We start from the raw sequence: 61,306 nt of genomic DNA on the forward strand, positions 1-61,306 counted from the left end.
ACTAGTATAAAATCTTTTTTATTCTCCCATTAAAAATATGGAGACAAGTTCTACACAAATATAAAAGTACCCACTTGAAAGAAAAGAGCATCCTAAAACGTCATTTTCTCTGAAAAAGAAATAATCTACTTTTACACCTGTCAAAAATGATCTAAATTTAGTCATGAAGTGAATTTGTAAACATAAGATACTCCTCAATGGAAGAGCTAATGCTCCGTATCATGGGCCCATCAAGCACTGCAGTTGTAGATAAACCTGGAGGTATCAGAAGACAGAAAAGATCTATTTCCTTTATTTTTTTTCAAAGTGAGATAAGTGTATCTGATTGTTTCTGAGGAGATCAGGAGCACAGTGAAATCTGATATACCTTTTTTTATTTAGACGAATGAATCTACTTAAATTCCAAGAGGGTGCTCTAAAACGTAATGGTGAAGCACGTAGCTAGGCAACACCGCCTGTTTGTCCTCTCAGAGTGAAGGCACTTCTGGAAAGTGAATGATCCATGACAGCAAATGAAAGTATAAGAAAGACATCAAGCAAGTGGAAAACACATTTTTTAAAAAATAACTGCCTGAGAAAATGCTGAGGATGGAAGTAACATGTATCATTGAAATCAGACGTGCTGAAGGGCCAGAATAAAATTGCCCTGCATCCCTAAGTTCCTTGAATATATGCAATTCTCAAAGGAAAACAAAAACAACAGCTATGTAAGGGAACTCAGTAGTGTTAGGAGTCTATGTACCAACAAACAAATAAAAGGGAATTTTGAAAGAAAAGGAAAAGGCAATAAACACAATATAAAAAAGGATTTTCCATTGGCAGCTGAAGCATTTCACAGAGCAGCCACAATTTTTATTAAATGACTGCTGTCTGCTAGATCCTATATCATTTTTAAGTGTGCTATTACTGCTAAGATTGTATTTTTTTCTTCTGTTCAAAATGACATTTCTTGTCTTGTTACCATCTGTGAGTGTATATGGCTCAGACAAAGAAGTCTTATGTTAAAGAATTAAACTTGTAGCTCTCATTATTTCCTAGACTTCAATACTAACCAGGAATGCAATAAAACATTGTTCTGACATTTATAAAATTACAAAGGGCCAAAAGGAAAAGAAGTGGTAAAAGTAGTAAAATGGTAAACATAATTTCCTAGAAACAAGCATATATATATATATATATATATTTCTTTTATGTTGACTTTATTGTCTAAAACAGAGCTCTTTGTTTAACTGATAATAACTAAGGTGATGGATAATGCTATGGGAATAAAATTCAAATTATAAAGTGTGATTTAAATACAAGGTAATGATATCTACCAGCCTGTAAGTAACTTGATTTGGAAAAGTAGCCTATGTTTTTCTGAACTATATAATAAATATTTAATCAATTTTAAGTGCTAAATATATAGAGAGGCCTATTGAGCCTATTTTGAAGGGGTTTTCTGCAAATCATCACACAGAAGAGTGACCAGCTCCTAGTATGTATATCAAAAAGAACCAAGTGTATCACTTGAAATGCCCAGTTCTTTTTTGTTGAAGTACATTAAGAGCAAACTGTCAGTTGCAATGCTGTTGTTCAGAATGCTAACATCTAAATCTGTTGAATCATGTAGTATGCAGGACAGAAAGGAGAAAGTCTGAATTTAACATAGTCAATGTCAGAAGCATGGAAGATCAGAATCAGGAGGGCCAAAGGAAAAAATTCAAGATAAAGCACTGATTCTGAATACCATTGAAAGTTTTGGCAATACAAGACCAAGGCTTGGATGTGCAAAAAGAAGCTACCAAAGGCATTACAAAAAGAATGCTTTGTAGGTTGATTTACAAAGGAACTCACTCTTGGGGAATGTGGAATGGAAGGGAGAGTGTGTAGAAGTGGGAAGCAAAGAGGCTGTTGCAGTAATCCAGATGAAATGGATAATGGTCCTTCCATTCCACTGGGTATTCATTCTCATTTCCTTTTCCTAGTGCCTCCTCTTTACTCTGCCTTGCCTCTTAATTTTAGAGGATCTTAGGGTCAGAATCCTTCTCTTTTTTATCTCTGCACACTGTTTTGGTGAGCTCATCAAATCCTCAGGCTTTAACGATCAAATATTTTCTGGTAATTCCCAAAGGTATACCTCCAACTCAACCTTTCATCCAAAGTACAGGCTCATATATATCCAAATGCCTACCCGATATTTTTGCCTGGAAATGTAACAAATGCCTCAAACTCAAACTGTTTAAATAAACCCCTGGACTCTTTTTCACATGATTTCAACTTACATCTCAATAGATGGTAACTCGAAATGTTCAGCTGCTCAGGTGAAACTGTGAAACCATTTTGATTCTTCTCTTTTTTTCCTCAACCCATATTGAATTTATCAGAAAATACTGTTGGTTCTACTTTAAAATATATCCAAAATACAAACATTTTTCACAACACTCACTGTTAACACTTTATTCTGAGACACAATCATCTTCACCCAGATTACTGCAATATTTTCTTAACATGTCTCTCTGCTTTAGCCTTCTATAGCCTATTTTCAACTTAGCAACTAGAGTGGTACTTTTAAATATATATTAGGGCATGTCACTATTCTGCTTAAAGCCTTCTAATAGCTGTCTAATTTAATCCAAGTCAAAGCAGATGCTCTTTCAGTTGTTCACAAGATCCTCCTGTGTAATCTGATCTTCCACTGAGCTGTGTACATAATGAGATCAAATGCCACAAAGTTCCAACCCCTGGTGAATGTAGGTCAGGTCAACTTTAATGTTGGTTAGTTTTAGTTATCTGAAGCTACATAATAAATTATGCCAAAACTTAGCAGATTTAAACAACAATTTATTATCTTACAGTTTCTGTGGGTCAGAGATCTAGAGGCTGATTAGCTGGAACATTCTGGCTGAAAGTCTTTCCTGAGGTTGCTGTTAAACTGTCAAGTATGGCTACCGTCTCATCTGAAGAGCCAATTAAGGAAGGATCCACTTCCAAGTTCATACATATCTTGGTTGGGAGGCCTTAATTCTTGCTGGACTTGATCCAAGTCTTCAGTTCTTCACCACATGGGTCTTTTCATAGGCTTCCATAAGTGTCCCTGTGAGATGACATCTGGCTTCCAAAGAGCAAGTGATCAAAGAGAGATGGAACATGCAAGAGAATCCAAGACAAAAGCTTCAATCGTTTTATAACTTTATCTTGGAAGTGACATAATATCACTTCTGTTGTATTCTATAGACTAGATGCAAATCACTAAATCCAGCTCACATTAAAGGGGAAAGGAAGTAAGCTTCATCTCTGAAAGGGAAGAGTACCAATTGGCCAGTGGCAGCCTCAACCTCAAGAAAATTACAATCGGGTCCCCTAGTGGAAGTATTCTCCCTTTTGGAAGCATGATTTCTAGACTAAAATAACCTAAATTAGTAGGGATAGGAAACCAAATTGTTACTGGAGAATCACTAAAGGTAACCGTGAGAGAAGTCAGTCCCATTGTCATTGTTTGATTTTGAACCCATGAATGCTAGCTGATTATGAAGATGGTGTTGGGTAGACACAGAATGCTTGACTGAAAGCCAGAAAATTGCCATGAAAGGTTTACATTGTGGGCTTGATGTTATTTGTTTCACCAAACTGTAAAATTGATTTTGAGTGGCAGCACTCCTTCATCAAATGGAAGTGATATCCATAAGACCTGTTCAAAAAGGTCTACAAGGTATAAGTTGCGTGAGAAAGTAGGTGAGTCAAATACCCTTCGCCTCTACTCCTGCTAGATACACTACCTTATCTCTCCCAACCGTCTCCTATCACCTCATGAGAACCAATGACTGAGGAAAGAACAGCTTTGGCTTGGTTTAAAGATGATTTTTTTTTTTTTTAAGAGGGAGTCTTACCCTGACACACCCAGGCTGGAGTGCAATGGCGCGATCTTGGCTTACTGCAACCTCCGCCTCCTGGGTTCAAGCAATTCTTCTGCCTCAGCCTCCTGAGTAGCTGGGATTACAGGCACAAGCCACCACGCCTGGCTTACTTTTTGTATCTTTAGTAGAGACAGGGTTTCACCGTGGTGGCCAGGCTGGTCTTGAACTCCTGACCTCATGATCCACCCACCTTGGCCTCCCAAAGTGCTGGGATTACAGGCATGAGCCACCGCACCCAGCCTAGGGATGATTCTATACAATATCATAAAACATCCAAAAGTGAATAACTGCAGCACTACATTCCCTCTCTGAGTTGGTCCTGAAGGGTGGAATGGAAGGGAAAACTTCACTAGAAAAAACTTTGAGCAGAACATCTGGTTGCTTATTTCACTAGCCAGATATGAGTCCACACTGACTTAGGGGCTGTAGTTAATGATATTGCTGAATAGTTTAGAATATGGAAGGAACATGATTGTAAAATTAGTTACAAGGAGACATAGGGAATAGACATGTGGTTAAACTTCTCAGAATGTTCACAGAGTGTAAAGATTTTACGTCCCTTATGAATATCACTAAAGGGTGGCCTCAGAAACAAAAGATTTAAATCAAATGGCTAGGATGGTTCATTCTACGAACATCAATTAGCCAATTTCACCAGCTACTCCTGTCACTGGTCAACAGGCTCATGAATGAAACAGCCAGCATGGCAGAGATGGAGGTTACACATAGTCTCAGCAACCTAGACTTTCACTCAACAAGGCTGGTCTAGTGACAGCCACTACTGAATACCCAATGTGCTAGCAGCAGAAACTATCACTGAATTCCCAATATGGCACCATTATCCAAATGGATCAGCCAGCTACCTAATGGCAGGATGATTAAAATGGATCGTTTTCATGATGGAGGAGAAAATACTGTTTTTCTTACTAGAACAAACACTTACCCAGGATCTGGATTATCTTCCCTGACTACAACGCCTTCTAGGCATAGGCTTACAGAATGTCTTAACCTGGCAGGGGAGATACCATGATCACCAAACATAGTTTCTAAGGGAGGAACTAATTTCACAGTAAGTGAAGTGTTGTGTTGGGCCCATATTCATGGAATTCACTGGTCTTACCATGCCTCACCATCCTGAAGCAGCTGGATTGATAAAATGGTGGATGGCCTTTTGAAGACTCAGTTATAATACCAACTGGGTGGCAACACCTTACAGAGCTAAAGCAATGTATTTTAGGATGTGGTTTGTATATGCTGTAAGTAAGCGTTGAATATATGATTCTCCCCTAGCCAGCATTCATGGGTTCTGGAATCAAAGTTTAGAAATAAGAGAGACTCCTCTCACTATTACTGCTAGAAATTCACAAGCAACAGTTTCTTTCCCTATTACTTAGGCTCTGATGGTCTAGAAGTCTTCGTTCTAAAGGGAGGAATGCTTCCATCAGGGGACACAACACTGAATTCATTGAACTAAAAGTTGAAACCACCAACTCTTCAATATGGATTCTTTATGCCACTGAATCAAAGACATAAAAAGAGGTTTTACTGTACTGCCTGAGAATACTAATCTTGAATTTTATGAAAAATTTAGAGAAAAGAGAGATATGTTTGAAGTAAAGGAGATACTTCCTGGGGATACTAATCCTGAATTTTATGGGAAATTTAGAGAAGGGAGAGGTATGTTTGACATAATGGAAGTACTTCTTGGTACTTCCCATGCCTTATACTTACAGTCAATGGAAAATTACACCCCTGTTTGGGCAGGACTGATAATGACTCAGACCACTCAGGAATAAAAATGCGGGTCACCTCACCAGGTAAAAAACCATGATAAGCTGGAATGTCTTCTAAGGGCAGAAGGAAAATGGATTGGGTAGTTTATTCGGTACTGCTGACCCTTATGTGAGAGTATTCATAGCTTCAGAATGAGACAGTGTGTCTCTCCACCAGGACCCGGTAGTACATGAGTCATCATTGCTGAAAACGCATTCCTAAATAATTCCAAGGAATATATGATACAGACATCCTTGAAGATTTAAAATTATGTGATATAATCTGCTATATATAAAGTGCACCCACCTTTGTGAGGCTAGTGACAACATTCCATCTAATAAGCATTTCATGATCTGAAATATAGTACTTGTTTAAATATTTGATGTTTCCTAAAGTCTGACGTGTTTTAGTCCTCATTTAAATTGTTTTCCTCTTTAGAAACTATAAGAGAGATAGATCGATTAGGTAGATGATATAGACAGATAGATATAGATAGATCGATCGATAGATAGATGATAGATAAGATAGATAATTTCCCAATAAAGCTTACAGCTTTCTAAGTCCTATGGAGGGAAGGGAGTGATTTCTATTAGCTATAAGTATACTAGATCTAGAATATTTTACATGTACCTTATTCACTCTCTTTCAACGTACACAGTGTACTTATTGTATACTGTACAGACTAAATAGGGATTTTTCAGTTTTGTTTGAGCTTTGCATTTTCTGGGGTTAATTTTTCAGCCAGAATTATTGAGATGGGTCATTTCTATATCCAGAGTCTAGTATATTTTTATTAATCCCTAGAAGTAGGATATTATTATGATAATATGCTATGTCTGATCAGAGCCCGGTGTCTTCTTTTAAGACTTAACACATAACGTTATGGCAGCTACAAAGAATGAGTTAATAGGCCCTTGAGGTAATAACATGAATGTGTATTCAGTATCTTCTTGGTTAACTCATTTTGTTCCTGGCTCATTACATTCATATTTATCAGGGTAGAGAAGGATGCACTGGCTCACTCAATTACTCTGTGGTACTCCTGGGTGTAGTGATGTCTAAGATTGTGACATTAGCAAGGGCAGCCTTGGTTGATTTCCTGTTTTATCTTTTTCTACATTCAGGGAATTTGCCTACAGATAAAAGATTCCTTCACTTGGGCCCCTCCTTTTTGATTATATATTTGCAAGCACAGTTTCTAAGCACAGTTTTCAATTTTTCCCATTAGTTGTGTTTCCTTGTCTTTCCTTGTTCAATCCTCTTAGCCTGACACTGTTTCTGGGGGTAGTTATTACTCTGCCCTTTTAAATTCCTTCTGCCTTCAGACAATCCAGCTGCTTGAACTACCCAGCAGGGCCTTAGGATTGTTGCCATCAGTGGGTGCCTGACATTAGGCCACTCTAGGGATTCACAACCACATACTTATACTTTTTAGTATGAGGCCCCTTATATCAATTTTTAAAACAAATTTTTGTCAATGTCTCATTTCTGACACTATGTGAGTGAAATTCACATATGACTGTGTGAATATTGAACATAATGAACACTATACCACACAAATCTCACTGAACTTACATTAGTATGTTTGCAATATGTTCAAAGGAACCAGGTTTAAACAAGGATGCAAGATTGGCTAACAGAGCTTAGTGAATAAAATTTTTGAGTCTCCCCCATTTTCCTCAAAGGAAAGTGTTTTTAACCCACTGTGTTATTCTATTTTGCATTGCTATAATGGAATACCTGAGGCTGCGTAATTTATAAAGAAAAGAGGTTTATTTTGGCTCAAGATTCTGCAGACAGTGTATAGTGTCAGTGCCAGCATCTGCTTCTGGTGAGGCCTCAGGAAGCCTACAATCATGGCAGAAGGTGAAGGGGGAGCACATGGTGAGAGAGGGGGGAGATGCCAGGCTCTTTTTATCAATTAGACCTTGTGTGAACTAATACAGCAAAAACTCACTCATCAACAGGGGGATGGTACCAAGCCATTCATGAGGGATCTGCCCTCATGACCCAGACACCTCCCACTAGATCCCATGTCCAACATTGAGGATCACATTTCAACATGAGATTTGAAGGGGACAAATGTTCAAACCATATCATCCACCCATACCATTCATAAATTCCAGCGTATTCAATTACCTTGTATAGTTGTGAATATTGCTTTTGTTGAGCCATATTACCCAGGTCTAACTTCCTGGTTCTGGGTAATTTTTTTTTTTGCTTCATTGTTAATATCATACTACTGATTATCTATAAGTCATGTATCAGTTTCTGGATATCACAAATAGCTTCTAGGTTGAACTATGAAATAATGGGTGATCTTTGGACAGTCATCTGTCTACTGAGCCTAGGACAAAGTGTAGCTTCCCTGGTTGAAGAGGATGAATTCATGTATACATTAATATCCACATACTGATTTGATTATAATCATATATATATATATATACAGACTTAATCTCTGTCTATAGACAGATTGATATCACCAAAATATTAATAGAGTTTATTTTGGGAATATTAGATAGAGTTATTTCCTTTCCTAAAGAAAAGTATTTGTGTCACTTTTTTGTTTTCGTTCAACAAATAGGTAATGAGTGCCTTCCAAGTACCAAGCACTGTGTTAGAGGTAGTAGAGATGTGAGGGGCAGGGAAATGATGGATGAGATAGCCCCTGTCCATCTTCATGAACCTTAGTTTAGCTGGGAAGAACGGAAGCATGCTAGGGTGAAGTATGACTAATAATGATTACAAAGTTTCAGCTTTGTGCCACCAAGAACAGCACATCTGTAACCACAACTTCCTGTCTCCCTTGAAAATAATAATCTCATAGAAAAATAGCTCATGTTTTCAAGATGTATAAAAATAGGACATATTTCAGATAATACTAAAAGAAATCAGTGTGGCTTAATGGATTAGACATCAGGAGACCTGTGTTCCAGGAAAAGTTTTCTCTTTTAATGTCATTCAGCTTTTAAAAAATCTTTAAAATGATAAAACTTGGTCTTAACTCTTTGAGATTTCCTTCCTAATAAAATGGTATGGCTATAGAAGCATGAAGAAATGAATTAGCAATGAATTGAATTGATGTTACACTAGTTTTCTATTGCTGCCATAACAAATTATCACAGATTTAGTGACTTCAAATGGAACAAACATATTTTCGATTTCTCTAAGACAGAATTCTAACATAGGTCTCACTGGGCTAAAATCAAGGTATTAGCTGAGCTAAATTCCTTTTTAAAAGCTCTAGGGGATAATCTGCCTGTTCTAGGGGATTTGTTTGCCTGTTCCAGCTCTTAGAGGCCTCTCTCTGGTCTTTGTACATTATTCCCTACATTTCAGAATCAGCAATGAGATACCCAATCCTTCTCACCCTGCCATCACTCTCTGACCACAGCTGAAGAGTCCTTCACTTTTAAGGACTCTTATGATTAGACTGGGCCCACCCAGATAATCCAGGATGATCTCATTATCTCCAGGTCCTTAACCTTAATCATGTCTGCAAAGTTTCTTTTGCTCTCTAAGGTAACATTCATAGCATCTAAGAATTTGGCTGTGGACATCTTTGGGGGCCATTACTTCTCCTTTCAGACATTTTTTATTTTTATTTTTATTTTTATTTTTTGAGATAGGATCTCACTCTGTCACCCAGGTTGGAGTGCAGTGACATGATCGCGGCTCACTGCAACCTCCACCTTCCAGGTTCAAGTGATTCTCCTTCCTCAGCCTCCAGAGTAGCTGGGATTACAGGTGCACACCACCATGGCTGGCTAATTTTTGTATTTTTAGTAGAGATGGGGTTTCACCATGTTGGCCAGGCTGGTTTCCAACTCCTGACCTCATGTGATCCACCCACTTCGGACTCCCAAAGTGCTGGGATGAGTCACTGCCCGGCCGCCTCCCAGACATTTTTTAAACAATAAATTTTGCGACTAGTTCATCAATGCATACAGAAATGCAGGAGATATATATATATATATTTTTTTTTTTTTTTTTTTTGAGATGGAGTCTTGCTCTGTCACCCAGGCTGGAGTGCAATGGCGCGATCTCAGCTCACTGCAACCTCTGTCTCCTGGGCTCAAGCCTGCCACCACACCCAGCTAATTTTTGTATTTTTAGTACAGATGGGGTTTCGCCATGTTGGTCAGACTGGTCTTGAACTCCTGACCTCGTGATCCACCCACCTCGGCCTCCCAAAGTGCAGGGATATTTTAAACCAACTTTTCCCAGGATCTATAGTACCTATGATAGGCTAATAATAAATAATAGCTACCCAAATACATCCACATCCTAATGTCAACTCCAATATGGGTATATACTGGACGTGTTATTGGCAATAAATTAGTATCTCATGCCCAGACATCTATTTCTTTTTTTTTTCTTTTTTTTTCCAACTTTTATTTTATTTGGGAGTACATGTGAAGGTTTCTTACATAGGTGAGAACTTGTGTCACAGGGGTTTGTTTTACAGGTTATTTCATCAACCAGATATTAATCCCAGTACCCAATAGTTGTCTTTTCTGTTCCTCTCTCTATTCCCACCCTCCACCCTCAAGTAGACCTCAGTGTCTGCTGTTTCCTTTGTGTTCATGAATTCTCATCATTTAGCTCCCCTTATAAGTGAGAACATGCGGTATTTTTAGTTTGCTAAGGATAATAGCTCTAACCCCATTGATACTCCTGCAAAAGACATGATCTTGTTATTTTTTATGGCTGCATAGTATTCCGTGGTGTGTATGTTCCATATTTTTTAAATCGAATCTGTTATTGATAGGCGTTTAGGTTGATTCCATGTTTTTGCTATTGTAAATAGTGCTGCAGTAAACATTCACCTGCATGTGTCTTTATGGCAGAATAATTTATGTTCCACTGGGTGTATATCCAGTAATGGGATTGCTGGGTTGAATGGTAGTTCTGGTTTTAGCTCTTTCAGGAATCTCTATACTCCTTTTCACAGTAGTTGAACTAATTTACACTCCTACAAACAGTGTATAAACATTCCCTTTTCTCTACAACCTCACAAGCATCTGTTATTTTTTGACTTTTTAATAATAGCCATTCTAACTAGTTTAAGGTAGTATCTCATTTTGGTTTTAATTTGCATTTCTCTAATGATCAGTGATATTGAGCTTTCTTTCAGATGCTTGTTGGCTGCCTGTATGTCTTCTTCTGAGAAGTGTCTGTTCGTGTCCTTTGCCCACTTTTTAATGGGGCTGTTTGTTTTTTTCTTGTAAATTTAAGTTCCTTTTAGATGCTACATATTACACCTTTGTCAAGTGCATAGTTTGCAAAATTTTTCTCCCATTCTGTAGGTTATCTGTTTACTCTGTTGAGAGTTTATTTTGCTATGCAGAAGCTCTTAAGCTTAATTAGATCCCACTTGTCTTTTTGTGCTTTTGCTGTGATTACTTTTGGTGTCTTTGTCACAAAATCTTTGCCTGTTTCTCTGTCCAGGATGTCATTGCCTATGCTGTCTCCCAGGGTTTGTGTAGTTTTAGGTTTTACATTTATGTCTTTTAATTCATCTTGAGGATTTTTTTTTCTTGTATGCTATAAGAAAGGGGTCCAGCTTCAATCTTCTGCATTTCTCCCAACACTATTTATTAAAATAGGGAGGCTTTTCCCCATTGCTTGCTTTTGTTAGCTTTGTTGAAGATAAGATCATAGGTGTATGACCTTATTTCTGATCTCTCTATTCTGTTCCATTTGTCTATGCGCCTATTTTTTGTAGCAGTACTATGCTGTTTTGGTTACGTGTAGTTTGAAGTTGGTAGCATGATGCCTCCAGCTTTGTTCTTTGTGCTTAGGATTGCCTCAGCTATTCAGGCTCTTTTTTGGTTCCGTATGAATTTTTAAATATTTTTTCTAATTCTGTGAAGAATGTCATTGGTAGTTTGATATGAATAGCATTGAATCTGTAAGTTGCTTTGGGCAGTATAGCCATTTTAATGATACTGATTTTTTCTATTCACGAGCGTGGGATGTTTTTCTATTTGTTTGTGTCTTCTCTGATTTCCTTGAGCAGTGTTCTGTAATTCTCATTGTAGAGATCTTCCACCTCACTGGCTAGCTGTGTTCCTAGGTATTTTATTCTTCTTGTGGCAATTGTGAATGAGATTGCCCTTCTTATTTGGCTCTCAGCTTGACTGTTGTTGGTGTATAGAAATGTTAGTGATTTTTGTACGTTGATTTTATATCCTGAGACTTTTCTGAAGTTGTTTATCAGATCTAGGAGTTACTGGGAACAGACCATGGGGTTTTCTGGGTATCAAATCATATTATTTGCAAACAAATAGTTTGACTTCCTTTCTTCCTATTTGTATACCCTTTCTTTCTCTTGGCTTATTGCTGTGGCTAGGATTTCCAATGGTATGCTGAATAGGAGTGGTGAAAGTGGGCATCCTTGTCTTGTTTCACTTCTTATGGGGATTGTTTTAAACTCTTTCCCACTCAGCATGATGTAGGCTGTGGATTTGTCATAGATGACTCTTATCATTATTATTATTATTATTATTATTCTTTTGAGATGGAGTCTTGCTCTGTTGCCCAGGCTGGCGTGCAGTGGCACAATAGCGGGTCACTGCAAGCTCTGCCTCCCATGTTCACGCCATTCTCCTGCCTCAGCCTCCCGAGTAGCTGGGAATACAGGTGCCCGCCACCACGCCTGGCTAATTTTTTTGTATTTTTAGTAGAGACGGTGTTTTACCGTGTTAGCCAGGATGGTCTCCGTCTCCTCTGCCCGCCTCGGCCTCCCAGAGTGTTGGGATTACAGGCTTGAGCCACTGCATCCAGCTGATCATGGTGGATTAACCTTTTTTTTTTTTTTTTTGAGTTGGAGTCTCACTCTGTCACCCAGGCTGAAGTACAGCAGCGTGAGGCCTCCCAGGTTCACGCACATTCTCCTGCTTCAGCCTCCTAAGTAGGCTGGGATTACAGGCGCCTGCCACCAAGTCTGGCTAATTTTCTGTATTTTTATTAGAGACAGGGTTTCACCATGTTAGCCAGGATGGTCTAGATCTCCTGACCTCGTGACACCCGTCTTGGCCTCCCAAAGTGCTGGGATTACAGGCATGAGCCACCGTGCCCAGCTGGTGGATTAACTTTTTGATGCACAGTTGGACTTGGTTTGCAAGTATTTTGTTTAGGATTTTTGTATCAATGTTCATCAAGGATGTTGGCCTGAAGTTTTCTGTTTTTGTTGTTTCTATGCCAGGTTTTGGTTTCAGGATGATGTTGGCCTCATAGAATGAGTTGAGGAGAAGACACTACTTCTCAAATTTTTGGAATAGTTTTGGTAGGAATGGCACCAGCTTTTCTTTGTACGTCTGGTAGAATTTGGCTGTGAATCCATCAGGTCCCGGTCTTTTTTTGGTTGCTAGGCTATTTGTTAGTGATTCAATTTTGGAGCTCATTATGGGTCTGTTCATGGAATCAATTTTTTCTTGGTTCAGTTTTGGGAAGGTATGTTTGTTTAGGAATTTCTGTCTCTTCTAGGTTTTCTAGTTTGTGTGCATGGAGGTGTTTGTAGTAGTTTCTGACGGTTATTGGTTATTTTTAATTCTATGGGGTCACAATTTCTAATTGTGTTTATTTTTATATTCTCTTTTCTTCTTTATTAGTCTAGCTAGTTGCCTATCATTCATTTTTTCAAAAAACTAATTTCTGGATTCATTGATGTTTTGAATTGTTTTTCATGTCTCAATTTCCTTCAGTTCAGCCCCAATTTTGGTTATTTTTGTCTTCTTCTAGCTTTGGGATTGATATGTTCTTTCATCTCTAATTCTTTCAATTGTGATGTTAAGTTGTTAAATTGAGATCTTTCTAACTTTTTGATGTGTGCATTTAGTGCTATGAATTTCCCTCTTAATGCTGCCTTAGCTGTGTCCCAGAGATTCTGGTACATTGTATCTTTGTTCTCATTAGTTTTGAAGACTTGATTTTTGCCTTAATTTTGTTATTTACCCAAAAGTCATTCAGGAGCATGTTTAATTTCCGTGTAATTGCATAGTTTTGAGTGATTTTCTTAGTCTTGACTTATGTTTTTATTGCTCTCTGATCCAAGAGTGTGTTTGGTATGATTTTGGTTCTTTGGCTTTTGATGAGGATTCTTTTAGGACCAATTATGTGATCAGTTTTAGAGCATGTGCCATGTGGCAATGAAAAGAATGTATATTCTCTTATTTGGGGGTGAAGAGTTCTATAGAGGTCTTTCAGATCCATTTGGTCCAATGTTGAGTTCAGCTTTTGAATATCATTGTGAATTTTCTGCCAGACATCTATTCCTAATAGGACTCTAATATGAATATGTCTCAACAGAAGCAAGTGAAAAACCAATATTAATATTTAGCAGTTTTTAAGTTAGTATTAGAATAAGTTATTTTAAGTTAGTGTTAGAATTTAGTTTGGCTATATGTAATAGTAACCCAGACAGTTGCCAAATGTATCACTTCATTTTAATTAGGAAACTATTATATGCTTTTTAGAATTCTAAGGTGTCATATAGTAATTTAAGTTTATAGACTTGTTTTTAGAATTCTAAGGTGTCATATAGTAATTTAAGTTTATAGACTTGTTTTTAGAATTCTAAGGTGTCATATAGTAATTTAAGTTTATAGACTTGTCTCCACATATGAGCACATTTAAATACTCTGGGCCATATGAACATACAACATTTATCAAATTTCAGAGTTGTTAACTGCTATAAAGACGGCATCTCAAAGTTTTGGTTTGAGGAGTGATAAGGATATTAATTTATTCCCTTATAAAACTGAAAGCTAAGTTGATTGGAATGCAACTAATTGGGAGGAAGTATATTTCAGCCTCAACTGCACTGATATATTTGTGTTCTAAGTAGTTGATATATGAAAGAAAAACATTCTAATTCTTTATAAATTATATGATCAAATAAAAACACATGGAGGACAATGTTTTAAATAGAGGGCAATGTTTGTTATTTTAATTGATATTTACCTAAAATCATTTAGTCTGGGTACTATTAATTTTTTTTTTCAGCTTTTGACAGAATTGGTGGCATATATAAATTAGCCATTTTCTCTTAATTATCTAAATCTTGAGGTATGTGGTACTCATTTGTTTTTAAAATGTAGCATTTAAACCTAAATCTGAAAATTAGCTTGTCTTGAAATGAAATTTAAATCAACTCAGCAAATATTTATTGAAGCCCCACTACAAAACAAAGAAGATTGCTTAATAATTAATCTTAAAAGAATCACTTTATAGGGTTTTACATTTGGAATCCATATTTAAGTATATGCAAGTGTTATATTTTATTAATAATAAAATGCTTTATCAAACTTTATAATTATCTCCATTTCACAACATGAATGGAAAAGCCATGGTGATAGTTGAACATAAAGAATAATTTGGTTGTACTTGATACACAGTTATCTGTAATTTCTAAGGATAAATAGATGACTTATGAGAGGTCAATTTTGGTAAGCAACCTACGGATAACTGACCTAAATCTTTGTTTCTGGATCCTAATGACTCAGAAAAATGTTGTCTTTAGGCCCTGCTTATTATACAATGTGAGGAAAGCAGAACAAATTCCTTTCATCTTCTCTTCTCCACCTAAGTCTGTTTCCTAGTATGGTTCCATATCTTGTATATTTTGGTCAGAAACAAAATATTGATGGGAAATAAAATCTATTATTTTTACAAGAAATATGGCCATTAAATGATCCTCCGCTTGCTTTCCAGTTCATGGTAAGCCTACTTTGTTCCGGAAAAGGTGAAGTTCAGGTACAAAACCACTACCCCTTGAAATTCTGCTGTGGCTTGAATGGTTCTCTAAAACACATGTTAAAATTCAATGCCACTGTGATGGTATTAAGAGGTAGGACCATTAAGAGGTGATTAGGCCATGAGGGCTCTGCCCTCATGAAAGGATTAACGTTATTGTGAGAGCTGATTTATTATCCCAAGAGTGGGTTGTTATAGAAGCAAATTCAGCACTCTCTATCTCTCACTCCTGGCTTTTGTTCTTCTGCCTTCTACCATAGGGTGAGCAGCATGAAGACCCTCACCGGATGCTAGTGCCGTGCTCTTGTACTTCCAACTTCCAGAAAGCTGAGCGAAATAATTTTTTTCTATATAAATTACCCAGTCTGTGGTATTCTGTTATAGAAACACAAAATGGATTAAGACAAAGCCTCACCAGGCTGTGACCACTGTAACTTAGTTTCTTAAGATTCCTACTGTGGAAATAATCTCTTAAAAATTTTCAATTCAATGTTTATGAGGTTGTAAATTAAGAAAAGGAGATTTGGCTATGTTCAAGAAAATTGGAGCTATGATTATTCCTAATATTCAGACTGCTCTAATCTATCATACTAGGAATTAAAAATAAGTGGGCATAATAAAACATAAAACATTATTGTTTGTTGTTGGATTTAATTTTTCTTTTGGGTCAGCAAATCAGTTGCCCTGAGATTGGTGGTTTAATTCTAAAAATAGTAATTATTTAATTGGAGAATCCTCCTGAAGATAATTGTTGAGGTCTATGATTAAGTAGAGAAAAACTTCTTCTCTTCTGAAGCTGAGTTCTAACATGCTCTGTCCTTTTTAAGAGTCTTCTAAAATATAGAATATGCTTTAAGAACATTGTAAAAGTCTGTTTTAAACTGACTAATTGTGTTTACAAATTATTTTAAAGGTATTATTTTCTAGTCTTAAGAAAAAGTACATAAAAACCTTTGGAATATAGCTTTTTATTGATTTTTCAAAGAATTTGAGAGGTTCTTTAAGCAAAAAATAATATCTATTATTTAGGCATGAGAAAAATACCATATTAGGAACAGTACTTTGACATGAGACTAATTGTAAAAGCTAAGAATCCTTTAGCCAGCAAAAAAGACATTACAAAGTATAGCTAAATGATATATTTATAATTAAGAAATGTACTTTATATAAAAATTTACAACTTCACCAGTCTTGATATTTTGAAACCCAAGCTTTTAATACTTCAGTAAAAACACAGGCAATTTGTAACCTAAACATCTACTCTTTTTCAATTAAATATGTTCAACTGTCTTGTCTATTTTAAATTTGAGAGCAAATTCTTAGACTTGGTGGACTATTGACATAAGAAACCATGATTTTAGTTCTAACTCTAAAACTCTAACTCTGGGTTCTCCTTCTCTTTCTCTCTCTCCCTCTCTCTTTCTCCCCCCCGCCCCCCGCCAACACACACACATGAAAAGGTGGTGTTACTGGTACCAAGGAATATATTTTTACATATATATAATATATATATAAAATTTCTTTTGATATCCTAGCACAATACTTTAGCATGAGACATATGCATTATGTTATTCACATATGGATTATGTTACTCTACATACTAAAATATGTCAATAATCTTGAATTGATTAATGCAGAGGTTTTCTACTGTATTCAAACTAAGAGAAGTGGGACATATGTGGCTCAGGTCCCACACTGGTGCTGGGCCTATTTGTCCCTGGAACCATTCCTCATGCTTGTGCTTTCCTAACTTCTACCATACAGAAAGTATCTTTTAGTCTCCAAAGTCAGCTGCCTTCTGGAAGTGTTTAGCCTATGGGAAGCCCTGGCAGGCTCTCCTGGCATAGATAGTGTCTCCTGCAAATAATATATTTATTTTGTAGTTCCAGGTCCTGAAGAACAGGTCCATCTGGTTTCAGATTCCCCTTGTAGTGCTGGTTCTTCAGTGCCAGTAACACCACCTTTTCCCTTTTTCCTACAGCCCTTTGTTCTAGAGGTGGTAATAGCATCCAGATGGCTTCCAGGTGCCTCACCATCCTTCTTTGATTCTCAGATTTCCATCACCTGTGAAACAAATCCCCAAACCATATTCACTCTTTTATGAGGACTTGCAGTGGGTTCAACTTTCTGCTTAAATTGATGATACAGGACCCCCACATTTTCTGTAACTAGTGTTGTTCCTTGCTTATGCATTGTCATTCTGGATTTCTAAGGGCTCCTTTGGATGAAAAGAAGGTTGTGAATCCACATAAAAGGTTTTAAACTCTCATTCTACGTGTAAAATTCAAATTATCCAATAGTTTAGCACCTTTTTGTCTCTGTTCCCAGTCTGATTTGCCACTCTTATTCACAGTTTCTGCACAAACTCCAGGAATTCTAGCCATATACTTTCCATTAATCATACATTTGGTGATACTATTACCTATTACTGAATACCCTTTCTTCTCAACCACTAATGATGAAATCCTACCCAAACTTCATGGGCCTAGAATAAATATAGTTTGTCCTCAAACTTTATATTTGCAAGTTTGTCTGCTCACTAAAATTCATTTGTAATTCCAAAACAAATACTTAGGGCACTGCCACAGTAATTTGCAGACGTGGACAGAATGGTGAAAAATTTGAGTCTCCAGATGCCAATGTTCTCAGCTGAGGTACAACAAGGCAGTTTGCTGCCTTCTTATTTTAGCTCTCATTCTGTGAGCAGATGCCTTTTTCTCAGTCTATTTAATGCCACGGGTTTTTTTTTTTTTTTCATTTTTGTTCCTTTGGTTGGCGATTTCACTGTTTAAAATGACCTTCATGCATAGGGTTTAAGTGTTGTCTGGTGTTCCTCAGTGCAAGAAGGCCGAGATGTGCCTCATAGAGAAAATACGCCTGTTATACTAGCTTTGTTTAGGCATGAGTTGTGGTGCTGTTGGCCAAGACTTCAACGTTAATGAATCAACAATGTACATTAAATAAGATGTTTCTGAACAGAAATACACATAAAACAAGGTTATTTATAAATCAGTTGGAAAAAATTTTACCAGATGCTTGCAGCAAACTAATCCTGTATTCTTCAAGAAGTAACAGTTAATTATTTGCAATTTCAGTATTCATAGTGATTTTATACAACATAACTAATGCAAAAAAAAGAGAATTTAAGTACTACCCTTTCTAGGAAACTTCCTCTGATCTCCCCTTTTGCTAATTTCCCTGCCTTTAATTTCCCATAATCTTTTATCTGAATCTCCTTCCCTTTCCTAAGTCATGCTTAAATGTTCAGGATCAGTAATAGACATTTCTATTAACAGAGTTTTTGGGAAAAGCAAATTCAGGGATGCAGACCAAGCCAAAAGTCAGTGCGTAGTTAAAGTCAGTAACAGAGAAGGAATGACAAGTAGTGTGTCAAGCCATAGATCCACAATGTAATTTTGAAAGCCTACATTTACAGCCAAAAATGATGAGAGCTCAGAGCAAATAGCAAGCAAGTGGATTCTGGGAAATGCCTCCAATTGGCATTATTGTCTATGGCTGGCTTTTATGTATTCACTAGGACATGGTCTTGAGGAAGGCTGACTGCTCTTATTGTGTCAGAAATTAGGCAGACAACTGTCATCACTTTGTGTCTTCTACTATGATTATTTATGGCCATGTCATATTCTAACTGGACTGTAAGCTCAGGATCTGAGTATGTTTCATTTTTGCTCATGTCTAACAACCTCCTGACGTAATCTCTATAAATATTTTTTGAAAAAATACACGCAAGAATCAGTTCTGTTATATAATCCATTAGTATAAAAACTGTAACTTAGCAGTAAAAATTTGATTCTCTAGGAGAACTTTTTATTGCTAACATTCAGTTATGTGGCTTGCCTCAGACAGTGCCGCATACTATAACAAATTACCACAGACTGGGGGGCTTATAAACAATAGAAATTTATTTCTCACAGTTATGGAGGCTAGAGTGTGAGTATGGTCAGATTCTGGTGGTGAGGGCCCTTCTTTGAGTTGTAGATTGCCTGCTTCTGGTTATAGCCTCACACAGTAGGGAAAAGGGACAAGAGAACTCTCTAGTGTTCCTCTTATAAGGACATTGATTTCATTCATGACCTAACCACCTCCCAAAACACCACCTGTTAATGCCATCACATTGAGAGTTAGGAATTGAACATATGAATTTTAGGGAGAAACAAACATTCAATCCATTGCATGGCTCGTGGTTATTTTCCTTTTAATTTTTCAAAAACTAGATAAGCTCCTTGTGGAATCTGATATAAATCAAGGGTAATATTCCTAGTACTGGTATTAAATTACTTACAGTTATTTTGTTAACAGGGTTAACATTATTTTTGCAAGAAGTTTAGTCAGTAAAAACATTAAATTAGATATTTTTAATAGGTCATGCTTGCATAGAAACTATGAGCTTAATATTTATGAAACGGACTTCAAATAACTAGCATGTTTTAAAGGAAATAACACTCTGTCAGCCAGTACCAGAAATTTGTATTCATTTCTAGAATATTTTGTCAAGTTTTTAGTCTTTGGACAAAATATTAAGCATAGACGGAATTTTAATCCAATAGTGGCAATCACTAAAAAGGTTATTGCACTCGCTCTTGGTGGTTGCACATGCCTCATGTAATAGAACGCTGACATAGAGCTAATCTAAGTCTGCTGTTTGTAATTTTAAAAAATTATAAAGAAGCTTTTCTAAATGTTTAGCCAACAAATCATTTATTATCTCACAGAAGTTTCTTGGGAAAAGGGTACATCAAATTGATTTGAAAACAAAAATCCCCAAAGAGATGTATGGCATCGACAGAGCCAAATATTTTCTCATTCATTCTTTACTTTGAATAATTGACTCCTAATATTGTATATCTCCTTCTACTCACTTTTTTTCTAACTGATTGCTAAAAACTAAAGTTTTGTTATTAACCATCTTATAAATCAATATATTTATATCTAGCCACCATTTTCTTAGTCTGAATTTATGGCTTCTTACAGTAGAAAAGCTATAAACCATGCCCAGAAAATTTTATTCTAGCATTCTCTTGGTTTCAAAAATTATGATTGCATCTTTTTCTCAATTTCAACTTCAATGAGCCCTTTCCACAAAATTGTTGTGCTTAATATCATGGAAAAAAAAAGCTTGATCAAGGATATCTTTTGATGTTCATTCACTGAAAAGCTACACTCTGTCTTATTGCTACTTAAATTTGTTGAGGAATGAAATGTATTGCAAGGTGATGATCTGGAGAGATGATGGAACTAGACATAGTTCTTTCCCATTACAGAATAGCAGGATATGAATTTATTTGGCCTTTAATCAGGACAAACTGTATGTAATTTTACTTCCAAAAGACAAACACGTTTTAGCAATTTTAACTATATTCTCCTCCACTAAACAATATTGTCAAATATTCTACTGAATCATAATTTTTAATTCTTTGAATAAGTCTAAATGTTCTGAAAAAAGGCTTTTGTTCACTGCAAAGTACACATATGATTATTAAATAACTTAGAGATCCAAAACTCATTTTATGATTAATTCAATTAAATTCTCCTAAATTCTCACACATACACACACATAAACACACACACACACACACACACACACACCCCACATTTGGGCTCATTGTTACTAAACTCTCTTCAGCGATTCTAGCAAACAATATTTTTTGTGGGACATGAAGGTAACAGTGACATACCTCCCTGATATGGTTTGATTGTGTCACCACCAAATTCTCATCTTGAATTGTAGCTCCCATAATCCCAACATGTTGTGGGAGGAACCCAGTGGGAGGTAATTGAATCATGGCCACAGGTTTATCCTGTGCTGTTTTCTTGAGAGTGAATAAGTCTCATAAGATCTGACGGTTTCATAAAGGGCAGTTCCCCTGCACATGTTCTTGCCAGCTGCCATGTAAGATATGCCTTTTCTCCTCCTTTGCCTTCCACCATGATTGTGAGGCCTCCCCAGCCATGTGGAACTGTGAGCCCATTAAACCTCTTTTTCTTTATAAATTATCCAGTCTCAGGTATTTCTTCATAGCAGTATGAAAATGGACTAATACACCCACTCCTCCCCACTTCATACCCAAGAACTTAGAAATAAGGGGAATATAGCTGTCTTGAGAAGTCAACAACAGAATCTTCAACTCATAACAGAAGACTCAAGCCATGGAATCATAAAATTTATTTAACCCTAGATCAGTCAATGATGTGCTTGTTAAAAGAAAGAGTGACCAAGAAAAATGTAAAGTCAGTAAGATAAAGTGTGATGATGTAGATCAGGCACAGCCAAGGTGGTGCTGATCCTGAGCCTGCAGACACACAAAAAATCTAATCATAAGAGAGGACTTTACTAGGGAGGAACCAGGATATTTCATCAGATTTCACCTTGGCATTGATAAATTGCCCGCAAGTCAATCTATTTACCTTTGCTTTAATTCTATGAATTCTGTGCTTACAAGGCCTAAGCAAACTTCTGATTAGCAAAGTAGATTCTCAAACATCTTGAAGAAGAAAAAAGTGTGGTGCTATAGGTTGTGGATGTGAACAGCCCAGTGACTGGAAAACTGTAGTCCTCATTATATATCAGAAACATGTTATTCAGTGTTCGTTATACACTGGTATCAGGTGATTTGATTATTATTGGTTTGTCCCCTATAACCGAATTATTTTTGGCTATATTAATAAAATTTTCATTTCTCGCCTACAAGGATAAGGACCATACCTCAAGCCTTTGTAAATTTAGCACAATAGATGCCATTCTTTAAGGACTGCTGATTTTGCCTCTGAGCTAAATTATAGCATAATTTAATTAATGACTCTGCCAACCATTGATGACAGAAATATGATCTAATAATACGTTATATTATATATTATGGCAATGCATGCAATGATTTTCCAGTTATGTTTTTTACATTAAAATGCAAAAACTATCAGTCTTAACCATACGACATTTTATGTTTGACCTAACAATATGGCAATTTCATATAATTTAACTTAAAATTAGCCTCATTTTTTTTCTCTGTTAAGTTCATGTGCTTGATTCGCAATGACCATATGTCACATTTTTTCTTGATCCTTAAACTTCCCACTTCTCATCTCTTTTTCTCCTCAGTTCACACCAATGAGATCACTTTACACTTGTGGACACCTTAGCCCTGTTTGCTTTCAGCTCCATCCTCTTCTCTATGGCATAGACATCACTCCTGAAGCCTGAATTTCCCAGGTTTCCTTCACAAGTGGTCGCCTGCTGAGTTTGCCAGTGGGAGGCACTGGTGGGAGATTGTGCAACATCAGGAAGCAAGAAGCCAGGGCTGTTCTCGTCCTCTGTCATCAATATGTAGTGGAGCGTCTCCGGGAGTAGCAGTATCAACTCCTGCTCTCATTGGGTGGACAGCCTCTGTTTCCAGCTTCTGTGGGGTGACCTTTGTCCCGGGAACTAGTAACACCTCCTCCTCCATTCTTCTCTAATGCAGAGGTGATAGTTATGTCGTGCTGTCTACAGTCTCTGTTATCTCAGTTTCCCTATGTGGGTGCTCAGCTCCTTCATACCAGTTCAATTCCCTGCATTATGTTCTTCCTGTTGTAAAATCTTGAAGTGATTCGTCTTTTTCTCACAAAACACTGACTCATATAATACCTAAAAAATACACAAACTGCTAGATTTGAGTCCCATTCTATTCTCATCACCCAAAATTGGTTGAGTCTAAATTTATCATCCTGCCTACCTTCTATAATAATAAAGAAATCCCTTTCTCTCTCAATGGCAAATTTTGGCCTTTTATCGTATCTCTTCTGCTTTCCTTAATTACTTATTTTTTTTTAGTTTTAACTTTTTAAGTATGCATACAATTTATAACTATAATATTTTAGCAGAATTTTTCTTCACAAAGCCCTCCCTTGGCTCTAAATTACTATACAGTGATTTCCTGACCTTCTTTGCTTCCTTTCTTATTAAATGTAAGCAAAAAGTTGTTTAAACTTACTGTGCCCGCTTCCTTACTTTTTAGTCTGTTTCAAATTAACTTCCATTGACTGGGCGCGGTGTCTCACGCGTGTAATCGCAGCACTTTGGGAGGCCGAGGCGGGCAGATCATTTGGGGTCAGGAGTTCGAGACCAATCTGGCCAACTTGGTGAAACCCCATCTCTACTAAAAATACACAAATTAGCCAGGCATGGTTGCAGATGCCTGTAATCCCAGCTACTCGTGAAGCTGAGGCAGGAGAATCGCTTGAACCTGGGAGGCGGAGGTTGCAGTGAGCCGATATCATGCCCCTGCCCTCCAGCCTGGGCGACAATGAGACTTTGCTCAAAAACAAAACAAAACAAAACAAACAAAGTAACTTCCATCCTCACCTCACCACTCTATCTGAAACCTGCTGTCAAGCTGGATCAGCCTTTAAATAATGAAACCCAGTGGATACTTTCCTGCCCTACTTCAATTGCCTGTGCAGTAGCTTTTGACAAATAGCTTGTTCTGGCCTCTGTTAGATATTAAGATTCCACACTGTTCTGCATTTCTCATTCATCTCTTTGCCTGTTTACTTGCTGTTTTCAGTTTCTCTGTCTCATTTGCTCTCTAACTCCTCAATTTAACTTCTAAATTCAGGATTTCCTAAGGGCTTAGAAAATTTCCTAAATCTCTGACTTCAGTCTCTCATTGGGTGATTTAATTTTCTATGGGTCTGTTTAATATTTTATTGGGTGATTCTTTTTTCATGGATTTAAATATCATCTCCATAGTGATGATTTCTAAAATTTTAACTTCATTAACATTACCTAAGATTTATGTCAAATTCTTAATTGAAATCTCTATTTGGGGATCTCATGGACAGTTTATATTTAACTTGTAACAGTTTAAATCTCATTTTTTCCCAGTCTTACCTGTCTAACTTATGTCATAAAATAAGAGCAATATAAAACTTGTAGCCCTTGTCAGAATTCTAGGAGACATATTTAAGACCCTTCTAATTTTAATCCATTAGTAATAAAAATAACATTTGTTGAATGTATATTATGCGCTATGCACCCCACTATGTTTACTACAGACATTATTTAATCTTCACAATCCACATATGAGGTATATATACTATTATTCACCTCCTTTTCTACAGATGAGAAAAAGCTTAAGTGATTCACTGAAGGATGTTTAGCTAGTAAGTGATGTAGCCAGGATTTCAGAACAGACTATTTTGTTTCAGAGTTCATATTTTTATAGTCATTGCACTATATGGTCCAAGGACAGTTGTAAGTGCTTTAGATATGTTAAATCATTTATGAGGAATATATTTTTATTATGCCTATTTTGTACGTCAGGAAACTGCACAGAGAGGTTAAGTAATTTTCCCAAGGCCAGTAAAGCCTAGAGACAGCATTTAAAACTGACCTAGGCTCCAGAGAGTGTGTTCTTAACCATAGCGATATCCATACTTTTGGTTGACCTGTGGATTCTACCTGCAAAATCCATTTTGATGTTTTCCATGGCTAGAGAGCAAAATCATGCTAAGGTTTGTAGGAAGGACGCCAGAATGCATAACTTGTTAGGGAGCTGGAATGATAATCAAAATATTCCGAGCTGGATTACCTCGGACTACAAAGTGCAAAGAGATGTTTTGGATTGTTATTGAAGTGTCTGAGTCTAGCCAGTTGACAAATGCAGGCCTCACAGTAGGAAAAACCACCACTAATTCTTTCAGCAAGCTAGGTAACTATTACAGGTAAGCAGGAAGCAAGCAGAATGACTCTGTTAATCATTATGAGAATGTGAGATGGATAAGCCAGACAGAAATATTCATACTTTATAGTCTCATTTTATAAGAACCAGAAGGGTTGCAGGAGGCATCATTTTGCCAAACTACTGTGCAAGTGCCCTGGGACTAAGACCCAGATATTCTAATTCATACTCAGATGGTCTTCCTATTACATTATGTGTGCATCCCTTGGTTCCTTATTGGAGTTTTCAGAGTAAGCCAAGAAATAAGGCTGTAGACTTGAGAACAACTAAAGGTACACGAAAAAGCAATGCCACATATTAAGAAACAAGGAAATTGGTATCTGGTGGTCACCTTACTAAGAAAACATTTTGAAAGGTTAACTTCAGTATTCACAGATTTTGGCAGATAATATTTCAAAATAAATTCCTATAACTTGGAGGAGAAGAGGAAAGGAGTGGGGTTAGCTTTTAAAAAATCTATTTTCATATCATATTTGGTTGAAATATTTTAAACTAGAATACTAATAAGCACTACTGAAGATATTTCTACAGTTATAAAAAATTGTATAATATAGAAAAATATAAATGTATGTGGGACCAGCTCATTTGCATGTAATTTAAATATGTCATAAGAGAGTTGAACAACAGCGAACTTCAAATAGAACTATCGGTTCTACTAGAGTGTAGGTACAAAATCAAGATTAATCAGGAAAAGTTAAGAAGTATCTTTATATAGACCACATTTTGTAACCAGTTAAATTTTAGAAAAAGGTACATATGTTCTCAAAGTTTAATTTTTACATTGACATATATTGTGAAAGCAAAAAGAATAAGGTTTATAGGAACATAATTGGGTGCCAAGATAGGTGAGATTAGAGCTATCACAGATGCATAGGTTATAATTTAATGAATTCTTTTCCATATCATTATTAAAATATTTTCTGAAAAATAACAGCGGATTGTTGGTGCAAAACAAACATCATCTATCAAAAACTCTTGAGCTAGATGGTTTTCAGAAATCATAACTTCTTGTATTTGAGAAATGTAATGTGGAGCTTAATTTAAATGTTACATAATCCTCTGGGGTTTGGATAGCACCCTATAATCAGTCATATTAATATTTACATTACAGAGAAAAAGAAGACTATAAATATTCTATCGTCAGGTTAAGTCAGATTATTCCACAAAATAAGTTCAAGTTAGGTCAGATTTTGCCCTTCCAAAGTGAGTTAACAGTTTTCAGAGCTTTAGGGTATCAAAACTTCACGAAGGCTTGAGGCCCTATCCAAGAGCACCACAGTGATTAACAGTGCCATCTAGTGGCATAGAAGTGGATCTGTGCACACGTACATATTTGTCAATGGCTATAATGCTAGTGACACTAGCATTTTTTAAATCTATTTTTTATCTATTTTTATCTATTTTATATAAAAATAGATAAAAAATTATCTATTTATATAAAAATAGATAAAAATAGATAAAAAATTTTCCCCTACAGAGAGGAATTTTTAGTCTACGAATAAAGACGTTGTGCACACATACTGTCAGTACAAGATAATTAGTGTAATGGAAGATGGTAATACAGGAGAGGCTCTTACTTGGATCAACTGGGGAAAGATTTTCTGAAAGAGGGGGCAGCTGAGTGAAGACTTGAAAGTAGATGGAAAGGGGTAAGACTGCTTCTACAAAGAAAATGTAGAGAAGAAGGCAAAAACAGAAATCCAAACGGATAGAGGTATTGATATAAGATAAAGCTACACAGGACAAGAGGAAAGATTCCTGACTCATATATAGTAACTTCTTGAATGCCAAATGTTAAGCATGTTTGTTTATTCCTAGTTTTTAATATTCTATTTGATTTAATGTCACTGCTCTTTATTATCAGTCTTTAATGGAAAATAAAATTTAAAATTATATATTATGTCCTATATCTATAAAATAACTTCAGATTCTTTTGGAAATTTTAAAAAAACTATTTTTTATAAATTATAAAAATAATATAAAATATTATTTTAAATAATTAATCATTTGCAACTTACAATATAAACCTTAAGGTATGGTCAGTAATCTAGTCATGAGGGTAAAATGTGTCTCAATTAGAGAGTTAACTGGATTATTGCATCATAACAATTTACCATCAATCCAATTGACTCTACTGATAAGTGTTTTAAATTCTTATTTCATAATTTTTCTAATAATGACTCTTTTTTTCATTTTATTTGCTTCTATTCTTATTGAGACCTATTTTACCCTCAATTGTTTTGCAATGTTTTTATGATATTTGGACATTCTGGTCCATGTTTCCCAAATTATAGCTTTATTTTCCAATTTTAATGTAATAAGAATATTTATTTTTCTATTTGCTGAAACTCTCTCAGACTACCACTCATGGAACTTTTTTTTTTCTTTTGGCCTCTGTATAGATCAAACCAGAAGGACTCAGAGCCATTGCAATTCAACAGGCCCATATTAAGATAGAGAAAATGCATTTGCTATGCTTCATCCTCTAGGTAGTGGCCACAGATACCTGTATGTGGACACATACACACACAAATGCAACTTTAATTTGATCGGACAATACTCATACTTACTATGTGCATTACAGTCTATTTTTTTTTTTTACCTATTTTTGATTTTTAATTTTTCTTTTTCTTTTACTTATTTTTTAGTCACAGCCCTCTCAATGGATTTCATGATCCACTAATAGATCTGGGTTTGTAAAATATTGCTACAGAAGAAATATTGATTGCTTAAAAGATAATATATATAAATGAAATATTTGAATAGTAGAACAAAACTATGTGTGACCTATAGACAAAAGAGCGAGGTTAGAAAAGGACTTTATTGAAGAAAATAAGTTTTGACATGGACCTTGAAGGATGGCTGAGAATTGGATGTACAGCTAGTGGGGTAACATTGCAGGAAGGGGAAACCCCTTTGAAGTAAAGATTCAGTTGTGTCGAGTTGGTATATATAGGGGACCAAAATAACATCACTCTAGATAAGTATAAGGAAACCTAGTGGGACAATATATTGATGATAGTAACAACTATCTTTTTATTGCTGTTTCAGGACTCAAAACTTTGAAATATATATCATCTAATTTGTTTTTACATCCACCCTGTGTGATAGATGTTCTTAGCATCATTTTATACAAAGAAGGAGTATGATAGGTAGAAGTTAAGTTAGACTGGATCACAGTTGTAGTAAGTGATAGACTGTTGTTTAAATAAAACCAGTTCTCTGATCCTAAAGCCTCTAATCTTAGCCAGAGGTAGATTAATTGGAAAAATGAGCTCCTTTGTAGAATATCTGAAATCCTGAGATGAGTAGTTTAGATTTCTACTTCACAGTCAGTGGGGATTATTAATAATGTTTTATCACAGAATTACATGAACATCTTTAAAAATACTAATTCATCAGAATGATGAACTAGCATACTAGTTTAATGACATTAACTATACTATAATGACTTTTATAGGGTACTAGTTTAATGACATTAACTAAACTATAATGACATTAAACTAGTACCCTAGTTATTATTAGATACTCTAGCGTTCACTCATAATAAGGATTAGACTATAGTTCTTCAGATGTCATTGATGGGAAAAAATATTATCAAGGGTATTACCAAACAGAATTGGCTACGGGCATAAAGGAAACACATTGAAATTTTTAAGTCTTATTTAGGGCTAATAATAAAGTGATGAATCTGGGATATGAAGGCTGAAGTTTCTAGGTCTTACTTTCTAAAGTATATTCACACTATTAGAACCAAATTATTTACTCTCCAGAAGAAAAATATTCAAGCTTCAAATTTTTGTATGGAATTTAAAATGATAGCAAATTAAGTTAATTTTTGGATATGGTATAAGGAAGGGGTCCAGTTTCAATCTTCTGCATATGGCTAGCCTGGTCTTCCAGCACCAATTTTTAAATAGGGAATCTTTTCCCCATTGCTTGTTTTTGTCAGGTTTGTCAAAGATCAGATGGTTGTAGGTGTGTGCTCTTATTTCTGGGTTCTCTATTCTGTTCCATTGGTCTATGTGTCTGGTCTTATACAAGTACCTTGGTGTTTTGGTTACTGTAGACTTACAGAAAAGTTTGAAGTCAGATAGCATGATGCCTCCCGCTTTGTTCTTTTGGCTTAGAATTGTCTTGGTTCTTCAAGCTCATTTTGGTTCCATATGAATTTAAAATTTTTTTTCTAATTTTGTGAAGAATGTCAATGGTAGTTTAATGGCAATAGCACTGAATCTATAAATTACTTTGGGCAGGATGGCTATTTTCACGATATTAATTCTTCCTATCCATGAGTATGGAATGGTTTTCCATTTGTTTATGTCCTCTCTGATTTCTTTGAGCAGTGGTTTGTAGGTCTCCTTGAAGAGGTCCTTCACGTTCCTTGTTAGCTGTTTCCTAGGTATTTTATTCTTTTTGTAACAATTGTTAATGGGAGTTCTCATGATTTGGCTCTCTGCTTGCCTGTTGTTGGTGTATAAGAATGCTAGCATTTTTTGGCCAGGCATGGTAGCTCACGCCTGTAATCCCAGCACTTTGGGAGGCCAAGGCAAGCAGATCACGAGGTCAGGAGATCAAAACCATCCTGGCTAACACGGTAAAACCCCGTCTCTACTAAAAACAGAAAAAATTAGCCGGGCGTGGTGGTGGGTGCCTGCAGTCCCACCTACTCGGGAGGCTGAGGCAGGAGAATGGTGTAAACCCGGGAGGCAGAGCTTGCAGTGAGCCGAGATCGTGCCACTGCACTCCAGCCTGGGCGACAGAGTGAGACTCTGTCTCAAAAAAAAAAAAAAAAAAAAAAAAGAATGCTAGCATTTTTGCACATTGATTTTGTATCCTGAGACTTTGCCGAAGTTGCTTATCAGCTTAAGAAGCTTTTGGGCTGAGATGATGGGGTTTTCTAGATATAGGATCATGTCATTTGCAAACAAAGATAATTTGAGTTTCTCTTTTCCTATTTAAATATGCTTTATTTCTTTCTCTTGCCTGATTGTCCTGGACAAAACTTCCAATACTATACTTAATAGAAGTGATGAGACAGGGCATCCTTGTCTTGTGCCAGTTTTCAATGGGAATGCTTCCAGCTTTTGCCCATTCAGTATGATATTGGCTGTGGGTTTTTTCATTTATGGCTCTTATTATTTTGAGGTATGTTCCTTCAATACCTAGTTTCTTGAGAGTTTTTAACATGAAGGGATGTTGAATTCTATCAAAGACTTTTTCTGCTTATTTTGAGATAATCATGTGGATTTGTCTTTGGTTCTATTTATGTGCTGAATCACATTTGTTGATTTTTGTATGTTGAACCAACCTTGCATCCCAGGGATGAAGCCAACTTGATCATGGTGAATAAGCTTTTTGATGTGCTGCTGGATACAATTTGCCAGTATTTTGTTGAGGGTTTTTGCATCGATGTTCATCAAGAACACTGGCCTGAAGTTTTGTTGTTGTTGTTGTATCTCTGTCAGATTTTGCTATCAGGATGATGCTGACCTCATACAACAAGTTAGAGAGGAGTCCCTCCTTTTCAATTTTTTGGAATAGTTTCAGTAGGAATGGTACCAGCTCTTTTCTGTAACTTTGGTAGAATTCAGCTGTGAATCCATCTGGTCCTGGGCTTTTATTGGTTGGTAGGCTCTTTATTACTGCCTCAATTTCAGAACTCATTATTGATCTGTTCAGGGACTAAGTTTCTTCCTGGTTCAGTCTTGGGAGTGTGTATGTGTCCAGAAATTCATCACTTCCTTCCAGATTTTCTAGTTTATTTTCATAGAGGTGTTTATAATATTCTCTGATGGTTGTTAGTATTTCTATGGGGTCAGTGGTGATATCACCTTATCATTTTTGATACTGTTTATTTGACTCTTCTCTCTTTTCTTCTTTATTTGTCTATCTAGTGGTATATCTATTTTATTAATTTTTTTCAAAAAAACGCTTCTGGATTCATTGATTTTTTTGAAACTTTTTTTGTGTCTCTAACTCTTTCAGTTCAGTGCTGATCTTGGTTATTTCTTGTCTTCTGCTAGCTTTGGGGTTTGTTTGATCTTGGTTCTCTAGTTCCTTTAGTTGTGATGTTAGATTGTTAACTTGAGATCTTTCTAGCTTCTTGATGTGGGCATTTAGTGCTATAAATTTTCCTCTTAACACTGCTTTAGCCGTGTCCTCAATATTCTGCTACATTGTATCTTTGTTCTCATTAGTTTCAAAGAACTTCCTGATTTCTGCCTTAGTTTCATTATTTACCCAAGAGTCATTCAGGAGCAGGTTGTTCAATTTCCATGCAATTGTGTAGTTTTGAATAAATTTCTTAATCTTGAGTTCTAATTTAATTGCACTATGGTAAGAGACACTTATGATTTCTGTTATTTTGCATTTGCTGAGGGGTGTTTTACTTCCGATTATGTGATCAATTTTAGAGTAAGTGGCATGTAGTGATTAGAAAGAATGTATATTCTGTTGTTTTGGGTTAGAGAGTTCTGTAGACACCTATCAGGTCTACTTGATCCAGAACTGTGTCCAGGTCCTGAATATCTCTGTTAATTTTCTGTCTTGATGATCTGTCTAATATTGTCAGTGACATGTTAAAGTCTCCCACTATTATTGTGTCAGAGTCTAAGTCTCTTTGTAGGTCTCTAAAAACTTGCTTCATGAATCTGGGTGCTCCTGTGTTGGATGCATAATATATTTAGGATAGTTAGCCTATTTGTTGAATTGAACCCTTTACCATTATGTAGTGCCCTTCTTTGCCTTTTTTGATCTTTGTTTGTTTAAAGGGTGCTTTGTCAGAAACTAGGATTGCGACCCCTTTCTTATTTTTTCTGTTTTCTGTTTGCTTGATAAATATTCCTTCATTCCTTTATTTTGAGCCTATGTGTGTCTTTGCACATGAGATGCATCTCTTGAAGACAGCATACCAAAGGATCTTGGCTCAATATCCAGCTCGCCATTCTGTGTCTTCTAATTGGGGCATTGAGCCCATTTACATTTAAAGTCAGTATTGTTAGATGTGAATTTGATCTTGTCATCATGATGCTAGCTGGTTATCTTGCAGACTTGATTATGTGGTTGCTTCATAGTGTCACTGGTCTGTGTACTTCAGTGTGTTTTTGTAGTGGCTGGTAATGGTTTTTTCTTTCCATCTTTAGTGCTGTCTTTAGGCACTCTTACAAGGCAGGCCTGGTGGTGATGAATTCCCTCAGTATTTGCTTGTCTGAAAAGGATCTTATTTCTTCTTCACTTATGAAGCTTAGTTTGGCTGGATATGAAATTCTGAGCTGGAAATTCTTGTCTTTAAGAATGTTAAATATTCGTCCCCAATCTCTTCTGGCTTGTAAGGTTTCTGCTGAGAGGCCCGCTGTTAGTTTAATGTGCTTCTCTTTGTAGGTGACCTGACCTTTCTCTCTGGCTGCCCTTAACATTTTTTCTTTCATTTTGACCTTGGAGAATCTAATGATTATGTGTCTTGGGGTTGATCTTCTCATGGAGTTTCTTATACGGGTTCTCTGTAGTTCCTGAATTTGATGTTGCCAATCTTGCTAGGTTGGGAAAGTTCTCCTGCATGATGTCCTGAAGTATGTTTTCCAACTTGGTTACATTCTCCCTGTCTCTTTCAGGTACCCCAATCAGTCATAGGTTTGGTTTGTTTACATAATCCCATTTCTCAAAGGTTTTCTCATTCCTTTTAATTCTCTTAACTCTATTCTTGTCCACTTGTCTTATTTCAGAAAGATAGTCTTCAAGCTCTAAGAGTCTTTCTTCCACCTCCACTAGTCTATTCTGCTATTGATACCTGTAATTGCATTGTGAAGTTCTCGCGTTCTGTTTTTTGGCTCCACCAGGTTAGTTATGTTCCTCTCTAAAATGGCTATTCTGGCTATCAGCTCCTGTATTGTTTTATTGTAATTCTTAGTTTCTTTGCATTGGGTTACAACATGTTCCTTTAGCTCTGTGAAGTTCATTATTACCCTCCTTCTGAAGCCTACTTCTGTCAATTCAGTCATCTCAGCCTCAGCCCAGTTCTGTGCCCTTGCTGGAGAGGCATTGTGCTCATTTGGAGGGGATGAGGCACTCTGGCATTTTGAGGTTTTAGTGTTTTTGCATTGATTTTTTTTCTCATCTTTGTGGGCTTATCTACCTTCAATTTTTGAGGTTGCTGGCATTTGATGGGGTGTTTGTGGAGTCCTTTTTTTTGTTGTTGTTGTTGTTTTGTTTGTTTGTTTTTCTTTTAACAGTCCAGCTATACTTCCATAGGGCTGCTGTGGTTTGCTGGGTGCCTGCTTCAGACAGTAGTTGCCTTGTTTTTTGCTGTACCTGGAGGTATCAACAGTGAAAGCTGTGAAACAACAAAGATGGCAGCCTTCTCCTTCCTATGGAAACTCTGTCCCAGGATTTACTGACCTGTTGCCAGCCCAAACTGCACCTGTAGTAGGTGGATGGAGATTTATTTTGGCTCCAGTCAGGAGACATGGAATCAGTGACCTGCTTAAAGAAGCAGTCTGGCTGCTTTGTGGTAGCACAGCTGTGCTGCACTGTGGGGGACACTTCCTCATTGGGACGACCTGGACTCTCCAGAGCTGGCAAGCTGGTACAGAACTGGCAAGCTGAGTCAACCAAACTGCAGAGATGGCAGCCTCCCTCCCCCTGGGAACTTGGTCTTTCTCAGGCAGACTGCAGCCTCTCACTGCTGGCTGGCTGGAATTCCAAGCCAATGTGTCTTAACTTGTGAGGTCCCATGGAAGTAGAGCCCACAGAAGGATGCTGTTTGGCTCACCCTCCTAGGATTCAGCATCCCCTTCTAGGGGTATGTAAGGATGGATCTCCCACCTTGCTGGGAATCCTGGGACTGGAGTATCCAAACTCCTGAGTGTCTGTGTATGCCCAAGCAGCTGCTCTGCAGGGACTCCACACAGCTCTGTGTATCAGACCCAAGGCCCTGGTAATGTGGGTTTACAAGGGGATCTCCTATTCTGCTGATTGCAAAGATCCATGGGAGAAGTGTGGTTTCCCAGGTGGGATTGCACAATTACTCACCACTTCCCTTGGCTGAGGTTGGGGGTTCCTTTGGCTCCATGCCACTCCTGGGTGGGTTGTCACCCTACCCTGCTTTTCTTCATTCTTTGTGGGTCGAGCTGTTTGTCTCGATAGTCCTAATGCAAGAACCTGGATAGTTCAGTAGCAGGTTTTAAATTCACTCACCCCTTTTCATTTCTCTGTGAGTGCCACAGCCCACAGCTGCTTCTAATCTGCCATCTTGGCCCCTTCTTCATCAAAATTTTACTATGTCCTTTTCAATGGCTTTGAGAAAAGGGTTCTCCCAGAATGCAGGCATTTTTATCTCTTGGCAACATTTTTTTTTTTCCTGGAATGTTGAAATTGTTAAAAAGCATAAGAATGATGCTTTAATTATTGGCTTTCACTGCCTTTGCTACCAATGAGCTTCAGATGACTTTGAGATTTGAGATTTGATTGATTAGGTTTCCACTATTGATTCTGGAAATTTGTTTTTCCTGGTGATAGCAGGATATCAAGTTGAACGTGACCAAAAATTTTCTGAAAATTCAGGTCTAGATGTCAAATATATTGTGCTTCTATTTCTGCCATATTGGAGTTTAAAAAGTTGTTCTTTGATTTGAAATGTTCCATCCATTTTCCTATCATGTTTCCCCCATTTTCTGCCTGTTGAAACTCTAATTATGTTTCAAGAGCCACTTTAATGAAAGGCGTTCATGAAGCTCTTCATGGATATCATCTCTAGACTTTGCAACAGCTTTCAGACTGATGTCTCTTCCATATTCTTCTTCCACTCATATTTATCCTCCTCAAAACCACTGTCATCTAATATATAGAGAGTGAGGGCTTGGGAATGAGCCTGAAGGAATAGCCACAGTTAAAAGGTGGACACAGGGAATGAGAAGGCAGAGTAGAGAGTTAGTGGGATCTAAAAGGAAACAAGGGCCAGGCATGATGGCTCACGCCTGTAATCTCAGTACTTTGGGAGGCTGAGGCAGGTGGATCACTCGAGGTCAGGAGTTCGAGACCAGTCTGGCCTACCTGGTGAAACCCCGTCTCTACAAAAAAATACAAAAATTAGCCAGGTGTGGATATGTATACCTGTAATCCCAGCTACATGGGAGCCTGAGGCAGGAGAATCACTTGAACCAGGGAGGCAGAGGTTGCAGTGAGCCAAGATTGCACCACTGAACTCCATCCTGGGCAACAGAGCAACATTCCGTGTCAAAAAAATAAATAAATAAAAATTTATAAATAAATAAATAAAAGGCAAGCAAGGATTGGTAAACAATCTATGGAGAAAAAAAAAATTTTTGTTTGAGGGCATGATGCCAAGAATGCTGTGTACCTTGGACAGGCAAAGAAAACTAAGTTCAGTAGAATAGTGAGAATTAAAGGCAGCCTGCAAGGAGGCCAGAAATGCCTCTTAATTCCAACTACATTTTTTTGGTACAGGTCTTCCTCCCTTTCCATGTTCTGTTATGGTTATCTGTTCACAGTCTTTCTCTGTGAGACTATGAAAGCTTTATGAAAAAGTCCACCTGCTGTTAACTTTGTATTCCTTGTATGTGGCATAGTACATAGTATGTATGCATTTTATTTATTTGGATCTATATTCACAGCAAATAAATTCTTTATTACTTTGTGCTGGCATATGTACACCCTTCCCTATTGCTGACCCGCACATGCAAGAAGCCTTATAGGGCTGTACGAGACAGAACAAGAACATGGGGTTCTTCAGCACAGCCCAGAAGCTGCACTTTATCAGATGCCCCTTCCTTGGTTCCTGATTATCCATTCTGATTCCTTTTCCCTCCCCGAGGCCATGTGCCTCATTGTAGGTACAGTGAAATGCCAAAACAATGTTTGTTTTACATTTGTCACTACATTGCTCATTCATTTTGCTTAAAAATAATTTAATTTGTGAAACTGTCAAAACTACAAATTTAGTCAACATCTTAAGGCCTTATAAATCTTTCTTTTTAATTTCCTTCCATCAATAAAGAGACACAGTGTTAAAAGTCTTCTATTACTGAGATAATTTTAATAATCATTTTAATTAGAACAACTAAACATAAATTAGCTAAGTGCATAGTGAATAAAGCAGCAAAATACTCTAAAGAACCTTTTTTTTATTTTTAGTAGAAATAGCAGTGATGTTTTTATTTTTTTTCTTTTTATTATTATTATTATTATTATACTTTAGGCTCTATGGTACATGTGCGCAACGTGCAGGTATTTATTGGGGTTGAAGAAATGAAGTATAATTGTCTAAAACCATGGGTTAAGAAGAAGAAAGAAAGAAGCAAGGAAATTAAAGGCAGAGAGACCAGAATGATAGTGAAATAACCATGTTAGATGAATGTGTCTTTTCCAGTTCCTTGGGTATACAATTTTTATAAAATGTGAAAGAGGCTACATGGATTATCACATATTTGTTCTTTTATGAAAACTTAAACAAGATCTTAAAATATTTTCCCTTTGGATACCACAATTTTTTTCTTTCTCCTTCACAAATGAGCTTCTTTGGAAATGCTGATTAATACAATAGAGGCAAATTTTTATTAGTTTTATTACTTCTCCTGTTTGCTTCTCATCTTGAAAAGTGGAATACGAATCATTCCTTGATCAGCTTCTCTTATGTCTATTAATGTTCAGCATCATGTCATTCCCTTGCCTCTTGGGTTATGGGAGCCTGATGCTTTCTATTTCCTCTGTATTTTCTTTTAGGCAAGATTTCTGTGCAGCCATAGTTTGCCACTTGTCTTTTTATATTATTTGGCAAGTGGAAATCATATATCTTGCATCTACCCTTCTCATTTCCTTTAGATTGGCACCCTTTTCATCCACCATCTTTATCCTACTTTATATTGATTTTAAAGCATCTTTTCTCTTTGTTTTCCTTATATATTTTATTTTTTTGTTTCTGTACATGCAAGCATATAACTGGCTTACTTTTCATCAATTTTGTGACACTCCATTTAATAATTCAAAAATCATCTGATGACTTCCTGGATAAGGCTTTTATAATTCGACCTATCTTCTCACATCTTCTGATGGTAGTCTTTCTGTCCCTTTCTTTTAGATCTTATGCATTTGTTTTCATTTTTCTGTTACTTTTTAATCTTTTTAACCAGTGTTAGTCTTTTTTTTTACCAATAGGCATTAAATAATCCTGCCTGACTTCATATCCTGTTCTGTTGTATCCTTATTAAATTATAAAACACAAAATGATCTATTCATGTAAAAGTCGTAGTTTTCCTTCTTCCAGTGGAAGATATGTTAGAGATGTTTATCTCCTAATATTATCTTTAAAATCTTTAGAATTATGCAGTCTATCTGTGCAAACCAGATAGTTAATATACAGATAAACATATAACTCATTAAAAATTTTTTAAATTATAAGATATAGAAAGTTATAAAAAATAAATATTTACCCCATATTTACTCATACCATTAGTTCTTTTAAAAATTTTGTAAGGAGATTAAAGTTCTTTCTTTCACCCCTCCAGTCCCACCAAGGCAAAAACTGAGAGTTATATGTACTTCCTAACTTTCTGCTTTACTTATGCAGGCATCATAATACATATATCAATATGTGTATCTATTTTTACAAATCTCTTTCTAACACTTCTTGTTACATATCAGTGTGTAACCTGCATTTTCGCTTAAAATTAGTTTATTACATATGATACATTTCCTTTAAGAAGATGCATGATGTAGATGGCGCCTTAGTTTGCTTCCAGTTTTTGCTAATATAAACAATACTGAAATAGAATTTAGATATATATGTACATATCACTGTGTGTATGTGTATATGTACCTACCTAACTACATGCATATGTACGTACATATATATATACATATATTCATATTCTATTGTTTATGTGGGATAGATTATTACAAGAGGAATTGTTGGATAATAGAATATTTATACTTTTTTTTTTGACAGAGTCTTGCTCTCTCTCTAGGCTGGAGTGCAGTGGCGCGATCTCAGCTCACTGCAATCTCCACCTCCTGGGTTCAAGGGATTCTCTTGCCTCAGCCTCCCGAGTAGCTGGGATTACAGATGCGTGCCACCACACCCAGCTAATTTTTGTATTTTTAGTAGAGACAGGGTTTCAACATATTGGCTAGGATGGTCTCGATCTCCTGACCTCGTGATCCACCTGCCTTGGCCTCCCAAAGTGCTGGTATTACAAGCGTGAGCCACCGTGCCTGGCCTATACTTTTGTATTTTTATTTTTATTTCCAATAAGGTGCGATTTTACAAATAAATATAAATGTAATTTTATTACAGTTTTATTTCTCAACTCATGTTCTCACACTGTAAATTCTTAAAGTAAGGAATTCTCACCAACTTTGTCCCCATATTGACTTGTGCCAACTCCTCTCTCTTTTTGAAAGAATCTTAATATTATGCCATGCTTTATCGATTATTGCAACAATTGCTTTGGCGTCAAACTTGCATATTAAAATCCAATCTTTGTTTCCTCTCACCTTCTATTACTCTTGATGTGATATTGTCAATGGAAAGCATGCCTAGCCTCAGTCTATCAGGCTCTGTCCTCTACTCCTTTCATGTTTAGCCTTCATTTTTACTCTCTTATTATATATTCTCTCAAGAATGGATTCTTATTCAGCCAAGAATTACACAAACAGGCTGGTTTCTTTAATTTCCTTCATTTGTCCACACAGAAACCACAATCACTCCTGGCAGCCTGGGTTCATGTTTGAGCAACCATTTAGTCAAGAAGTCATTTGGAAAATGAGAGTTATAATTAAATGTTTCACTTTACCTACAGTGGCTTTGATTACACTGGGCCTTTGGCCAAATCACCTTCTTGACCTTGGTTTTTGGCAGTCATGGAAAAGTAGTATCTGTTAAACAGAAATGAAACTGTTGCTTTTCCTCCAGTACCTTTGAAAAATTCAGACCTATAATCACCCAAATGAAGCTTAATGTCCTGCCAAAAACAAACAAACAAACAAACAAACAAACAAAAAACAGTTCTGTGTGAAGCTAGATAAGAGGTCAATATGTTATATACTGTTATACTCTCTTTTTCACTGCACAATATTAGTTCCTAGAAATTTTCCACTGGCTTTGTATTTCATATCTTATAAATAAATAAACCAAAAACATTTCTCATGGTTTCACCCTAATACATTTGGGACTTGAGTAACATGGATTCACTTTCTTTTTTCTTTTTCCTTTTTTTTTTCTTTTTTATTTGAGACAGAGTCTTACTTTGTCACCCAGGCCCAGGCTGGAGTGCAACGGCACAATCTTGTCTCAGTGCAACCTCTGCCTCCCAGGTGCAAGTAATTCTCCTGCCTCAGCCTCCAGAGTAGCTGGGATTACAGGTGTGCACCACCACCCTCGGCTAATTTTAGTATTTTTAGTAGAGATGGGGTTTCATCATGTTGGCCAGTCTTGTCTCAAACCCCTGACATCAAGCGATCCATCCACCTCGGCCTCCCAAAGTGTTGGGATTATAGGCATGAGCCACTGTGCCCGGCATGGATTCACTTTCTAAGTCCACATCTTAAGTCTCTGAGTTATGATCTTTCCTCTTTGCACTGGCACTGTTTTGCCCAAAGTTGATAGGTGAAAATATTCTCTACTTGGGCAAGAATACAAATAACATTCTTTATCTTTTTTAATAATATGGACATTACTTTGCCACCTGCACATCTGTCATTTGGAGCCCATGACTCTCACTTTAATCAACAACAGAAAACATTTGAACTGCAGATATTCATTAAGGGATTAACTGTCTTATTCAATAATGATGGGAGCTATCAATTCAAGACCAAGTTAGGAACTAAGTTTATTTTTCAGAAAGATAAAAGGCATGTCAAACAGCCATCCCTTTATAATTTCAAAGCGATACAGCAACACAATTCCTTTGAACTACTCTACAAATGACTTCCAAAAATGCTAATTTAAAGAATTTAACATAACAGGAAAATATTTCTGTATCATTTACCAAATTGCTCTTATTTCTGTGTGACCCAAGGCAAATTGGTTTACCTCACTAAGTCACAGATTTCTACAGGACAAAATTAAAGTCTTAGATGGATGATACTATCTTTTTTACTTTTCTAAAGTTCACATTTCATAATCTACAACAGTATATATTGAAGATGTTCAATTCAGACTTAAAAAACAGAGAAAAATGTGTCTTTTCTAAAGAACAAGGATGCTTCCTTTAATCAGACAACGGATAGAAAATCACTCTGTGCTTTTCCTCCCTTTGGCGACTAGAAAGCTTGGAATCAAATTCTACATTCAGTTAATATGATTTTCTTATCCTAGTTTCCTGGCATAATATCTACCATCTCTGTAATTTATTTAACTTTTATTTTCTGAAATTAATTTTACCTACAGTATATGTATTTTACTCTATGCCACCTCATATCTTTTGGGACTTAAATTCATGATAAATATGTACAAAAATATTTTCATTTTGACCATCCAGTTATATTCTGTTTCATTTTTTTACCTGCATATTTTTACAGATTTTTGGATGAAATATTTGTGCTTGATTATAAAAATTCTATATTTTTAATATAGATTTTTAAATAAATAAAAAATACTTAAAGAATATTCAAATTATCCATTATTTTTGTGGATGTTTTTGTTGTAAGAAACATAAACCTACTCAAACAAGCTAAAGCCGGAAAGGGCACTGATTGAACAGATGCAGGGAGTTTGATGAAACACAAGGCAGAGGATATGTACAAGGGAAGAGTCAGAAGCTACAGGAATCTTGTTTTCCATTTTCTGTTTGTTAGTTTTATTTCCTTTCTCTGTAAATTTGTTCTTGCTACTTTAGTACACATGCAAATATAGGTAGTAGAAAATGACTGACCCAGTCTTAGTTTTACCATGAATTCCAGTTTCAAATTACAAGGACACAGGATTTTATTGGCTTATCTTGGGTCAGATGCCTACTGGCAGATACAGCTTAGGCCTGCATCTTCAATAGCAGCTGCTGGTAATGAGAGGTTTTCAAAGAGGAGGACATGGGAGGGGCATTTGACTTACTCATTCAATCACAACTCCCATTGCCTTACTATATAAACCACTGTTTATATTTTTGTAAATTTACTTTGATTTTTTTTTTGCAGGATGATTTTTATGAATATATATGGTATGTATGATTTGGACCCTTTAATTTCCACTTTACCATAAGACATGCATTTTCTTTTCTTATCATTAAAAACATGTTTTAGGCCACGTAGTTTTCTTTCTTTTTTTTTTTTTCATTACTGACAAGAATTTTAATAATAAAGATTACCTTCAGTGATTATCTTCAGATTAATGGCTCAGATATATAATTAAATTTTTGTTAACTGAAATGTCATCATTTTTCTCATTTACCACTACTTTATTCAAAGTGGAAAAAAAATTGGGAGTTAATATTACCAAAAGGAAATGCAGCTATTTTTGCCCATCTATAAATTTAATATTTCTAACAGTTTTCTCAATTGTTTATATTAACCCTTTATAAAAGGTAGGTATTTTACTAGCTCTTGGTTCAATAAAATAAATATAAAAATACTGGTCATGCCCTGCCTAGCTTGCATTATCAGTAAAAGTATTAAATTAAGGCAAATAAGTGAATACTCCTTTAGAAGAATGGAGTGTTACCCATTTGTAAGAAGTTGTTATTTATAGCATCACTTTTATCAGCAGTCATAATGACAAAAAATTCTCCAAATTCTATGTTTGCACCTGAATTATTAGAAAACAAACCAAATGACTTTTCCTTTTTCATTCCATCCTCATTCCTGAAACCATATTTCATTTTTTTATTTTGCATCAGAAGCAGTACAGAAGGAAGTAGATTCCCCTCTACATTTACCTCACATTAGGGATGACAGAGATGACACAAGGATTCACTTCCAAATTCAGCTCATTTTGGTTGTGTCCCCTCTCCATGGTCCTGTGTCCACGTGTGGAACTCTGGGAACTCAGCCACCTGCTCACTTCCCCTCAGGAAACTGCTGGGCCACCTTTCTTTCAAGATTCTTTCTGAATCTACCCACAGAGGCTGGGCTAGAAGGACAATTACTCTTGAGTCATGTGGAGCTTAGATCAGGTAGTTTTTCTATTGCTGAATATTGTCACATATATGGTGGCTTAAAGCAACATGAATTTATTAGTTCATAGTTCTGTAGGTTAGAAGCCCAGGCGAACTAAACTGGGTTGTCAGTTTAGGGTCTTACAGAAATCAAGGTATTGACTGGACTGAGTTCTTATCTGGAAGTTTAGAAAAAAAAATCAGCTTCTGTGCTTGTTTATGTCGTTGGTGCCATTGAGTTCCATGAAGTTGTGGCACTGTGTTTCCCATTTCCTTGGTGCTTGTCAGCAGAGGATCTCTTTGAACTCCTTAAGGCCACCTCCATTTCTTCTTCCTTGGCCTATTCCATAATCCAAGCCAGAGAGGGTGTATTGACTCTCTCTCATTCTTCCAACCTCTCCAACTTTCTCTTCTGCTATAGTGGAAAGTAGAAAACTCTGCTTTTAAAAAGTCTAAGGAATTAAATTAGTTTACCTCCAGATTTCTCCCTATTTTAAGGTCAACTTAGCCAATAACATAGCATAATTATGGGACTGATACTTTATCATATTCAGTTTCCAGAGATTAGGGTGGAGCATCCTGAGTGCCATTTTAGAATTCTGCTTCCACAAGGAGCATATATTATAGGTTTGTTTCAAAAAACTAATCAGTTGTCTCAGGATCATTTATTGACCACTCCTCTGGTCCCTAATGATTTGTAATTACAGATTCACAAACTACTAAATTATGTAGATACTAAACCTAGGTTTTATTTCTGAGTTAACTGTTGGTTTCATTATAGATTTCTTATGCCTGTTGACATATTTTATTTCTTTAATAAATGTATTTTCATAATATTATATATTATCTAGCTAGGCAAATTCTCCTCTAGATCATTTCATTTCTCCAATTATCTTAGTTATATGTGCTAAGATATATAAATATACTTAGCTATACATGCTAAGAATTTTTATTTTACAAAATAAGCTTGGAATTTGCTTGGAATTGTATTAAACTATTATTATATTAGGGTAAAGCTGAAATCCAATCTAGGAACATAGTCAAAGTTTATTTTGATTTCTCAATGTAATTATAGAAAGCCTCCTAACATCTCAAAAATATATACAAAGGTTTGTATCTATAAGGGCTACTAAACCCATAAATTAAAAGAGAATTCTGCTTCTAGAAAGCTAAAATTTTATCATAAAAATTCTGGTTTTGGTTCAAAAACATCATTTCTGCTTGAATTGTCAGAAACCAACATCCCTCATACTACAAGAACTGTTGGCAACAACAACAAAAACATCTTTTAGCACTAATACTGAAGAAAAAAACTATGTTGTATTAGAATAAATGAACATATAATTTGAAGGGTAATATAATAAACATCAAGAGTTCCTGTAGGTCTATAAAAAAAAAGTCTTCAGATTATTTTGTGGTTTCATCAACAGATTCTTAAAGCATTAAGTCTTGGGTAACAATCATTCTTTAAAATTCATTCATAGACACATCGAATATAAAGCAATCTTTTTGGTATTAACATATTTTGGTTGTGTTAATTGCATTCTCTATGTTTTAAAATGCTTTCTGCCCTTCCACAGTGGTAACATCGAGGAGTTGAGAAAATAAAAATTAAGTACTATATTCTCTTTTAGAATCAGCTTAATTCCTCATCTACTTTCACAAAATCCCAGAGGCCTACTTAGAACTTTTCCACTAGGCTCAGAATGTAAGGCTGGTACCAATCTTAAGGAAAGGCCATTCCTTCTTATTTTCCGCAGGAATAAAAGAGACTTTAAGCATGGATATTTAACCTGGTTTTAAACTCTCCTGAGATTATCCAGACCAAAGATTGTGAGTTTGTATTTTTGCCTGTGGAGACAAACAGCTAGTTGCCTACTGGAACCTAGAGTCATCCTTTTGATTGATAAAGAGTATTCTCTTTCTCTGTTTCCTCAGTTTCTTCCTTTTGAGTCAGATCATCTCACTTCCTGTTCCAAAACCCTGAACTCAAAGAAAGCTAAAGTTTTTACGAAGTCTTAAGTGGCCTACATGATCCTCATGCTCTAGTCTCCTAGCTTTGTCTTTCCTTCTATCGTCCCAAAAAACAAAGCCTCAGACAAGCATTTACAAGCAAGAAATTTATTATTTTGAAAGTGACTTTCAAGACTCAGAGAAAGGGAACAAGAGGAAGTAGAGTGAAGGAGAAAAGTAAGCTCACGGATGTGTCATTGAGATGGTTATCTCTGGGCAACTCAATCCTGCCAGGTCCTTCTGAGGTCATGAGTATTCTGTGCCTATACATTGTTCAAAAGCAGACTGAGATCCGCTGTTAGTCTGATGGGCTTCGCTTTGAGGGTAACCCGACCTTTCTCTCTGGCTGCCCTTAACATTTTTTCCTTCATTTCAACTTTGGTGAATCTGACAATCAGGTGTCTTGGAGTTGCTGTTTTCGAGGAGTATCTTTGTGGCATTCTCTGTATTTCCTGAATCTGAATGTTGGCCTGCCTTGCTAGATTGGGGAAGTTCTCCTGGATAATATCCTGCGGAGTGTTTTCCAACTTGGTTCCATTCTCCCCGTCACTTTCAGGTACAACAATCAGATGTAGATTTGGTCTTTTCACATAGTCCCATATTTCTTGGAGGCTTTGTTCATTTCTTTTTATTCTTTTTCCTCTAAACTTCCCTTCTTGCTTCATTTCATCCATTTCATCTTCCATCACTGATACCCTTTCTTCCAGTTGATCACATTGACTCCTGAGGCTTCTGCATTCTTCACGTAGTTCTCGAGCCTTGGCTTTCAGCTCCATCAGCTGCTTTAAGCACTTCTCTGTATTGGTTATTCTAGTTACACATTCGTCTAAATTTTTTTCAAAGTTTTCAACTTCTTTGCCTTTGGTTTGAATTTCCTCCTGTAGCTCGGAGTAGTTTGATCGTCTGAAGCCTTCTTCTCTCAACTCGTCAAAGTCATTCTCTGTCCAGCTTTGTTCCGTTGCTGGTGAGGAGCTGCATTCCTTTGGAGGAGGAGAGGTGCTCTGCTTTTTAGAGTTTCCAGTTTTTCTGCTCTGTTTTTTCCCCATCTTTGTGGTTTTATCTACTTTTGGTCTTTGATGATGGTGTTGTACAGACGGGTGTTTGATGTGGATGTCCTTTCTGTTTGTTAGTTTTCCTTCTAACAGACAGGACCCTCAGCTGCAGGTCTGTTGGAGTTTGCTGGAGGTCCACTCCAGACCCTGTTTGCCGGGGTACCAGCAGCAGTGGCTGCAGAACAGCGGATTTTCGTGAACCGTGAATGCTGCTGTCTGATCGTTCCTCTGGAAGTTTTGTCTCAGAGGAGTACCCGGTTGTGTGAGGTGTCAGTCTGACAAGGAGGAACTGGTACCATTCCTTCTGAAACTATTCCAATCAATAGAAAAAGAGGGAATCCTCCCGAATTCATTCTATGAGGCCAGCATCATCCTGATACCAAAGCCGGGCAGAGACACAACCAAAAAAGAGAATTTTAGACCAATATCCTTGAGGAACATTGATGCAAAAATCCTCAATAAAATACTGGCAAACCGAATCCAGCAGCACATCAAAAAGCTTATCCACCATGATCAAGTGGGCTTCATCCCTGGGATGCAAGGCTGGTTCAGTATACGCAAATCAATAAATGTAATCCACCATATAAACAGAACCAAAGACAAAAACCACATGATTATCTCCATAGATGCAGAAAAGGCCTTTTGACAAAATTCAACAACACTTCGTGCTAAAAACTCTCAATAAATTAGGTATTGATGGGACGTATCTCAAAATAATAAGAGCTATCTATGACAAACCCACAGCCAATATCATACTGAATGGGCAAAAACTGGAAGCATTCCCTTTGAAAACTGGCACAAGACAGGGATGCCCTCTCTCACCACTCCTATTCAACATAGTGTTGGAAGTTCTGGCCAGGGCAATCAGGCAGGAGAAGGAAATAAAGAGTATTCAACTAGGAAAAGAGGAAGTCAAATTGTCCCTGTTTGCAGATGACATGATTGTATATCTAGAAAACCCCATTGTCTCAGCCCAAAATCTCCTTAAACTGATAGGCAACTTCAGCAAAGTCTCAGGATACAAAATCAATGTGCAAAAATCACAAGCATTCTTATACACCAATAACAGACAAACAGAGAGCCAAATCATGAGTGAACTCCCATTCACAATTGCTTCAAAGAGAATAAAATACCTAGGAATCCAACTTACAAGGGATGTGAAGGACCTCTTCAAGGAGAGCTACAAACCACTGCTCAAGGAAATAAAAGAGGATACAAACAAATGGAAGAACATTCCATGCTCATGGGTAGGAAGAATCAATATCATGAAAATGGCCATACTGCCAAGGTAATTTATAGATTCAATGCCATCCCCATCAAGCTACCAATGACCTTCTCCACAGAATTGGAAAAAACTACTTTAAAGTTCATATGGAACCAAAAAAGAGCCCGCATTGTCAAGTCAATCCTAAGCCAAAAGAACAAAGCTGGAGGCATCACGCTACCTGACTTCAAACTATACTACAAGGCTACAGTAACCAAAACAGCATGGTACTGGTACCAAAACAGAGATATAGATCAATGGAACAGAACAGAGCCCTCAGAAATAACGCTGCATATCTACAACTATCTGATCTTTGACAAACCTGAGAAAAACAAGCAATGGGGAAAGGATTCCCTATTTAATAAATGGTGCTGGGAAAACTGGCTAGCCATATGGAGAAAGCTGAAACTGGATCCCTTCCTTACACCTTATACAAAAATTAATTCACGATGGATTAAAGACTTAAATGTTAGACCTAAAACCATAAAAACCCTAGAAGAAAACCTAGGCAATACCATTCAGGACATAGGCATGGGCAAGGACTTCATGTCTAAAACACCAAAAGCAATGGCCACAAAAGCCAAAATTGACAAACGGGACCTAATTAAACTAAAGAGCTTCTGCACAGCAAAAGAAACTACCATCAGAGTTAACAGGCAATCTACAAAATGGGAGAAAATTTTCGCAACCTACTCATCTGACAAAGGGCTAATATCCAGAATCTACAATGAACTCCAACAAATTTACAAGAAAAAACAAACAACCCCATCAAAAAGTGGGCAAAGGACATGAACAGACACTTCTCAAAAGAAGACATTTATGCAGCCAAAAGACACATGAAAAAATGCTCACCATCACCGGCCGTCAGAGAAATGCAAATGAAAACCACAATGAGATACCATCTCATACCAGTTAGGATGGCAATCATTCAAAAGTCAGGAAACAACAGGTGCTGGAGAGGATGTGGAGAAATAGGAACACTTTTACACTGTTGGTGGGACTGTAAACTAATTCAACCATTGTGGAAGTCATTGTGGCGATTCCTCAGGGATCTAGAACTAGAAGTACCATTTGACCCAGCCGTCCCATTACTGGGTATATACCCAAAGGACTATAAATCATGCTGCTATAAAGACACATGCACACGTATGTTTATTGTGGCACTATTCACAATAGCAAAGACTTGGAACCAACCCAAATGTCCAACAATGATAGACTGGATTAAGAAAATGTGGCACATATACACCATGGAATACTAAGCAGCCATAAAAAATGATGAGTTCATGTCCTTTGTAGGGACATGGATGAAATTGGAAATCATCATTCTCAGTAAACTATTGCAAGAACAAAACACCAAACACTGCATATTCTCACTCATAGCTGGGAACTGAACAATGAGAACACATGGACACAGGAAGGGGAACATCACACTCTGGGGACTGTTGTGGGGTGGGGGAAGCGGGGAGGGATAGCTTTAGGAGATATACCTAATGCTAAATGACGAGTTACTGGGTGCAGCACACCAGCATGGCACATGTATACATATGTAACTAACCTGCACATTGTGCCCATGTACCCTAAAACTTAAAGTATAATAATAATAAAATAAAATAAAAAAGCAGACTGAGATGCAATACAATTTTAAAGAGTTTGAGTAAACAGTGACTCATGAATCAGCAATCTCCAAACCAGAGTGGTTCAGAAGCTCCACCAAAGAAATGCAAGGGGAGGCTTTTATGGGAGAAACACGGAAGTAAAGCAAAGAAAATATTTGATTGGTTACAGTTATCTTGTTGCCTATTTGATCTATCGCACTGGAAAGTCTGTAGATATAAAATTAAAAGGTCTGTCCGTCTTCTGACCAGTTAAGCCTAAATGCTATTTTTCTTTCATGTAGACATTTACAAAAAATGGCCCCAGTTTAGTTTCACTTATGTTTGCAAATCAAGCAAGGTTAAGGTCATTTATGAGGCCTAACTAGCTTTGTCTGCTAAGGAACTCTTCAGGCCCATTCTTCATTTTAGTTTAACGATATTATTGGGGAATTTTTTTTCACCAGCAGTCATCTCCCACTGGTTATGGGCTTCTCCAGGGGATATTAACTTCACACTTCCACGTTTACTTAGGAGCAAGCCCTGCCACCCCCGGATGTGCAGTGATACCTACTGGGACCTACCTGTCGAGGTGAAGCAGAGATGGCCAGAGCAAAGGAGAGATAAAAGACAGAAAACATGTTCCGTAGGCCCCTACTCATCCACATGTACACAATTCCTCTCTAAGTTCCCCTCGTACTATTCTCCGTCCTGTTGGCTGCTCCTTGAATGCATCAGGCACAACTTCTGCCTTGAGGTCTTTGCATCAGCTATTCTTCCTGTGTGAAATGCTGTTCCCCCAGACATATCACTTTCCTCTAGTCTTTGCTCAGACTGTATCTTTTCAAAAGGGCAGACACTGATCATGCTTATTAATATTACAACATAACCCTCCCCCTTTCCCACACCTCACGCTGTCAATCCCCCACAAACTCAATCTTCAAACCTTTCTCTATTTGTTTTCTTCTTTCTTTATAATTATTACCTTTCAACATACCGTATCACTTATTATGTTTATCACTTATAACTTGTCCTCTCCCATCCACAGTCTACAAAATCAAAGCTCCTCTAGGATTTTTAAAAATATATTTACTGATAAACATATTTCAAGTACTACTTGGACCAATTTCAGTCCTTTTCTTCCATATTATGTTTTGATTCGGCAAAAAGGTGAAACTAAGCATAATTATAGATGTTCAAAAAATTGAAATCAAGGAACCAAAGGGCTTACCTTTTTTTGTGGTTAATGATTAGAAGTCAATGCTTTTAGAGGAGGATAATTAAAATGTTCCAGATTAGCAAATGCTAGTGCTTGAACTTAAAGCAATTTGCACTTTTATTAACATTCTAGGGACACGAAGTGCTGGTCTTTTGTAGTTTAAATAGTTTTTTCCTTATTATAAGCCATAGGTCAATATGTTCTCTTGATGATTATTTAATGTTAAAAAGGCCAAATAACTACAGTCAGTTACTGATTGAACTCCTTGTTCTACTCTTTTTTCCCCCTTCTCACTACTGCACTTGGCTAGTCTTAAAATAAATAAATATATAAATGCCTAATAACTAGCTGACAAGGGTTATGATGGGGTTATGTCAGAATAAATCCATTATAAATTGAAAATTTCATAAGTCAAAATGCATTTAATACATCTACCCTACCATACATCATAGCTTAGCTTAGCCTAGCTTACCTTAAGTATGCTCAGAACACTTACGTTAGCCTATAGTTGGAGAAAATCATCTAACACAGAGCCTACTTTACAGTAAAGTGTAGAGTATTTTATGCGATTTCTTAAATAATCTACTGAGAGTGAAAAACAGAATGGTTGTATGTATGCTTAAAGTAAGGTTTCTACTGAATGCACTTTTGTACCACCGTAAAGTCAGAAATCATCAGTCAGGACTTAGAAATTCCTAATTTGTATTTAATTGATTCAAAAATGAATATAAATTAGCCACTTTTTGAGAAAACTTATTTTCATGTTTTTGTTTTCTTGAATAAGCTTCATGTATTGGCTACATCGATGACTACATTATAAAAACAGAGGCAACAAAGTTCTTGACATGACAGTCAACATTTTTAAAAATTGTCAAATAAGGTAATTAAGCATCAGAAGAAGAAAAAATCTGGAGATATCAGAGCTGTTTCATGTTATTGTCCTAAGGTAGTGCAGTACATAAAATGTAGTCTATAGGCTGGTGCCAGATCTGTTTATCACTAGGCCATGACAAGATATATAAAGAAACTGATAATATGCATTGGAAAATCTTACAACAATTTTTTAAATTGCAATGACATCCAACTACATTATCATTGCACTTATCTAGTTGAGCAGGGTATAGAATACTTTGGGCGCTGGCAAACTCATCTGGTGAGTTTCATATTGCACCACCAGTATAGTTATACTAGTCATGCACATGAGGACACATATGGACCAGTAGAACACACACTCTAGAAAATACAAGTAAATAAAATTGGTCCCTCATCCCACATAATTTGAAAACTCTGCTCCAGAGGTCTTATGATTCTCCAGTTCTGTGTTTAAATTTGTCATGGAAAAAAACGTTCTTAGTTAAAATTTGAAGTTAAGACTGGCTTTCTATTCTTCATTGTCCTCTAAGCTAGGTCACTGTTCCATTTCTTCTGAGTTCAGGTCTTTGGTACCACACCATGGGCAGCAGCTCTTCATGTGGCAATGACTGTGAAAAAATACTTATCCCTAAGAAGCTCCCTAAATATGTTATTATAACTGTTTACTCTTAATGTCTACCAGGATTTTACAAAGAAAAGAAATGGGAATGTTTTCTTTAACATCATGTACTACCATATATCTCCAATGTTAGCAATGACTTGCAGCCTCTGGGCCTCTGGCTGTTGTAGAACCCCAAAATTTATGTTCACATACTAGAGGCTTTAATGAGTAAAGTAGATAATGGGTGAAGTGAGATCCCCTGATAATCAAAGCCACTCGTACGCCTCAGCCATCAAGGAGGTGTGCATGATTTAAAGATCATTGTTCTTTTTTTTTTAATATGTTAAAAAAAAAGAAACAAAACAACCCAAGTTCATTAATCTTGCAGACAACATCTCAGGTTTAAGCTATAAAGTTAACCAATTATCAGTAACTAACCTCTACCAAAATTACTATGTGCATTCAAGAAGTTGTACATGGAAGAAAAGGACAAAGAGAAAAAGAAAATAGGACAAACAAACATTTTATGATTTTTATAATATAGGCTCAGTTACATGGTGACAAATTCAAATTCTTCATGGAGCCAACAGGTGTCAGAAAAATATCCAAAATTTAGAAATAGGCAAAAGAGATTATTGGAAGTTTGTTCTGAACACGTTTGAATTTGACCCTCTGTTAACTGCCTAATTTTTCATATTTTAGTTTTTGTAGGTGTATAGTAGGTGTATATATTTATGGAGTATATAGGATATTTTGAAACAGGCATACAATGTATTTTAATCACATCAGGGTAAATGAGGTATTCCTCACCTCATGCACTTATCCTTCATGTTACAAACAATTCAATTATACTATTTTAGGTAATTGAACTTGTACAATTAATTTATTATTTAAGATAGTCACCTTGTTGTATTATCAAATAACAGATCTTATTCATTCTAACTATATCTTTGTGTACATTAACCACCCCCACTTCTCCTCCCCACCCTCCTCCCCCATTACCCTTGCCAGCATCTGGTAACCATCATTCTACTCTCTATCTCGAGGAGTTCAATTTTTTAATTGTTCGCTCCCACAAATAAGTGGAAACACTCAAAGTTTGTCTTTCTGTGCCTGGCTTGCATATGTCACTTAACATAATGACCTCCTGTTCCATACATGTTGTTGCAAATGACAGGATCTCATTCTTTTTTATGGCTGAATGACACTCCATTGTGTATACGTACCACATTTATTAAAAAAAAAAAAATTCGTCTGTTCATGGACACTTGGGTTGCTTCCAAATACAAGTATTGTGAACAGTGCTGCAAGAAACAAGAGAGTGCACATATCTCTCCCGTATACTGATTTCATTTCTTTTGGGTATAGACCCAGCAATAGATATGGTAGCTCTATTTTTAGTTTTGAGCAACCTCCCTAGCATTCTCCATAGTGGTTGTACTAATTTATATTTCCACCAACAGTATACAAGGGTTCCCTTTTCTCCACGTCCTCGCCAGCATTTATTATTGCCTGTCTTTTGAATAAAAGTCATTTTAACTGGGGTGAGATGATCTCTCATTGTAGTTTTGATTTACATTTCTCTAAGGATCAGTGATATCATGCACCTTTTCATATACCTGTTTGCTGTTTATGTGTCTTCTTTTGAGAAATGTCTAGTCAGGTCTTTTGCCCATTTTTAAATTGGATTATTAGTTTTTTTTCTTATACAGTTGTTTGAGCTCCTTATATATTCTGGTTATTAATCCATCATCAGATTAGTAGTTTGCAAATATTTTCTCCCATTCCATGGGTTGCTTTAATGCTCCCATTCCTTATTGACTGCTTCTTTTGCTGTACAGGAAGTTTTTAACTTGGTGTGATCCTATTTGTCCGTTTTTGCTTTGGTTGCCTGTGCCTGTGAGATTTTACTCAAGTAATCTTTGCCCAGTCCAATGACCTGAAGTGTTTCCCTAATGTTTTCTTGTAGTAGTTTCATAGTTTGAGGTCTTAGATTTCAGTCTTTAATACATTTTGGTTTGATTTTTGTATATGACAAGAGACAGGGGTCTAGTTTCATTCTTCTGCTTATGGATATCCAGTTTTCCCAGCACCATTCTGTTTAAGAAACTGTCCTTTCCCTATTGTATGTCCTTGGTTCCTTTGTCAAAAATGAGTTCACTGTAGATGTATGGATTTGTCTCCAGGCTCTCTATTCTGTTCTTTCCTCCATATGTCTGTTTTTAACTCCAGTACCATGCTGTTTTTGTTACTATAGCTCTATAGTATAACTTGAAGTCAAGTAATGTGATACCTCCAGTTTTGTTCTTTTTGCTCTGGATAGCTTTTGCTGTTCTGGGTCTTTTGTGGTTCCATATAAGCTTTAGGATTATTTTTTGTATTTCTGTGAAGAATGTCATTTGTATTTTGATAAGAATTGCATTGACTCTGTAGATTGCTTTGGATAGTATGGGCATTTTATGGATTCTTCCAATCCATAAATATGGAATCCATTAATACAAAATATTTTTTAACTAATGGTTGCCTTCTTCAATTTCTTGCATCAATATTTTATAGTGTCCATTAGAGAGATCTTTCACTTCTTTGGTTAAGTTTATTCCTAGGTATTTTATCTTATTTTTTGCTATTGTAAGTGGGATTATGTTTTAATTTCTTTTTCAGATTATTCACTGTTGGCATAAAGAAGTGCTACTGATTTGTGTAGGTTGATTTTGTGTCTTGCAACTTTATTGAATTTGTTTATTAGTACTAATAGTTTTTTGGTGGAGTCTTTAGGTTTTTTCAAATAAAAGATTATATAATATGCAAACAAGGATAATTGATTTCTTCCTTTCCAATTTGGATGCCTTTATGTTTTTCTTTTGTCTGATTGCTCCAGCTATGACTTCTAGTACTATGTTGAATAACAATGATAAAAGTGTTCATTTTGGTTTCCTTTAGAGGAGAGGCTTTCAGTTTTTCCCCACTTAGTATGACAGTAGCTGTGGGTCTATCATATGTGGCTTATTATGTTGAAGCACATTTCTTCTATATCTAGTTTTTTAAGGGCTTTTATCATAAAGGGATGTTGAATTTTTTCAAACATTTTTCCACATCAGTTGAAGTTATCATATAGTTTTGGTCCTTTGTTGATAAAATGTATCACACTGATTAATTTGTGTATGTTGAACCATCCTTTCATCCTTCAGATAAATCCCACTTGGTCATGATGAATGATCTTTTTAATTTGTTGCTGAATTTAGTTTGCTAGTATTTTGTGGAGGATTTTTGCATCAATGTTAATCAAGGATAAAAACCTGTAGGTTTTTTTTTTAATGTGTCTTTGTCTGGTTTTGATGTCATGGTAATACTTGCTTCATAGAATGAGTTAAGAAGTATTCCCTCTTCCTCTATTTTTTCAGAATATCCCGAGTAGGATTGGTAATAGTTCTTCTTTAAATGTTTAGTGAAACTCCACAATAAAGTCATATGGTCCTGGGCTTTTCTTTGCTGGGAGAATTTTTATTATGGCTTTGATCTCATTACTTGTTATTTCTCTGTTCAGGTTTTGGATTTCTTCATGGTTCCATCTTTGTAGGTTATATGTGTCCAGGAATTTATTCATTTCTCCCAAGTTTTCCAGTGTTTGACATATAGTTGCTCCTAGTGGCTTCTCATGATCCTTTGAACTTTTGCTGCATCTATTGTTGTGTCTCCATTTTAATCTCTAAATTTATTTATTATAGTCTTATCTCTTTTTTTCTTAGTTGGCTAAAGCTTTGTCCATCTTGCTAGGCTTTTAAAAAAAAGAACTTTTCATTTTATTGGTCTTTTGTATTGCTTTTTTCATTTCAATATCATTTGTTTCTGCTCTGCTCTTTATTATTACTTTTCTTCTACTAATTTTGAGTTTGGTTTATTCTTGCCTTTCTAGTTCTTTAAGATGCATCATTAAATTATTTATTTGATGTTTTTCTTCTTTTTTGATGCAGGTACTTATAGCTCTATACTTTCATCTTAGTATGGCTTTTACTGCATCTCATAGGTTTTGGTATGTCATGTTTCTCTTATCATTTGTCTCAAGAAATTTTACAGTTTCCTTATAACTTCTTCATTGACCCAGTGGTCATTCTGAAGCATGTAGTTTAATTTCCATATGTTTGTATACTTAACAAAATTTCTCCTGTTATTGATTCCTGCTTTTATTCCATTGTGGTCAGAGAAGACACTTAACATTATTATTTTTTTTTTTGGAATGTTTTAAGACTTGTTTTGTTGTCTAACATATGGTCTTTCTTTGAGAATGAGCCATATGCTGAGGAGAAGAATACTGTGTATTCTGCAGCCACTGGATGAATTATATCTATTAGGTTCATTTGTTCTATAGTGCAGAGTAAGTCCAATGTTTCTTGGTTGATTTTCTATCAGAAGCTATGTCAAATGCTGAAAGTGGGGTGTGGAAGTCTCAATATTATTTTATTAGGGTCTGTCTCTCTCTTTAGCTCTTTAGTATTTCCTTTATATATCTGTATGCCCCAGTGTTGGGTGTATATATATTTAAAATTGTTTTTCTTATTCTGAATTAAATCCTTTATCATTATATAATAACCTTCCTTGGCTTTCTCTGTTCTTTTGTCTTGAAATTTATTTTTTTCTGTTATATGTATAGCTATTCCTGCTCTTTTTTGATTTCCCATTTGCATGGAGTATCTTTTACCATGCCTTTATTTTCAGTCCATGTGTGTCTTTACAGGTGAAGTGTTTTTCTTGCAGGCAACAGATCATTGGGTCTTGTTGCCCGCCCCCGCCCCCTTCATCCACTCTATGTCTTTCAATTGAAGAATTTAGTCCACTTACATTTAATGTTATTGTTGATAGGTAAGGACTCATCCCTTACTCCTGCAATTTTGTTATTTGTTTTTTGACCTGCAATTTTGTTATTTGTTTTTTGATTGTTTTGTGGTCTTCTTTTCCTTCTTTCCTTCCTTCCTGTCTTCCTTTCAGAGAATGTAATTTTTTTCTGGTGATATATTTTACTTTTTTGCTTTTTGGTTTTTCTGTATCCATTGTATGTTTTTAGATTTGAGGTTACCATGAGTATCGCAGGTAATATCTTATAGCCCATTATTTCAAACTGATGACAACTTAATACTGATTGCATAAACAAACAACTAACAAGCAAAAAGAAAACCAATAGAAAATCGACACTTTAACATACTCTCCCTGCATTTTAACTTTTTGTTGTTTCTATTTATGTCTTTTTGTACTATGTCTTGAGAAGTTGTTGTAGTTATTAGTTTTGATTAGTTCATCTTTTTGTCTACTTAAGAGATGAGTAGTTTATATAACATAATTATAGGTTAGAATAGTCTGTGATTTTCTGTGTGCTAACTATTACCAGTAAATTTTTAACCTTCAGATGATTTCTTATTGCTCATTAACATCCTTTTCTTTCATATTGAAGAACTCCATTTAGCATTTCTTGTAGGACTGGTATTGATGAAATCCTTCAGCTTTTGTTTGTGTGAGAAAGTATTTATCCTTCATGTTTGAATGGTATTTACACTGGATATACTATTCTTGGGTAAAAGTTCTTTTTCCTCCAACACTTTAAATATGTGATGCCACTCTCTCCTTTCCTATAAGATTTTCACCAAAAAGTCTGTGCCAGGAATGTTGGAACTCGATTTTATGTTGTTTCTTTTCTCCTGCTGCTTTTAGGATTCTTTCTTTATCCTTGACCTTTGGAAGTTTGATTATTAAATGTCATGAGATAGTCTTCTTTGAGTTAAATCTGCTTGGGATTCTATAAGCTTCTTGAACTTGAATATTGATATCTTTCTCTAGGTTTAGGAAGTTCTGTTATTATCTCTTTGAATAAATTTTCCAGCCTTATCTCTTTCTATCTCCTCTTTAAGGCCAATAACTCTTAGATTTGCTCCTTTGTGGCTTTTGTGTGTTTGTGTGTGTGTGTGTGTGTGTGTGTGTGTGTGTGTGTGCAGAGCTAGCTGAGGTTTTATTTTGGGGAAAAAATTGTTTTGTAGCTGGAGTCATGGGCAAGGGGGGTGCCATAGGCAGTAAGCTGCCCCTGCAGGTGGGCTGAAGGCTAGGGCTGAACCTCAGGTGGGTCTTGCATTCCCCTGCACAGCTGCCTCCCCCATGGGCTCTGGGACAGCTACAGGATGTGTAGCCTGGGAGGGGCTGCCATGGCTGTTCACTTGGGCAGGACATCAGAGGACTTGGACACGAGCTTCCCATTGTGGGTCTTGATCCTCTTCACAACCATGGCCCTGATGGAGCTGGTGCAACTGAAGGAGGTGGAGCCTGTGCCAGAGCGAAAGCTGGAGCCCAAGCCAGAGCTGAGTCTGGGGCTTGTGAGGTCCCCATAGGCTGAGCTCAGCCCACCTGCATAGCCACTGGTGGTCTTCATATGGTTACTCATGTTCTGCATGTTCTGCATCCCCAACTCCAGCCAGCTCTCCATGCCCTCCAGCAGCTTCCTGTAGGTGGCAATCTCAATGTCCAGAGCCAGCTGGATTTCATCAGCTCCTGGCACTCATGCAGCTGCTGCACCATGTCCTGCTCAGCCCACTGCAGGGTGGGCCCCAGCTCATACAGCTTGGTGTTGGCATTCTTAACAGCCAGCTCCCCATGCTGCTCAGCATCTGTGATGGTGGCCTCCAGGGAAGCCCTCTGGCCTTTGAGGCCCTCTCTCAGCCTGGAGCCAGCTGATGTTCCAGTTCATCTCAGAGATCTCCATCTTTGTATGACACAGGTCATCCTCATGCTTCCCAGCAAGCGTCTACAGCTCCTCATATTTGATCTGGTACATGCTCTCAGCCTTGGCCTGGCTGCGTTGGCGATCTTTTCATACTGGGCCTTGACCTCAGTGATGATGCTGTCCATGTCCAGAGAGCAGCTGTTGTCCATGGAAAGAACCACAGATGTGTCCAAGATCTAGGACAGCTCCCAGATCTCCTCTTCATACAGCTGTCTGAGGAAGTGGATCTCATCAGTCAGCCCTTCCAGGTGAGACTCCAGCTCTACCTTGTTCATGTAAGCATCATCTACAACCTTCTTGATGAGGACAAATTCATTCTCCATCTCTGTATGCTTATTGATCTTATCCTTATATTTGTTCTTGAAGCCCTCCACTAGCCCCTGCATGCTGCCAAGCTCCGCCTCCAGCTTCAGCTTCTCCTGACCCAGAGTCTCCAGCTGCCGCTGAAGGTTGTTGATGTAGCTCTGTAACATGCTGTCCATGTTACTCAGAGTCATCTTCTGCTGCTGCAGAAGGCTCCACTTGGTCTCCAGCATCTTGTTCTGCTGCTCCAGCAACCATACCCTGTCAATGAAGGAGGCAAACTTGTTATTGAGGGTCTTGATCTGCTCCTTCTCCTGGGTGCACATGGCCTGGATGTTGGGGTCCACCTGCAGGTTAAGGGGGCTCAGCAGGCTCTGGTTGACTGTGACAGCTGTGATGCCTCCCTTGCTGCTGGCCCCATCACAGCCTCCGCCCAGGCCACCCCAGAAGCTGCTGCCCACTCGGGAGAAGCTTGAGAAGCTGATGTGGACACCAGGCCCACCTGTGTAGGAGTTACTGCTGAAGGCCCGGGGCCAGAGGTGAACACCTTGTAGAACTTCTGGGTCACCCTGATGGACATGGTGGAGGCAGGAGTGGAGGCAGGTGGCCTGAACCCAGTGGAGATACAAGGAGGAATGGAGAAGCTGCTTCTCAAGGCTCTTTTCTAGATCTTGTAGTAATGCTTCATTGTTTTTTATTCTTTTTTCTTTTATCTCCTCTGACCATATTTTCAAATAGCCTGTCTTCAAGCTCATTAGTTCTTTTTTCTGCTCTATCAATCCTGCTATTAAGAGACTCTGACGAATTCTTAGGTACATCAATTGCATTTATTAACTCCAGAATTTCTGATTGATTCTTTTTTATTATTTCAGTTTCTTTGTTAAATTTATCTGATAGGATTCTGAATTCCTTCTTTGTGTTATCTTGAACATATTTGGGTTTCTTCAAAACAGCTATTTTGAATTCCCTGTCTAAAAGGTCACATATCCCTGTCTCTCTAGGATTGGTTCTTGGTGCCTTATTTAGTTTGGTGAGGTCATGTTTTCTTGATGATCTTGTTGCTTGTAGATGTTCATCAATGTCTGGGCATTGACACGTTAGGTATTTATTGTAGCCTTTGTAGCCTGGGCTTGTTTGTCCCCATCCATCTTGGGAAGGCTTTCCAGATATTTGAAAGGATTTGGTGTTGAATCTAAGTTTTTGCTCACTGCAGCCGTATCTGCATGAGAAGCTACCTCAAGCCCAGTAATATGGTTCTTTCAGACTCATAGATGTACCGCATTGGTGGTCTTGGGTAAGGTCTGGAGGAATTATCTGGATTACCTGGCAGACTCTTGTTATCTTCTCTTACTTTCTCCCTAACAAATGGAACCTCTCTCTCTCTCTCTTTTTTTTTCTCTCTCTCTCTGCCTCTGTGCTGAGTTGCTTGGTGCTGGGTCAGATGTGACATAAACACCTCTGTGACCACCATTACTGGGACTGTGCAGCATCAAACCTGAAGCCAGACCATTAATGTGTCTTCCTCCAAACCCATTGTAACTACTACCTGGCTACTGCTTATATTTTTTCAATACCTTAGGGCTCTGCAATCAGCATATGAGAAGGATATCCAGACTTTTGTCCTTTCCTTTGGGGAAACAAGGTCCCCCAGACCCAAGGAAGGTCCAGAGATGTTGTCCAGGAGCCAGGGCCTGGAGTCAGAAACCTTACAGATCTACCTGCAACAGCTAAGCTGGCACTGAAACCACCAGACAAAGTTCTTCCCACTATTCCTTCCCCGTCCCCCAGGGAAAGGAGTCTCTCCCCATATACACCACCACCACAGGCCCACAGGGACTTTTGCCAGAGTACCACTGATGTTCACTTAAAGCCCGAGGGCTCTTCAATTAGCTTTTGGTGAGTGTTTTCAGGCCTGGGACCCACCCTTCAGGACAGTAGGCTTCCCTCTGGCCCAGGGTAGGTCCAGGGTTGCCATCCAAAAGCCAAGTTCTGGAATCAGGGACTCTAATAGCCTGCTTGTGCTCTTTCTTACTGTGGCTGAGCTGGTACCTAAGCTCAAGAGAAAGTTTCCTTTGCTCTTCTCTCTGCTTTTCTTAAGCAGAAGGTTCTTTTCTCATAGCCACCACAGTGGTGAATGTGCTGGGTCACACCCGAAGCTAGCACATCTCAGAATCTCACCCAAGGCCTGTAGCATGTACTACCTGGTTATACCACTGCTGATAATTCAGAGCCAAATGACCCTTTGATCAGCAGGTGATGAATCTTGCCCGGACTATATTCTTCTATTCAAGGCAGCAGGTTCCCCTTTGGCCCACAGTGCATCTGGAAATGTCATTTGGGATATAGGGCCTGGAATGGGGACCTCATGACTCTGCCTGGTGTCTTCTGTGGCTGGGCTGGTACCCAAGTTGCAAGACAAAGGCTTTACTCTTCCCTCTCCTCTCCTAAGGCAGAGGAAGGGATCTCTTTTGGAGCGGTGAGCTGCACTGCCTGGGGCTGGGGAGGGATAGCACAGGCACTCCCTTAGCCACCCAGGCTGGTGTCTCAATAGGTTGCATGCCCAGCAAGTCCACTAGTTCCAAGCCCAGTTCAGCACTAGGACTTGCCTCGTAAATGAAGTCCTGGTGGCTTAGACTGCCTTTCGAGCTGATTTAGTACCCCAGAGCACTTTAGCCCACAGTGGGGAGGCTTGTTGAAATTCAAGTTCTGACCACTTAAATGTGAAATCACCCTCTGGCTAGGGCTGGTCTAAATGTTCACTACATAGGTGCTAGCTGAGTTTTGCCCAGTGTTGGAAGCACTGAGTCCTAGTATAAAGTCCCACAATCACTGTAATCTCCCTCCCCGAAGCAGACAGATTTCTTCTCCACACCACATGGCCGGCAGCTGTCATGGAGTGGGAGGGCTGGTGTCAGCAATTTCAGACTGTCTTTTCTACCCTCTTTGGTGCTCTTTTGTCAATATGAAGTTGAAACCTGGTATCGTGATCACTCACCTGATTTTTGGGTCTTATGAAAGTGCTTTTTTGTGTAGATAGTTGTTATATTTGGTGTTCCTGCAGGGGGGATAATCGGTGGAGATTTATATTCAGCCATCTTGCTCTGCCTCTAACTGCCTATTTTATCACTACTTAAGGATAGAGGTTAACTTGTAATGGTTTTCCAGTACAAATGCAAACAGTTTCTTTTAGGAGAACCAACAAAATCCCAAAGATTTATCGCCCTGTAAGACATTAACCAGATTAACCAGTTTTAGATCAACACCTTACCCCCTTGGATACATATTTATTTTGTATTTATGTGAGTCCTGATTTTACCATTTTGAGTATTATGCTTTAATATAATACGGTTAATATAAATGTGCTT

The 61,306-nt window shown here is 37.1% G+C and overlaps 1 pseudogene; it reads right to left on the reverse strand.

Annotated features, from left to right (window-relative positions):
• Nucleotides 1-57,071: 57,071 nt before the first annotated feature.
• Nucleotides 57,072-58,521, reverse strand: LOC134739117 (keratin, type II cytoskeletal 8-like; annotated as a pseudogene).
• Nucleotides 58,522-61,306: the final 2,785 nt, after the last annotated feature.

Source organism: Pongo pygmaeus, chromosome 2, assembly GCF_028885625.2.
Source record: "Pongo pygmaeus isolate AG05252 chromosome 2, NHGRI_mPonPyg2-v2.0_pri, whole genome shotgun sequence".
Taxonomy (NCBI): Eukaryota; Metazoa; Chordata; class Mammalia; order Primates; family Hominidae; genus Pongo; species Pongo pygmaeus.